Source organism: Haemaphysalis longicornis, unplaced genomic scaffold (genome assembly GCF_048455015.1).
Source record: "Haemaphysalis longicornis isolate Haplotype H1 unplaced genomic scaffold, Haemaphysalis longicornis Haplotype H1 scaffold_6, whole genome shotgun sequence".
NCBI lineage: Eukaryota > Metazoa > Arthropoda > Arachnida > Ixodida > Ixodidae > Haemaphysalis > Haemaphysalis longicornis.
This window is the reverse complement of record NW_027526407.1, coordinates 190,573,982-190,646,070: the sequence shown is the minus strand read 5'-3', so window position 1 is coordinate 190,646,070 and position 72,089 is coordinate 190,573,982. Positions and strand designations below refer to the sequence as shown.

Below are 72,089 nucleotides of genomic sequence, written 5' to 3'. Positions count from 1 at the left end.
AACAGGCGCTGGGAACTTCTATTCCTTCAGAAGCACCCCGTCAGCCCCAAGCGATAACCTACTCCGCAGCTCTTCGTCAACCCCGCCCTGCTCCAACCCGTCGTCAAAAGGCCCAGCGATACCGCCCTCCAAGGCCACCCGCCCGACGCCCTGTAGACCAATACCAGACGCCAAGGAAGACCGACGTGTGGAGAACGCCCGATAATAATCGCCCGGTGTGCTACCACTGTGGAGAGGCCGACCACATCTACGGTCGCTGCCCTTACAAGAGGCTCGGTCTGCGAGGATTCTCCGTCGACGCACCGCGCCCCGACCCGGCCAGTGCTCTACTGAGATCGACGAATACCTGTCCAACACGAACCGAGGACCTGCCCGCTTCAACCGTTCGCCGTCGCCCTACCGGTACCAGTCACCAAGCCGCCATAACACCGCTGACTTCTCACGTGGAAGGTCCCCCAGCTTACGCAAGGGAAACTAAAAGCAGCAACTTCTGGAGGTGAAGTTGCAGAACGGCGAAAAAACGAAAACCCTCCGACGACGCATGGCCGCACCGAACGCCGTACCTGCAGCCCAACAAACTCGATCTAACCCGGACGTGACTCCCGAACCCGACGACGACACGACGCGATGCGTACCCGAAACGACAGAGCCTGCCGCTGAGAAGATGACGAGAATGACGACGGATGGTGCCCGACCATCAACACGCACAAGCAGAGATACAATGCCCCGACGCACCAGAAACTTGAGGAAAGCGGCGTCCGACGTCCAGTTGTCCATCGACGGCTTTGACGTAGTCGCCCTCATCGACACGGGAGCCGACTACTCGGTAATGAGCGGCTCATTCGCGTCGAAGCTGAAGAAAGTTACGACAACATGGGACGGTCCGCATATACGCACAGCAGGAGGCCATCTCGTAACGCCAAGTGGAACGTGCACATCCCGCGTCACCATAGACGGCATCACGTACCCTGCTGCGTTCGTAATTTTACCTAACTGCTCGCACGACGTAATACTCGGAATGGACGTTTTGACGAACAACGGCGCAATAATTGATCTCCAGACCAAGTCGATAACTTTTTCTGTGATCACTCTACGACGCCGCCACTGAACCCCGATCCCCGTGCTGCTGTAAGGATTGCCGACGATCACGTCACCCTGCCACCCCGCGCAAGCTTGATAATCGCCCTCTACTGTGAGGATGCTCCTTCTGACATTGACGCTATCGTAGAGAGTGATCGAAGGTTGCTTCTCGACCGCGGTGTCTCCGTCGCAAGAGGCATTGCGCACATTAGGCAACGCCAATCTCACGTTTTGGTCACTAATTTGACCGAAGAGTACCAGCATTTAAACAAGGGAGCTGCAATTGCGTTCCTCGAAGAAACGCAAGAAGCAAGGGACGTGATCGCGGTCACCGACTTTGAACGCACACCCCATCACACCTTCAAGCTTCCGCAGCCCTTCGACGTGAATCCGGCGCTTCCGCAAGAACAACGGAACAAATTATTGGCTTTGCTGCGTCGCTACAGCGAGTGTTTTTCGTCGAGTTCAAAATTACGTCAGACACCCCTAGCGAAGCACCGTATTATAACTGAAGATGGAGCCCGATCTACCCTACACTCACCATACTGAGTCTCTTCTCATGAACGGGAAGCCATCCGGACTCAAGTCGACGACATGCTCAGCGACGACATTATACAGCCATCGAAAAGCCGCTGGGCTGCGCCGGTCGTACTCCTAAAGAAAAAAGGCGGCACATTAAGGTTCTGCGTTGACTACCGGCGACTAAACAAACTCACCAAAAAGGACTTGTATCCCCTGCAACGAATCGACGACGCCCTTGACCACCTCTGCCATGCGAAGTATTTCTCATCGATGGATCTGAAGACCGGCTACTGGCAAATTGAAGTGGACGAGAGAGACCGAGAGAAGACTGCATTTATAACCCCGGATGGCCTATACGTGTTCAAGGTGATGCCTTTTGGGCTGTGCATGGCGCCAGCAACGTTTCAAAGAGTCATAGACACTGTGCTAGCTGGCCTGAAGTGGCACACTTGCCTCGTATACCTCGACGACGTTGTGGTATTCGCCCGGAACTTGGACGAACACCTTGCAAGGTTGGAGTGTGTACTCGAGGCCATTCGTGCATCGGGGTTAACGCTGAAGCTTGAAAAGTGTCGTTTCGCGTATGAGGAGCTGAAGTTCTTGGGCCACGTCGTCAAAGCCGCGGGAGTCCTACCTCACCCGGCAAAAACTTCGGCCATTGCAAACTTCGAAGGTCGAAAGACAAGAAGGGCGTGCGAAGATTTCTCGTACTATGCGCATACTACCGGCGCTTCGTCGCAAACTTCGCCCGCATTGCAGAACCACTCACACGGTTGACGAATGACAGCACGCCTTTTAGCTGGGAAAACGACCAAGACAAGGCATTCTGCGACCTGCAAAAACGAATGCAAACGAATGCAAACAGAATGCAAACAGAAATGCACACCGACGCCAGCGATATAGGCTTGGGTGCTGTCATCGTCCAAGAGCAAAGCGGTAGCGAAAAAGTAATCGCCTTTGCCAGCCGTGGTCTGTCGAAGGAGGAGAAAAATTACTCAACCTCTGAAAAAGAGTGCCTCGCAATTATAGGGGCTATTTCAAAATTTCGCCCTTACGTATATGGTAGACCATTAAAGGTTGTCACAGACCACCATGCGCTCGCCAATTTGAAGGACCCCTCTGGCCGTCTTGGGCAGTGGAGCTTGCGCCAGCAAGAGTTCGACGTTACAATCGTCTACAAATTCGGCCGGAAACACTCCGACGCCGACTGCCTGTCCCGCGCCCCCGTCGACCCGCCACCACTACACTCCGATGAAGACAGCACGTTCTTCGGAGTCGTTATGGAGAGCGACCTAGCCGCCCAACAACGTGCCGACCCCGAACTGCGCGTCATGATCGACTACCTCGAAGGACGAAATGTCGCCGTGCCTAGGGCATTCAAGCGGATCTTGGCAGCATTAAGCCTCAAAAACTCCGTCATCGTGAAGAAGAATTTCAGCCCCGGAACGAGAACACATTACCTACTTGTCATCCCTTCAGAGCTCCGTGACGAAATTTTGGAAGTGTGCCACGACGACCCATCTTCTGGAAATCTCGGCACAGCTCGCACTATTGCAAAAATCAAGGCGAAGTACTTCTGCCCCGCCTTTTATCCGACGTCACCCAGTACGTTCGGAGTTGCCGTGACTGCCAGCGACGAAAAACGCCGCTGACAAGACCCGTCGGCTTTCTGCACCCGATCGCCGTCCCGTCGAGGCCCTTTCAACAGATTGGAATGGACCTTCTAGGCCCGTTCCCTACGTCACAATCACAGAAAAAAGTGGATTGTCGTGGCGACAGACTACATGACCTGCTACTCAGAGACCGCCGCTCTTCAGAGGGGCACTTCACAGGAAGTCGCAAAGTTCTTCATAAGCCAAGTTGTGCTGCGACATGGAGCCCCGGAAGTCCTAATCACGGACTGCGGAACGGCCTTTTCTGTGGAGCTGATGCAAGGAATATTACGCTACAGCAACACGGATCACAGAAGAATGACGGTATATCACCATCAAACGAACGAACATAACGTCTGAACAAGACATTCGCAGGTATGCTGTCAATGTACGTTGACGTTTAACATAAGACTTGGGAAGAAGTGCCCCCGTATGTCACGTTTGCGTACAACACGGCTATCCAGGAGACGACGCAGCTGACGCCGTTCGAGCATGTCTACGGAAGACGGCCATCTACGATGCTCGACGCCATGCTTCCGCACGTAGAAGACGACGACCTCAACACCGACGTCCAAGGATACCTTCAGCGTGCGGAGGAGGCCCGCCAGCTGGCTCGAGTTCGTACAACGCGCCAGCAGCTCGTGGATGCCGGGTGCTACAACCTCCGACGCCGAGTCGCCGAGTACCACCCAGGGGACCGTGTTTGGGTTTGGACCCCCATCCGACGACGCGGACTCAGTGAGAAGCTTTTGCGACGATATTTTGGACCCCACCAGATTCTACGACGTTTCGGCCAACTTACCTACGAGGTGATCCCCGATGGTGATTCCGGAACATCACGACGACGCACGTGACCCGAAGTCGTCCACGTGGTTCGCTTGAAACCTTACTATGCTAGATGACGGACTTTTTTGTTATTGTTGTTTGTTCGGACTGTCTTTTATTTCAGCATCGGGTCGATGCACTCTTAGAGGGGGGTAATGCCGCGAACCATGTATGGGCTTGCTTATTTATTCTTTGTTTTTGCTGCCGGGCCACGCCCTCTGTGTTATCTGCGTTCCAAGCAAAGCCCGTCTTTCATTCTTTATTTTTATGCCGCACGGGCTAGCACATTCAGATAAGCAAACTGTTTTGCCCTGACGTCCCTAGTCCAGAATAATCGTCTGTGATCTACAATGTTCTGGATGTGAATCGACGGTTCCAGAAACACTCGCGCCGAAAGGTAAAAGCCTGCAGAGCAGACGCCTCGGCATTCGATTCTGCGACGCTCGCCGACGCAAGTCACTTTGTTGAGCGCTGCTTCGCCGCCTCTGTATTCTTTTGAGTTGTTATGGGAGCACAAGTTCGCTCCAATAAACTTGGTTCTCCTTCAAGACAACTGCGTCGTCCTTGGCTTCGTGACAATATAAGTTTCTTTCGAATGTTGGATTTGTCTTTATAATCCCTCAAAGCACAGAGAAAAAAGATGACAAAAGATTTTTTTTTGCAGGTTCTAAATCAAATATTTGTGAATTGCGCACAAGAGTCCCGGATATTCCACAAGCATGTGTTGCACCTTTCAATAACATCTGCGGATCTCCAGCATTTAACGCTTACTCTGACGACTGCAAAAACTGAAATAAATCTCCTGTATTCTGTACAATGCTTAACCTGCTTCTCTCAAGTGTCAGCCTTTGTTTTCACTAGTGACACTACTTAAAAATATCAGAAAAAAAACCTAAACAATGCTTCACAGATACGACCACCAAACATGGCTATATAGGCGCACGCAAGCCTGCTGAGGTGCTTACCATAAAACAGCAACACCGATTAAAAAGGTAAAGACGCATGGCTACATAGCAAGTTTCATGCGGCTTCCATAACGCTAGCGTACTAAGAATTGTAGTTTTTCGTTAACTCTTAATGGCCTTTCGACGGGTATAAATTCCCCGCATTTCCCCGAGGGGAAGAATGTGAAAGTGCAAATGCAGGAGTTGAATTTGCGCGGTTCGGTAATGTTCGCGAAAGAGAGATCACACACACACACAACTACAAAGAAAGAAAGATGCATTTGTTCACAGACACCTATTTGTGTTGTCGTTGTACTTGATTGCTAGAGCGGATCTCAGCTTTGAAATTTCGTGTCAGTACTCCTTTAAGCGGGTGCGTTAGCCCTTCTCACGCCCGATTCCTGGCCAATCCCCCACGTGGGTATGTGCCATGCACAGACACCTATTTGTGTTGTCGTTGTACTTGATTGCTAGAGCGGATCTCAGCTCTGAAATTTCGTGTCAGTACTCCTTTAAGCGGGTGCATTAGCCCTTCTCACGCCCGATTCCTGGCCAATCCCCCACGTGGGTATGTGCCATGTCAGCGGCCAGGCAGCGCGCGCCCATCTCCCCCCGTTGCCAAGGAAGACGAGGAGATTCCTGGCTAATCCCCACGTGGGTATGTGCCATGTCAGCGGCCAGGCAGCGCGCGCCCATCTCCCCCCGTTTCCAAGGAAGACGAGGAGCGCGCGCACCCGCAGCTGTTGCTATGTGGACGGACGGCGGTCACCGGAATTCAGGGTCGCTTATAAAGTGCATTCGCACTTAAAAAATTGTTCAGAAGATCTGGCCACTAAGGAGGACACCCGCTGTTCAAAGGTTGTAGCCAATTCAATACCTAACAACCATTATACCATTCCAACTTATGTTGGCTGGCTAGTGAAGATGAACGTTGCCGTCCTATTTTCCCGGCAGATTCGCCAATTCTCACTGCCCCATTTATTCGAACTCAAAGCACCTAAGAAGATCGAACAGCCAACAGTATAATTTCAATTGGCAGTCCCTAACCACTACACTGTTCTTTTCCAAACATCGCAATTCTAGTAGAAAGGATATTTAAACTCTTAAAACTTTCAGAATGATGCGGGAACTGTTTATATAAGCAACAGAAATATCCAATAAAGGTTTCGATTTATTTATTTACATATGCGAAACTCAAATAATAAGTCTACAGTAATGCGCTAGCCTCAGAGTATTCAATTGTTTTCGGAGTAGTAAAGCAAGTAAAATTGCCAACAAATATGCAGTATTTGGAATTTGTTTTCGAAGCCTTCGTGGGAAAAAATAAATTGTAAGCCCCGTTAGCGCCTACCTAGAATAACTGAGTTCCTTCAATGTAGTAGATACAAACTGTACTGAGGAAATATTGAAAAACAATTTGGGCTGTCTTGACGCGACAACAGATTTATTCGGATGAGTGAAATACACTTCAGGGTGCTAATGCATCTGAAATGCTAGGATGAGTATTTTATTTCAAACTGGTACTGCTGAACGACAGAAAAGAAGGTAAGAAACCTTGATCGTTGCTTGAGAAAAGAAGAGCATGTAGGGTTCTACTCTGCATTGATCTCAGCTGTAAATACTGCAGATATATCTTGTTCACCCTCCTTGTAATATATTAACATCTCTTATAGAAGTAGCATTGTAGCCTTCATTCTGCGCACCTGCTCCGCAGTGCCGCACATTGGACAGAAGCCTGCGATGAGGATACAAAGCTCCCACAGCGTACTGGCAACTATGCAGTGAAAGCTGCTTTTCGTGCCCGAACAATGCAACAATGAAGTGACACCGCTTTTTTTGCAGGAATGGTCAAAGCAAAAGAGAAAATTCGTTACCCCTCCCATAGTCCAGGTGACTTTAACGACAGGGGCAGCACTGCGTGGACGACTGCTCACCGTGTGAAGTGCGTCAGACTTAAAGGAGCCATGAAGAGAAAACAAAAGTTTGTTTTATTCGAAAGATTAGGTGTTTCATAGTATCCTAAGCGCTTTCCTGGAAGCAAAGATGCTTTATTCACTGAGAAATAAGGCAATTTAAGCCAAAATTTTAAATCTCCCGCTAAATTGCACATTTCGTTACGTGAACAATGGCGTCATACGAGCTGGTCCATGAAACAGATACTTAGTATGTCCACTCCATATAGCACCCACACGCGGGAATCAAACAGGAACCAGAACTCGTGCCGAAACCGAGACGGCGGCCATTTTAAAAATACTAGTAAAACCTAGTGCACCCGCAGCCCTAGTCATAGAACCGCCTGATCCGGAGAATAAAACTCTCGCCGAGGAACTCGGGCTTGCATTTAACAACCTCACACCACTTGAACGCTCAATGCTTCTAAGTGCACGAGCGGCAGGAGTTGTGGGATACACGGATGGACCGGACAGCGACCATTCCGCGATAGCCACAACAGACGAACGCCCAGCCGTCGGCACCACTGCCTCGTCAGCCTCGTCGCGACGGACGAATACAGACTGGTACGTATGTGCCGTATTTTTATTACGGTTAATAATAGTTCAATTTTAGGAGCAGTATCGCTCATGCCAGTTGGCCGGTGTCGTGTATAGAAAGCCGTTCGCGCGAGCTCTGTGCTCCGACCAGAAACATACGAGCGTCAATGCGCGGTGTGTACGGCATTTTTTCCCCCCAAGATCAGAGCGCTTTCACGGCGATTTGACGAAGTCGGCGACGAGCGCCAGCATGTCCCAGGAGTGAGCTAACGTAAGGGTCCCTGCCGTAATCACTTCCTCGGAAGTGAAGCGAGCACACTCGTACTTCCTTTAGCTCTCTTTCTCCTCCGTTTCCAAAGTTCACAAAACGTAGCCACTTGCTTCGCCGAGGTTCGTCGTTGGGCAGCACATGAAAGGATATCTCCTCACCGGCGGAGATGTCGCACTCCCTCGACGATTTGCCCGTACTACATGGGCATTTCAAAACGCAGCAACGAAATTTCATTGTAAATTACTCGAACAAACTGAAGAATTTAGTGGTTGTAAACTGGAAACGAGCTCCTAACAACAGCAGCAAGCCAACACCATTCCAAAACTTCTGCGACGACTTTCACTATCTCGTCGCTGCTTGCTGTTCCTTACTCCCCCGGTTCTATTTTTACCTTTGCTGGTTGGCGATATGACGGCCAACCTCTTGTGAAGGGATTACGATACCAAGCAAGGTAGCGGCTGTGCGTGCTGGAACGGTTCGTTGGCCCCGAAGAGCCTCTAACCCGAAAATTTGTCTGCGTTACGGTAGCGACGGCGAGATGTCGAGTTCGGCTGGCGGTAGTTTCGTACGCATTGGCATACACGCTTGCGTGTTTATTCGGAACTTCAACCGTTTATTCCACCGTTCTTAGTGCCATAAAAGGAATGTGCAGTATGTTTAATGGGCATATAGCTCACTATGCAAACTGGTAAGCACTGCCTAACATGCGTTTGCTTTTGCCGGCCTCCGCCAATTGCAGAGCGTTCTCGTGTGACATCATAGGTTCTGTTTCGGGAAATGAGCTGTTGGGTCGCACGGTCATTCCATTTTTTCCTAATTATGTAGCCTATTTGAGCGAAGTTTGTGTTAAAAGTGGTGTCAGTATGGTTCTAACGGGGCAATCTTTCGAATGAACCAAACTTGTGTTTTCTCTTCATGGCTCCTTTATAAGTGGGAACCACGCTCAGTAGACCACGTGATATTGTAATATAAAGAAAACCGCACTCGTGTCTTTCGGGAATTATGCCGAGAACACGAACGCCTGTGGTGCGTTCAAAGATTTGCTCATTGATCGGCGTGAGCTCTGCATATTTAGACACATTACCGCGAATTAACCGTTGTATTTTCGCTACCTGGCTATGAGTTACCAATACGACTCGTGCTTCAAAGACGTGCTGGGTGCGTGCCGCAAAGGTGTTCCCATTAAGGCCGACTAAGAAAAAAATTGACCGTGTATCTGCTTGCTTAGCTGCAAATTTCTTCAAAACACGATTTACTTCTGGCGGCCCTACTACACAACTGTTCGTCTGTCTGCCAATCGCGTCTGTGACGGCTTGCATCGGCGCGTCGACGCTTCTCTACGGCAATGTTTTTATCCGTGCTTGCCTTGCGTTTTCTGACCAAAGGCGCTCTTCCAGAATGCCCGAATTCTGTCTACTTCCGTGTGTACGAGGACGTGGTTTTGATTCCCGGCCGCAGTGGCCGCTTTTCTCATGGAGCCGACAAGCAAAAAATGCCCGTGTGCACAAGATTTCTGCTCAGGTTAATGAACCCCTTGCGGTCAAAGTTAATCTGAAGCCCTCAACTACGGCGTGCCTCATTGCTGCGATGCGTCGGTGGGATAAACCCTGCAATCAAATCAAAACCTACTGCCGACTTTCCAGCTGCTTGGGTTAAGAATGAAATGACAGTGACCTATCCGGTACACCTAGAGTGAAACCGGCGCAATGGCGCGCAGTACGACTGGCATTATCAGCGCGCGGTATTGGGGCCACTAACCTTTGAACAATTACGGCTTGTGTTATCATCCGCATGCACCACCACCTGAAATCGATCTGCAATACTAATTCTGTTGCGTCAACTAGATAACGCCACCACTACTTTGAAAGCCCCCCGCTGGCTGCTCACCTCGCCCGGCGTGGGGCGGTCTGTTTTGAACGCGATAGCGTTATTAAGCTCATTTTTCGATTTCACCGCGGCTGCTAGCCACCCGATATCAGCCCTGCTCATCAAGCGTCCACGGGATTGCGTCACCGCTGCCACCAGGAAGGTACGACCGAGATGCGAGGGCTGGCCTGAATCTAATATAGCGCAGGGACAACTGAAATGTGTACAGGAGGACAAGTTACTACGACGGAGAAGAAAGAAACGACATATATTTTCAGCAGGTGCCGCGCCTCCGCAGTAAATGTAGCCCACCACGCAGTCGGTGATAGCATACTTGACCAGCCGTGCCCGCAACTGACGCAGCAACGTCAAAGCGTCCTTCCACCAGATGATAAAAAACGCATTTTTGGTAATTCACGTGCCGAAGCTACATCTGGGCTACGCGACGCGCTGCAGTGGACGGCTCCATAAACGTTTAGGCTGCCTGGAGATCTTTAACGTGGGACAAAATCTTGACGCAGTGGGGTTCCCGTTTTGTACGGCCGTCATAAAAACGGCTGCCATGGCCGGCAATCAAACCCGCTTAGTTCGGCTCAGTAGCGCAATGCCTAAACCGCTGAGCCACCCCGGCGTGTTTCCCACCGCACTGATGCCGGCACCAACATTGGGTTACCCAATTTAAACAGAGGGAACGGATTAACGCCAGTCTTTGAGAAAACAAAGGAAATAATTACGGAAGAAAGGAAGCAAATTAAAACCCAGTCATCATCATCATTATCAGCCTGTTTGCGCCCAGTGCAGGACGAAGGCCTCTGCCAAAGATCTCTAGCCTTTTTCATCGAGTGCGAGCTAAGTCCTGTCTTTCCTCCCAAATTTCCCCCCTTTCCATTCCTTTTTTCCACCTACTCCCCGGTAATAAACCGTAAAGGCCATAGGGGTCAGCCAAGGACTCAATGGAGTGATAAGCTATAAAACCCAGTATATACAGGCTCCAATCACGTGAATTTTCAAACTACTTTTCAATATTCCCAAGGCTGTGTCTTCTCTGCAAGCTCCGTTTGGCAAACGACGGGGGCTTCCACTCGGCAAAGTTAAAAATCATCCTAAAACAGGTAACAATGTCTTCCCGGAGAACAGCCGCGTATGGAGCGCGGGGTGGCTCTAGAGACACAAGCGCCAAAAACAAGAAAATACTTCACCAATAACCCACATCATACAACGCCTAACCTTGAGAAGAGCAGGAAAGAAACAAGAAGAAACAGTACGACCCATACAGCCACTGAATATGAACCACAGACATACTGCAGAACTATACTGTACCACAAATTTACGCGAACGAAAAAAAATCAAAGAAACACCATCATCAGGACAGCATATAAGGCAGTCCTGAACGTTGCAATTTTGACGGCGAGACGAAGTGACAATGGGTGGACCAGGGGATCAAGATGGACAACCAGAGACGAATCTCGAAGAAGGGAAGCCCATTAGGTCAATGGAGGAATGAAAGAACAGCACTTGGAGACAGAGAATGGACTTGTGCAACGGAGGACAAAAGAGATAAAGATCAATAGAAGAGGTCTTGGTCTTGCAGTCGACTTAATTAGGATGTTGATAATGATGACGATATATAGGCCCTCAAACGTTGCCTTCATAAGCCTTTTTAAAAAAATAGGAGAAACCACTCTCGTAGCACCAAGAAAGGGGCTAGGAACAGAAAATCGGCACATGCTACCCCTCTGAAAAGAAACGACTGTGCGCCATGACAGACAGGTCACCAATCCAGCAACTCTCCATAATATCTCTCCTCTACAAAGAACACCGGTACAAAGCTACACACAACAGCCGATGTGGCAGGATCAAGTTCATTAGAGAAAAGTTCCAAAATAATGAAACCAAAATACACACCGACTCTGGCATCTACAAAAGTACTATGAGGCAGCAATTCACGCATTTGACGACTTAAGCCTTCTACATACACCTTCCTTCTACACACATAAACAAAGAAACAGAATTTGGGGACATGTTCTCGGCAATCCGACAAGCGGAATTAGCCAATGGAATTTTAAACATCATTACATGCACTCAAAGGGCTTTGCAACGTTTTCTGCAAGCAGAATACACCTAAACGCTTTGATACAGAAAGTCAACGTCTCTGACCCCCCGAAAGAAGGGCCTGGAAAAGAACACCACAGCGACCGAGAGGCAGGCAAAACCCACATACTGTTCTCCTTGCAACCACGACAACCACACTGCCCTCCAAGAAAAGTGCCATGAATGTCTCCCCATCCACGCATAAGAACACAATTTTTCCCTGGCTTCAAGGGGGTATCAATGCCAACAAATCGGAAACTGTGTGGATGATAAACCAACACAAGCATCTACAAATCTACGGGGGCGAACATGTTAGGTGGGAGCATGACGCAATAACTAGAAATTCTTTGAAACTCGGGGAAACATCCACACTCTTCCACGCAACCTTGTCATGTGCAAAAGTATGGTCAAGCAAAAACAACTAAACTATATGAAATTCCACTTCCATCGAGACATGGAAGGCAGCTTTTATCATCTCGCTACCTCCAAATAAGCGCAAACTGATCAGCGCAAAATTGTGTCGTCGAGGCGGCTCCTATCGGTTTGGGCAACCCTGAATTGTAGTAATTCGTGCGGAACACCTCCGTGAGAGGTGCAGCATTCATTCCCTCGCGGAGTCCTGGGGCTTAATTTTGTTTGGTTCTCAGTTCTTGTGGCTGCTAGCGGGCGTCAAATAATGAGTTCCTGGCTACTACGCTACGCAATCGACAAAATCGACGCCATGGGTGAGTGTGGCTTCGGTCGCTACACCCCGCCCTCGAATGGGCGGGGTGTGTATGCGTAACATTACAGCTCTTACAAAAGTCGGAAATTGATTTGCATGGCCGAGTTAATCATGTGACGCTCGTGGCGTGGTTGTTGTTTATGGTCGCCGTAGCGGGCATATTTTTTGTCGGACAGATGTTTTCCTTTAGGAAGTAGACATTTTGAGCTTGTTTTTGTCTTTCAAAAGGTGACGTGAATATGCGGAGCAGTCATCTGGCGACCGACCACCCTTTGCGACGACTTTAAGGCGGCTTTCGCTTTATGACTGCGAGTAGCAAGTGTGTGTGCACTGCGGTTTCATGCGACGGACAGCGCCCACGGAAGCGTTTTTAGCGACCCCACGACCAATCGCTAACAGTCGACAGTCAACCGTTGTGTGCGCAATAGAACTACTAAAGACGTGTTTCCCAGATGTCGCCTTTCTTTTAAATGGTTCACCGGACATGGTTTCCGGATGGTCTACCACGCGTCTATTCGTCTTCAGCCGGAGTGTGCTCATCAGTTATCTTCTGCTCACAAAACAACTTTGAATGAGGCTTTAAAAGACCGTGCGTTTCTTCTATCACGAGCACGGCAGACGCGTTGAGGGTGGCACATTTTTGTGAAAACGTAACCGGCGGGATAGCTTATACATATATACATATGCAATTAATTGCGGCTATCTATTATCAGAGGCGATGTCTACGCACTTCACCTGGTTTTCTACAGCGTTACCTTTGCATTGCAAGAAAGATAGCATGAAAAGCGAGTAAATGGGAGAGTTGAGAATTACAGCAAGCACATAATGCCAGAGAAGGCTAAGCGGGAGTAGAGGAGGGCCTGAGAGAGAGGGGAGTGAGAGGATTGTAGTTAATAGAATTATCATTGTTGATATAATCGTTGAACAAGAGCGAGAAAGAGAATAGCAAATACAGCAAAAAATCTGAAACTTTGTTGCTACACACCGAACACAAATAAGCCGGAATGGGAGTAAATGGCTTGTGGCGTAACTCAGTACCAATTCGGAGTTTTCAAAACCCCTTCCATTGGGAGGATCACCTTACTCTTATTATTTCCGTCGCTGTTTCATTGGCATATGGGAGTTTCATTTTACTGCCACTACAGTGGGAGTTTTCAGGGGTGCCATTGGGAGTGTATTATTTCCTCTAACTGGGAATTTTGAGGGCGGGGGGGGGGGGGGGGGGCGGGGGCTAGGAGCATTGTTGACCTGCATGCGAGGTGTTTTTTTTGGTGTTTGATATAAGCGCTGTAGAGAGATTTATTACGCTATTCGGGAGTTCTGAATGAGCGCACAGGGCGTATTTTCCTTTTTCGTTTAGGATTACGTAATTTCTAGGCTTTTTTCGCTTCAAACGTTGAATGGCAAAGCGTGAAGAGTTTGTTTTCTGCACACAGTCAACCTGTTGCATAGCAATTACATAAATACGATATACATGTGACAACGTAATAACACAATAAAAACTCTGAATCAACAAAACACCTACATCGAGGGCAGGAGGTATCTTGGTAAAAACTGTATCTAGTACAACACTCCCCAACGAAAAAAAACGTGTAAGCGATTTGCAAACAATAAGGTAAGTATATCGTCGGTGCGCTGTTTGCTACACTTTCCTCCCAAACATTGATGTTGCAACGCATCCTGGCACGTTCCCCAGGAAGCCACAGTAGCACATAGACTACAGGGATAGAAAAACGCTTTAAATCTACGGCAACAAATACAGAAGCATATTGGGCATCTGACCTCAAAGAAAATAAAGAAATGTCATTGTAATCACGCCACACTTGCCACTCTTGTGTTCAACGTTTCGTAATGCCTGAATTTTTATTTAAAGCGACGCAAAATTGCACTTCCTTCCGGGACACCTGCGCTCACTAGTTGGTGAAAACGCTGTGCAGTTTGGACGTGAGCGCGATTCTTGTGGCTCTCTACTTTTCAAAATGCTTCCTTTCCCTTTCCCCCTTTTCCACGCGTGTAGTTTTCTGGGAGCGAGATCAGGTTTTACCACCCACACTTCCCCCTCTCCCGTCACCCAAAGATCAAGGGGCCCTGAAAGGCTTTCTGAGCCCACTACATGAACTAGCACAATCGTTAAATTGCGTCGTCAACTTCAGCTGTGCCAAGTATTACTCTTTACGTGCAGCTTCAAGCTCACACTGTTGTTGCAAAGTTTGTCGCTCTTTTCTCACCATTCCGTTCGCGTTTTTGGAGACTCCATCTTCACATGTCTAAGTGATCGATTCCCAGATCTGCTTCATGAGATAGACATCCTGCTATTGGGCGGCTTTTTCACGCACTTCCGGCCAAGAGATGTGTCGTCTGCTCATCGTCGGCTCACTGGGTGATCTGCCAGCGGAGTGCCGGAGTGCTTAGACATTTTATGACTATCCAAACAAGTGTAAACAAACGCTTAACCGTTTGAATTGAATGCAACACGGCCATAACACCACATGAATATGCTCTTAACCGCCTACGTTCCATAAAGGAAGCGTTGAAGCCCCGTGGCACATTTTCTTGCAATCGCAGAGAACGCCCTGAGCCGAATGCCCAGGTTTGACGCACACATTTAATTCAACTTCAAAACAATCCATAGATGCGTTTCGAACGAACACAACGTCACAACAATGCGTTGCAAGTGTGAACCGCGATTGACAGCCGATTGGTTGCCTCCTCCTACCCGTCGTAAACTCGGCACTCACATCGCGCGCGGTTTGCGGTGTCCAACAGCCAGTCACTTAGCTGTCACTTAACTCTAGCTGGGAATCCAAGCAATCATTTAGCCATGCACACTGCACATACCCCACGCCAGGTTTAGTCGGACTTTGCTCGAGAAAGATAATCCAGGATATGGAAAGCACAATCCACCCGCAGAAGTACAACGTCGCATTTCATAGCAAAACGAAGCTGCCACAACGCACAGAAGGCGGTACACACACACAGCTTCTTTCGCTGGTTTGGCTTAGTTGGAAGCCTTGTTTGGATAGTCACCGATGTTGCGACGATACAGAGCTGTGGGAGGGCGACGTGCTAACCACTCGACGTATTTAAAAACACAAGGGCAAATAACTTGGTTCATCAGAAGCGAAAGTTTTTCTCCATGTCACACTACCTGCCGCTATGTTGGAAACCTAAGCGGTCTCGCGTGCTTCACATGCGCACGCTATTTTGCTCCTAGTAGAGAGTTTTAGTACAGCGTTTGCTGCATTTGCGTACGCAAAACGCTACATTTTTGCGCCCCGCTGCGTAAACAACGCGAGGGGAGTATTAGTAGAGCGTCTCACCAGTTTTGCGTAGTGACACGCTAAGGCATCCGGCGCCATCTGTCGAATGTTTTGCGAAATGACTCGCTGGCTGAACAGCTAGCGGGGTGCCGGAGTGCTTGGACATTTTACGACGGTCTAAACAAGTGCAAACAAAGGCTTTACCGTCAGTGTTGAATGCAACACATGGGTGCAGCTTGTCAGAACACGGGTGCACGCTGCTCGAGTGCGGCGCTGGTTTGCTCTCCGCTTTCCCGTTCATCACCACTGATAAAGCGAACCGATCCGGCGCGTTTTGTGCACGGATTCTGTGTCGGTTTAAAATGTCTCTTTCACATGGCGCCGGTAGGAATTATCACATCCGCAACATAAGACCCGGCACCAGCTGGGCCACATCTAAGACGACGTTTTTTCTAAAAACAGTGCGCGGTGCATCAAAGGGAACGAGCGCACGATCCTCCCCGTGCGGCTGTGAGTTCACCGCCGATAAGGAGTCACGTGCCAATGAGAGCAACTACAGCAACGTACACCGCGAAAGGGCAAGGCCAGGGCGCACACATGCGGCCAGGTGTTTTGTTCGCTTTTCCAACCTTCAGCGGAGCGCGGGATTCATGGGGTCAACAAAGATTAACAAGCGAAAAGAGTTATCCCGTAGCAGACGGCAGTCTGGTTAGAGCAATAGTGGAAATACGTCACCGCAGAGGAGCGCAGCATCATCGGAGGGAAGGCTTTCGCGCCGTCAACAGCGAAAAAATAGGTGAAAGGGGGAGGAAATACGGAGATAGGATAATGCGCGGTTTTAGATGCAGAGCATCTTATAGCGGGGGCCTGTCTTGCGTCGACGGCCGTGCGGCGTCCGCGCTGCTCCCCCGACAGCTGCTCAATAACGCGCGCTCACACCCTCCTCTCACCTTCTCCGCTCCACGCCATGTGTGCGCTGGCGCACGCTCCTCCTCCCCTACGAAGCTTCGCCCACGCCAGCTGTGATAAGCGCGCATGCGCGCGCCCTCTCTCACCTTCTTCTCCACTCCAGCTGCTAGCGCGGGCTCGCACCTCCTCTTCCCTCCTCCTCTTCGCGTCGTCGTCTTCGGGTTGGCGCGCTTCTCCCTCCGGGTGCGCGCTCTCTCTCATGCTCCTCTCCACGGGAGTTGCCTTATAAGCCCATGCGTGCGCCGGTCGCTCAGATCTTCTTCGTTCTTCGGTTTGATGTACGTAGCGATGCGCTGAAATGGACGCCAACGAATCGTAACAAGACCCAACAACGTAATACCGTCATTAACAACGCAATTAACGCCGGTATAGCAACAAAGATGCTCTGTATCCTCACGATCCCCCTCGGGCAGGTGCGGGTAATTTTTTTGATATACGATTTCTCGGTTAATACTCCTCGCTTTAACAAACTCTTTGCAGGAGGAGATTGCTGATACATTGCTTTATTTGGTTACATTACATTCATGTATCAGCGGAAGGTATTTAAGGACCCCTTTAAGGAAAAATTTCGGTCGGTATGACGCCTCTGCCCGCTCCCCTTTAAAAAATAGGCATTCGTCCGTCGGCTCTACAGAATGCTCCATCGAATGGCGTTTGCTGGCCACTACGCTGTGGTCTACGGCCACGGGATGGCTGAGTTTGTAAGGTATAGCTTAGTAAAAAATAAAACTTGATGCGTTGCTTTATCTTACCTGCCGTAATATTCTTCGCGGCATTCGGACGAACCACATTCAAAAGTGCCTGTTTCACTAAATACTTTCTTAAATCAGGGATGGCGCTGAGTTTATTATGTGACCTCGAGTTCATAACAGCAATCAGCCGTATAAGCACATGCGGAATCCAATGTTTATTGTTACATGCAGAATTTCGTAATATCGTGCTTTCTTAGATCGAGTTTTGACAGCACGCATCGGCGAAGGTTATAGTGGCAAGCATAATGTGGTGACGTCTTCACGGTAGGTATGCTTTCAGTCATTGTCCCTTACCACCACAACATTGCTTCAGCCATATTTCATTCTTTCAGTCCACCCTGCCTTCTACAACCTTGCCTCATTCTCTTCTAATTTTTTGCCGGCCTCGTCCTGTCTCTCTCAATATTCAGTAAGATGTATAGCTGTTTCGCGAGACGGAATGGTGAAATAAGTAAAAGAAAAAAATATTTTCGGAGCTCGCACTTGTGCCGTAACTATGGAGAAACAGCTGAGCTGGGGTTGACCCACCTTTTTGCAACACTGTTGAGTTCGCGCCCCTCACTTAATGAACTAATATTCCCCACCAGCTAGATATTGTTCGTTACGTATAGAGTGTCCACTTTTATCTGGGCTTTTATCTGTTTATTTTCATTCCGACCGAGCTCACTAGGCTGTGAGGGGTGTACAGAGAGTACGGAAGCTTCGTTTTGTTCGCCGCGCAATTGTTTTCACCCGAAGCGAGGGCCCAAAAAGGGTGTATTAAAATTCATAGGTCACACAAAACAGTTAAGAGCGATGCTAGCATTTGATGAAAATTTCCTTTCTTCCGTTTGGAAAGCCGGTGACGGAGAACCATTAACATCTCAACGACAGCTATTACCACTCTTAGAAAGCTTGAAACACACGGGAGCGGAAAGCCACTCGAGGGGTCAAAAGTATGAACTTTTGATTACCGCCATTAAAAAGCTCGAAGCCGACGGGACCTCAAAGTCGGCCAAGGGGTCAAAAGTATTAACTTTTCAGCGGCTTCCGGCAACACGGGCTTATCTACGCCACTTTAAACCTGTCAGCCTACACACCTAACTACCAGTTGTACGAGCGTCTTCCAAGAACTGGGTGCGTGACAATCAATAAATGTACGCACTCTACAAACTTTGTCAGCTGGAACTGGCTCCAGCGTTCATGATGCAATACAACTGTCCCGGACCACGGCGTAAAATTTTTTGTGGTAGGCTTGACACTTATTCCGTCCAATACCTTCTATCTGTCATACTGCTTCAGAAAACCCACAGTGCAAGCAACATTGCAAGGTATGATTCATTCCCTTTCATTGAGGGCATGGCTCATGGCAGGGTATGACTTATTCATTCAGGGTATGAGATAGGAGCTTTCCAATGTCATTCTACCATATTTCGCCCAGAATAACAGTTTAGGTTGTCTTGTTGAGAAGTTTTCCTAAATGTGTAGACGTAATAAACTCCCAATATACAGCCAGTCCATAGGCCATCTGTTTTTACTAGTTTGCCATCTTTGTAGAGATATCCAGAGATAATGGCTGACGCTAGAATAAGTATACATGCCCTTCATAACAAAGGACAAATACATGTGTGCGAAACGGCGGTGATAAAATATGGTTTAATGGAGCCATTTATCCATTCATGCGTCGGGGCTTGACATAGTATCGCCGCAGACTCGGTGGTGCAATGAGAAAAAGGTGCACCTCCCCAACCGTATACCTGAAAGGCTATAGGTAGAGTGAGCGAGAGCTAGGAGTGAGCAAGAGTGCAAAAGTTGAGGGTCCTTGAGGGCGGTCAACGCGCTTTGGATTCCACGGTTTTGAACCTTCAATAGTGCGCCATGGTGCCGTTTATGTCTCTAGAGTGCCGCTTGTTTTTGTTCTATTCGCGAACGTTCTTCGCATAGGCTTCAAGAGAACCGCAAGCGCTATAAGCTAGGGAAGCTTGTCAACTGACCCGCCCTTCGTAATGAGGTGACACAGTGGTGAAATAAAGAAGCTACCTTCATGGACGAAAGGTGGAACGTAACCGGCCTGTAACATGACATCGGCAAATGAAAATAAATACAGCATTGTACGTGAGCCAGTCGGGTCGACCTCCTTCGCTGCTTGTTCTTAATGCTGAGCAGACGCCGCGATTTTTTCTACAGACTGTTTTGAGGACATGGAACTGATTAGGCAGTTTAGAGTGCGGGGCCACGTTGTACGAGTGGAACGACACGCGTCGGCTAAGGCACAAATATTTCTCAACAGAGATATACAGCGGAAAATCTATAACAAGAATGGCGAGTGTCCGCTGAAGTGCTGAAATTATTTTTGGTTGGGTATTAAATATTACCTAGGGCAACAGCGAGTGAAAACTAAACAAAAAACCTTTTTTGCAAATCCAGGGCCGAGAAACATGTGTAGAGCGTCACTTTGTTAGGGCATGAATTGTGGTGTTTTTTAAGCAGGGAGCCTGCATGCATCCGGCCCGAATAGTTCACGAGGTGATCAGAAGGTTCCATTAACAGGTTTTGGCTGGGCGAGTGGAGAGAACAGAAATGCGCTAACTTGATTTTCAGAAAAGCATCTACAATCCCAGCAAACCACGTTACGTCGTGCAGATATCCCGGAGACGTCAGCAATAGACATTGCAGATGTCCAGGAGACGTACTGTTGGGGTCAGAGTTACATATAATCAACGACCCCACAACTGCAAAAAACCCATCCAAATAACACGAAGGATCACGTACTGTAGACGTCTCATGGTACTTTTATACGCTGTTTGCGGGACGTTACCTTAGTGGTACGTCGTATGGATATTGTAGTGGTACGCATGCAAGACGTTTATAGACGTCTGTTCTACATACTTTTTCTGTCTTCGGCACAAGCATTAGTTTGTTATATTCATGACTAGTGTACGTTAGTATGATATTGTAGAGATGAACCTGTATAATGGAAATTTACATTCTTTATACATCATCTGGATGTTTGGCCAGCCCCCTTTTCAAGGCTGCCTACGTGTTGTAGGCAATAATATTTCAAATACATGTCTTACTAGCTATTCAGCACTGTTTGCTGTTACTTGTCACCTGGTTTCTAGAATAATGTTTCCACTTTTGAAGTGCTGCATACTGCATGAAGTGTTATATGTGAAGTAACAAGCTGACCAAACACTCTTGCAGAAGCACACGAAGCACTGCTCTAAACAAGAAATGTCCCATCAAAAACAAGTGGCAGTAAGTAACAGCAAACCAGTCCTGATCAGCACAAGTGACCTTGACACTAAGGCAACAACAGTAGCGTCATCGAATTGTACCACCAGCATGGCTGTACAGGCCTTCTGCAAATAAACTATCAGGGAAACAATTCAAAAATTAAACTATAAAATGACAGTCTTGCCAACCTAGATGTAAGTAAGAGCAGCTGGGTAGTAAGAAAGCTTTCAATGCACACATAAAACACAAGAGTTCAGTAACACAGTTTATGTTGACTTCACAAAATTATGTAATATGCTTTCGCAACACAACCACTTTATTTTGATTCCTATTTGCCCTGGCCCACAGGGTACACATTGTATATTTGCAAGAATAGTAAAAATATTCATGACAAATTAAAATGTCAAACACAGCAAAAAGGTTGACAAAAATAGAAAAAAAGCAAACATGTAAACCCAGCGTACAAGCACAATTACAACTTGAAGTATCTCACATTAAGTGAAATGGGTGAAAAACAGCAGTGTGGAAAAAAAACAGTGTGGAAACAAAAAAAAAATGATTGAATGGTGGTTACAAAAACAAAGCAAATTTACGGAACTAAATAGTTCAAATCTAGTGAACAATTTGTGGAACAATACACCAAAAGCACCTTGGAAACACAAACGTGGTGTTGAGTCGTGGGTGTGAGTGCCATACAAATTTGAGATACTTTAAACAAACCAACATCTAGGGAAATGGTTATAGACACTAGAAAAGGTGAATATACAGAAATGAGTGTACGGCAGTTACAAGAGCAGTAGTAATTTAAGTGATGAAATAATTCACACTTAGCGAAATGGCAGGACAACAATAAAACAACAAAAAACTTTAGCAACAACTTATTCAAGTCTGGATAGGAAAACAATACAATGTTACACTATTTCAATATTTCACACAAAGTGATATGATTTGGCAACAAACGAAAAAACGGGGAACACGGAAATGATTGAATAATATTTACAACAACACAGATATACACAACTACATGATTCACACCAAGTGATACGCTCAAGGAACAATAACACAAACTAAAAATGCATCGAAGCAAGGAAATAATTCAATGGTGGTTCTATGGTGCATGCCTTCATCATCAGTTATGGTAGGGATTCTTGAACAGTTTTCATTCTTCGTTGTGGTGCCAGAAACTGTCAAAATAGTTGCGGACCGGATTGGTTGGAAAGTGAGTAGAAATTTCATGATCCAAAGGCTGAAGGAAATTAAATGCCTCTTCTAGCAATAAAAACAAAGAAGTCGCCGGTTGTCGACAATGTTGTTATTTGCGCAGGATGTGACTGACAATAAAAATCTGGGCCCTATAAATTATTTGATGTCTGTAACAACACGAAGATATCTAGTTACACACAATTCAGGATGTCGTTCGCAGGGGGAAAAAAGGGTGCTTCTCTTTTTCCCAAACCAGGAGAACTCCTGCGCCAAGTTGACCGTCAAACGTAGCTCGAGCAGGCGCCTTGTGCACTGTTGCAGTAGCACCTCCCTTGCAATCCAGTTCTTCAATCTAGGCATGGGTACAGGAAAATCTATGTTGTTAATACAGCTTTTAAGGCTGGTATAATACAGAGTGGCCGCCTACCATTGTCCTTGAAAACTACAGTGTATGACAGCTGCAGCTTACCGGCACTCACCTACGGGGCAGATACTTCCGGGGTCAATAAAAGGGTCTAACTGAAATTAGGGACTACTTAGCAGGCCGTAGAACGTTAGATGATGGGTGTAACATTAAGGGAAAGGAAGAGAGCGGAGTCGATGTAATTTAATGCCAGCATTGGCACTACTGAGGCAACCTTAAAATTATGACTGCTAATGTGAGGTACCACTATTTATACGCACTATATTTCGTGAATCGGGACTCTGAGGACATTTTAGCCCAGCTACGGGTCCGACCTGAACTTGTAAAATATTTTTCTGTGTCTATGTTAACCACTTTTTGAGTGAAGTGACAATATATACACCGATGAAGCCATGTCCACAAAATGTGGCAAAAGGAAACATGCACAAACCCGGACAGCGTCTCTGCCATGGACGTACATCCTGCAGCACAATGGCGAGGTGGGCTAGTTGGTATATATGCATAACTAAACCTTCAAAAACCACATCACTGAAAAACTCGTCCTGTTCGCTTGTCTTGTTAGGCCTACATTTTTATTTGAAATATATGTTGTACAGCAGGAAACATCAAGGTAGTGCAAGAAATATTTACTGCACACTTAAATTTAAACATAGATTTCCCTTAATTTAAACTCTATGTAAAATTTCCAGTGGCCACTGTATTCGAATTTCTGAGGTTAGAATTCTATTGTAGTGAGTTGTTTTGGCAGGCTTTCATTAAATGAAGTGCATTTTGCTTATGTTCTTTCAGTGGGGTTAGCGTTTAAACAACAGACATGTGACAGTGGTGGCTGCGGCATTGCTTAAAAACAGGTAGGAATGAAACCAAAATAATAGATTCCCCCACTCACTTTGGTTATTACTGCACCTACTATGCCCTGAACACAAGCCAGCCGAATATTTTTACAATTCAACTTTGCATCAATATACAGTTAATGAGGCCACACCGCACGATCCTACAATGCAGTGAAGGGTGGGGCATGGATGGCATTGGCTTGCACCAGGAGATAAACAAGTTTAAAAATATTCGTCTCAGCAATGAAGCACATGCAAAATATAAAGACCTAGGTGGCATTTAGGCGACCAACAAACATGACTGGTAGACGGGATAATCAGGACGCAAACAAGACGCACGTGAAGTAAAACATGATACACGCAATCTGCAATTGATACTGGCTCAATTTTACGGCATACAGCAGGCTTTGTTCGTTGCATAGGTGGGATGAATTGACTGTATAGCAATGCTACTGGGGTAGGCCTTCCCCAAGTGAAAGTTGGCAGTCAGTTTGTTAAGAGTTTGGTGTTGCATTTGCAGTTCAGCGCTAGACATAAAAGAGACACCAACTTGCGCGAAAACAAGGTTGCTATATTCAGCAGAACGGCGTGTTAAAAATACAAAAGTTACAATTGCATTCTTTGAGGCTGAGCTGCGTTTTTTTGCGTTCTTTTAGGAATGAGTCATCATCTTCACCCACCAATCTACGCTCACTGCAGGGCAAAGGTCTTTCCCATAAATCGTCAATTATCCCGGTCCTCCGCTAACTGCGATCAATTTACCCCCGCAAGCTTCACCTCATCTGCCCATCTAACTTAATTTCTGCCGCCCCCTGCCACGCTTGCCTTCTCTAGGGATCCACTGTTACGCCTAAAGGAGCCATGAAGAGAAAATACAAGTTGGGTCTATTAGAAAGGTTGCTTAGTCCCGATAACAATGATACCAATATCATCGCAATCTTCGGACAAATAACAGAGATATGAAAGAAAATGTGTGAAGCAGTCGCGACCCCCTAGCCAATTTCCCGCAACTTTTCTATGACGTCACGGAACCTTTTTTGTGCGATTGGCGGCCGCCTAACTCACCTGTCGCGACGACATATGACTGGACGTCTGTAATGGGGCCTCCAGTTCCATTTGACCGCATCACTTGAATGCTAACGTGCAGTTAACGCACTGAAAATTATGTTTTATTGTTGGCCCGTATGACGTCATTCTTGCTCATAACACGTCACTGTGGCGCGAAATTTGAAATTTTAAATACTAAATTGTTTTTTTTTTCGTTAAAAAAACATCTTTTGGGGCTGTAATGGAGCTGAGTGAGATACTGAATCCTAGTTCTTTCAAATTAAACGAAGTTGTATTTTCTCTTCATGGCTCCTTTAATGACCAACGGTTATCTTTCTTTCGCATTACATGCCTTGACCACCTCCATTTCTTCTTAATTTCTACTAAAGTGTCATTAACACGCGTTCGTTCCTGATCCACTCCGTTCTCTTCTTGTTGCTTTAAGTTATACCTATCATCTTCCGTTCGATTGCGCACTCAGTGGTTGGGCGCTTCCGCTCCATTGCGTGCTGAGTATCATCGCACAAATTTTGTCATTCTACAGTTTCTCTGCCCAAATCGCAGAAATATATACGCACAGGATATAACAATGAAAATTCCTGCCACTCGTGTTCATTACATCACTGCTGCACATCAGAGTTTTCCCGTTCAGGTGCACAATCTCTCGTTCTGTTTTTTTACTGACTGTATAAAAGGCGCCTTCTACGCTGCGAACGCAAACAAATCCCGATGACACTTCTGAGGCGTTGTGCCTTCACGCACGAGTGAGAAACGAGGCTGTGCTAAAGAGTATGGACCAAACCTCCACACAGCTAGTCCACTTTGGCAAATCAGCATTGCGGAGCCAGTAGGAGCAACGGGTGTAGCTGGCAGGGCGCAAGATGATGTTTACGTCAGGTGGTGTTGCCATTCCTATCGGATGCGTCCCGGTTTATGTCTTTCGTGTCTGAATAAAACTCAGAGTTCACCGCTTTGTCCTATTTTCTCTTGTTATGTTCTCGTCTACGTGCGCTGTAAATCCATTGAAGATCGCGTCGCCAACAACTGCTTTTGTTGAGGCACGCTTCACAGGAGTTTGAACTTCGACTGGTAGGTTCGAGGGAAGGCGTAGGCCAATGGAGCGGACGGGGCGGAAACTAGAGAGTTTTAGAATAACGTACGCAACCGTATGCAAAAAGTTAGCGAACGCTTATTCTTTGCGTCGTTCTCACTGCGCATGCGCCGTACGTTAAGCCGCTTCTGCATTTGGCGAACGGAAGCGAAATAGCGTGCCTACGTAAGGCCGCTTGCGTTTCCAACAGGCGGCAAGTATCGCGACAAGCATCCACGGTTCCGCCTTTCTGTCGACAGTAATTTGCCTCCGATTGAGAAAGTTCCTTGCTTTACGAGTGCTTAGCACATCTCCCTCGCACAGCTCTGTATCGTCGTGACATCGCTGACTGTCCAAACAAAGCTTTGCAGCCAGGCCAGCGAACGAAGTGGTGTGGGTGTGTGTTTGTTGTGGCCGCGTTCGCGATGAGATGCGATGTCGTGCTTCTGCGGTGAACAAAGCGCAAGTGTTTATCTGCTGATCGCTGCGCCCCGTCTGTAACGCCACCGCTTTATTTTGAAGGCACGTTTCCCACAACGCAGCAACAACGTACAACCCATATGCCTTTTCAGAGATATGCGGGCAAAACTAATAAACCGTGATATTTCATTCGTAATGACGTTGAAATGCACAATACTCACGAGGGGAAGGCGATGAACAAGGTCGCAACTGCAACGGTCTAAATAGCGTTGCATCGGTGACAACTGTCGTCGCGCTTTCGGCTCGCTGAGCTCTTCCAGACGAATTGAGTTCACAACACAATTCACACGGCTGCACACAGTCTTCTTTCATTCACAGTAGTAACAGTAGACATTTGAGTAACATTCAAGGCTATCATCCTGTAACACGTTTAAACTGAACGGCCCAGCACGCGTCTGGCCGTTGCACCCGTTGAACGCCGAAGGTCATGACTAGTGGATTGGATTGGCTCATATGATCTGGCTTTATAGCACCGTCGTTATTTTGCGGTATGGTCCCTAGAATATGTGCTAGTCTGCCGTCCGCCGGCCGCGAAGGGGGCTCCTCCGTGATGCATGCAGCGGCGGCGCTGCAGTCAATCGGAGCGCGGTGGCCGGCCGGCGCGATGGGCAGCGGCGGACGGCGCTCTGCCGTGCCGCTGCTGCCTTCGTTGTTCTGTCCTATTTCTGGGCGGGTTCAGCCCATTTTAACTGCCGCTTTTCGAACCCTATCCGTTTCTGTCGACAAACCAGATTAGCCAAATAAGTTGGTTCTTACTTACCAGTACGAAGAGTTTTAACCGAAGCGTGAAGTGACAGGAGTACGTTTTCGCGTATTATGAAGAATCGAGCCTTGTAAAAACCGCGGAATCGTGTCGCTACGCCCCCGAGTATGTGTCGAACCGATTTCGACACATACACGGGGGCTTCGGGAACACTGCCGGCACGGCATCGTTTTCCAGCTTGGAAACATCATGCGGCACTTCAGCTACATTACCAAGCAAACAACCGTTCTTTGTGAATACCCCCGCCGTTGTTAACTGATGAATTAGTCAGCGCGTGAAAATGTGTGTGTGGTGTGTCGGCGCTCCGCTGATTTGAATGGCTTTTTGGAACCGTCTTTCTTTGCACGTTTCCCAAGATGTTGTCCCCTGTACGTGTATGTAAATAAAGCAGCTTGAGCCGGCGCCTTCTGGCCTTTCGCATCGTTGATCTGGAGGCCCTTAAGCGCACGTCTTCGCGGCCCCCTCAGTTACGTCCAGTCAACTGGGAATCTGTTAAATGTAAATGCCGAATAAAAAAAAAAAGACGTGTGCACATGCATACGAAGTTTTATCACCTTCAGTCATCAGATACAGTGATTTCTCCATAACTAGAACTCGGATATCTCGAAATATCGGTTTTAAGTCGAAACCTTTTTTTTGCCGTGCATTTACCTGCCATATGCGACATTTTCCACCCTTTGACTCAAAACGTCTTTTCGGGGATCACGGATATCTCGAAATGTTGACAAAGAGGACGCAATGCAACATCCGCTGCAGGCAGCTGATAAGCTCTCGGTTAAAGCTTAGCTACCCTTACGCGCGGAACACCGTCGCGAACGGCAAATTTGCACGGGGTACGCACTGTGCGCCGCCGATGTCCCGTTAGCGGAGTGCTGTCCGACGCCTACATCGTTGATATAGCTCGGGAAGACACTTCTGATCATGTGGACGACGACGTGTCTCAAGAAGTGCCAAAAACGGCAGGAACAAGAAAAACATATGCTTTGCCTGCTTCACCGCAAAATAGAATATAGCGTTGGCGACCAACAGTTGATGCAGCATTGAGAAGCTCGAGAACACTTTTTTGGGACCATATGCGAAGGCGAAACGGGCGAGCATGACGCAGTTATTTTTTTTGCAATACCTAAAAAAAATGTTTTCTGCAAATTATTTTTGCCTGCATTCCGGAAGCGTTTCTGTGCATTGGAGCGTTTGTTACCAGCACTAGCTCTTATTCCAGTGATCTGGTCATACATTTTTCGCATTTTGCTTGACCCAGCACTCCGCTTACCTCGAAATTGTCAAAAATTTGGATACTATCAAACCTCTTTTGCGTGCCTGTAATTTTCGTGAATACCACGATTTAAAACATTCGCCAGCACTGGGTACGTGAAACTGATTTTTAATAACACCCGGCTGCAAATCAGTAACTTCGCTTGCAGTCCTCATTGTACAGGTTCTTTTTGATCACCCACACACTCGGAGTGAATAGACCCTATGCAAAATGCGCCCTGCCATCTCACGTCGACTCCGGTAACTAGGTCCGCCATTTTGGTACGGTCGTTTGAAACCGAAACCAATTAGCAAAACATAGAAGGCGGGCATTGACCGCTCTTGGTGATGGACTACAATGCCGGAGCATTGCTTCGTGCCGCAGAGCACGCAATGCGGAAATACCGGCTCAAATGGAGAAAAGGTACGTGAAGTTCCACGCTTTTGAACGAACTTTGTGACGCGAACTGTGCCGGCGCGAGCAACCTTTGTGACACGCTGGGCGCGGTGCGCTTGGAGCGAATATTTGTCGTTAGTTTGCTAAACGCGGGGTTCCGTAGTCCGTATGAAAAATACAGCTGCGTTGGAGTTCTCTTGTCCAGCCTTTGTACTCTAAATGAAGCCTGAGCGTGCGCCGCCTATTCACGCGACTGACAGCGGCACTCGACCGGGAAAACAGTACCACACGTTGCCAAAATTAGGCTGTTTCTTTACTCGCCCCTGTGGCTCTGCGCCCGCTTCATTTCATTGTTAAATGGTACCGCTTAGCCCCTACAGGAGCCTTTGTCTTACCTAGGGCTGTAAACAAACTTTTCTTGCCGCACTACGCCGTCACGGCGCGGTTGAAAATTTCCTCTGTGGCGGGCGCGCACGGTATGGGAGTGTGTTGTTGGTTTCTTTACGTTGCATTTAGCCGCATGTCGTTGCAGAAGTGGCGAACGCTGTTTTATGATGATCTAACGGTGGAAAATTCGAGCTTTTGCACTTGGTTCCCGATTTTCCGGGCTGAAAGGTTTGTTGTTACGTCAAGTTAACTTTGTGCCCATTGTCATTCCAGCAACGATGTATTTACTGTCGAATATTTTGCGACTAAAATACACACTCACTTCTATAGTTTGTCACGTGCTGCATGCATGCCTCCGACCTAATGATAGTGGCCATTGATGTAGGTAGCTGAGACAATTTTCAAGTTTTATTCAAAAAGAAAACGGCCACAGTTGCATCAGGCTGCCGCGCATCAGCTTGAGAGCTTTTGCGTTTTTTGTATCCACAGTGAAAATCCCAGTAAATTAAACTACTTCGCTGATTTATAGCGCGTGCAGTATAGCAAACTGTGGATATAAATGGAACAAAAAGAAGCATTCGCGCACCCCTGCATGTCGCAGTCTAGTAAACACGACGTTGCCCAGCCTCTGCGTGCTCCTGAATGCTTGCTGGTAGCTCATAGGTGACCCTTCAGGTGCCATGCCAGTCCTTGTTTCTGTCACTGGGGGGGGAAGGGGGGGAGAGGAGCGGGAGGCCAGCACAACTGGGGCAAAAAACTCATTCCCAAGGCTACCAAGTTTTCTCCCAAGTGCCTGCACGGCACTTTGTTGCTGCTCGCATTGCTCCTGTACTCGACGTGCATCGAACAGACGCATTGGCAACGGAAGGGAGGGGCCATTTTATCGCGGGCTTCTCCAGTCAATGTTTTGGACACTCGCTAGCTTGATGCCCTGCTGTCTCGGACATCCCCACTGTTGTGGCAGCTCAGTGTACGCAAGCTCCGGTGGCGCCTCTTAAAACGTTCGGCTTGCAAGAGGGCGAGTAGGTGCACAGCAGCCAGGATGTGACTCCATGCTCCACTGCGACCCGCCGGGCACTCGCACGATGCCTCCCCAATCGCCCCACTGTCCGTCTCAAAGGTGAGGCACACAACATCGGGCCGGCTACTTTTCTTCTGGGAGCGAAAGCAGCTGCTGAGCACATGGATGAGGCCCAACCTGCAAGAACAGAGAGAGTATCAGTAAATAACACTCAGGGAAGAACAGGACTAGTCCGCTACAGTTTATGGTAAAGGGACAGAGCAGAAAGAAGTGGCCGCAAGGAACAGACTCAAAATGACCAGATTTTGTGTCTTCCTTAACACTGTTGCAAGGGCAATAATCTACACCTCAAACAGCAATGTCAAAATTGTTTGTCAAGTTCGAGCGTGCAAGTATCTCTGCATGCTTTGTTAATGCATTTTTCAAGAGAAGGAAGTTTAACATTTAAAAACCTCAGCGTGGGTAATGATTCCAGTACCCGCATAATCGTGTTCGTCATAACTTAAGCAAGCAATAATATGATTCTCTGGAACTCACTTCCAGAATCTTTCGAGATAAACAGGTAAACATTCGGGCTATACCGATGACCCATCGAATTAAAAAAAATCTAGTTCAGTGAGTTCGAGCTAACGAGGTTTTACTGTATTATCTATTCGTGCACACCAAAAACATGCGCTTTAGAAACAATCACAACCACCCCACCACCAAAAAAGGAGAAGAAAGACATACAAACACACACAAAAAAATAAAATTCAAGGCGTATGTGCGCTTTTGTAGTTGACTTCGCCGCAAAGCACGATTGCTTTGCGGCAAACGCGCGGGCGGACGACCGTCACGGAAAACGGCCGCAACCTTTCCGTAAACATCTTCGCCAAAAATCATCCCGTAAATTCCATGTACAGCATTTGAAAATACCTAATCCACCCACTAGCGCTACGGTCTGGAGATTGTCGCTCTCCTCTTTCAGGGTTACTGCAACAGGGTCGCCGCTACGCATTAGCGTGGTAAACAACGGTGAACAAAGGGCTCTACAAATGCTCATACCGGTTAACTCGCGTCAAATAAAAACAAAGAAGGATTTACTTACTGCGAGTCGCACGTGTTTATCCGCACCGATGAAGGCGAGCAATGCCTGCCTCGGTGGCTAGGCGGCATGCCCTGCTCCGCTGCCGCTCGGATGGGTCTTTGGCGCGGCACCCCGAGTGGTATGAGTCTTCAGACACAGTCGGCAGCGCAGGCAAGTCCTTCGTGCACAATCCGCGGTCAAGAGCCGGAAAACACCGTCCAGTTTGAGCCATACCGCGTTACCGTCACCTACTCTTCCACAGTAAACAATACGAGACTTCCCGATCGGCGCCCGTACCAATATGGCCGACGGTCTCGTTTACATCAGTGTTGCTAGATCACCAAGCAATTTCGCATAGGGTCTATTGCGAGACGCACGCGGAGAAAGCAAACCGGGAGAATATTTGTGTTATGGCCAATCATTATAATCGCGGCTGTTTGAAACCAAGGAGTAAAAATATTGAGGTTTATTTATACTGTCATGACCAAATATACCTTGCGTTATCCCTCCTCCCCCCGCACTCTGCCCAAAGTATATAGGAACAAGTTTTTGCTGCCAAAACGTTTTACTCAAGCTTTCGCTTTTCTTCTTGTCAGCCTACCAGCCGGCTGCGTGCTTGTCACCGTCAATAACGTTCGGGAATGACCCGGTAGTTTTGATGTGGAACAAATGCAGCTTATGGTGCCGCAGGGAGCTCCTTTTGAACGGGACCTCACTGTCTGAACATTGCGTAAAAAAATCACACACCCCTCTGTCTGACGACGAAGATGGTTGAACGTGAAGCTTTCTTGTGAGCGATTCCTTGTCGTCTGAGTTTTGACTGTGACTCGTTGAGCTTTGACTTTGACTCGCACGCATTTTGGACTTATGATCGCGCCGGATTTGACATCGACCCTTTGGCGCTTGATTTCACGCGAAGAAAGCTTCGTGTTCAACCATCGTTGCTGAGTGGATAATTTTTCTGACTAATTACATGTGCACGTCCATGCACTCCTCTGCAAATCCAAACTGCTTTGACCATGTTGGAATTGCGGAATGAGATAGACGTCGGCTTCATAACGCGATGGACCCAGCTTCGATGCTGACCACGGGAAGCGTTTTTTTCCCTCTCACTTCACTCACAAACATCACCGTCGTCAGAGACAGTTGGCTTTCTTGCAGTGCTTTTTCAAAGCAACATAGGCCATCAGTGAGACATAGAAAGCTTCACTTTAATAATGGTTCTAGCGGTGGTAGTGAAACGGCCGCGCTGGTTGCTGCGGTTTCATCCTTCGGTCTCACTCACGAAATTCAGCGGCCGCAATGAGGCTCCGTAGCCTAATTCGCGAAAAACTCGGGATGTGAAACTAAAAGGCCTTATAGTACTATCATACCTTCAATTGTGAGCTGATGTACCTCGTACCATTCTATTTCACCGCTCTAAGTGGCCGAAAACCCCGATGCGCGCTCGCGCTCCGCGGCAGTAGCGCGCGGCACAGGCCGGCCTGCGGCCGCTCTCGCTCCGGCCGCTCGGGCGCTCCGATTGCTCGCAGCGCCCTCTGCGCAGCGCTGTGCGTGCATCAGCGGCGCGGACACGCCTTCCCATAGAGAAAGCGCGCGGACGGCAGACTAGCACATATTTCTAGGGACCATATTTGCGGTCTCAAAACAGCATATACAACAATAAACTTTTCAATAGTTCGAACTGTAGCGTTAGTACACATTTAGTGTATTTTATGTAGTTTTTATCTTAGCGGGAGGAATTTATACTCAACTTTGGGCACTGCGGGAAATGACGGTGAGATATTTGAGTGGCGCCCCCTGGATGTGACGTCTGAGGGACCCGCTCCTCTGTCGTCTGCTACATTCGCGCCGCGATCGTCCGGTTGTGCCTGGCAGCAGTGCATTTGCTAGAAATTACCCGCTTTGATGCTCTGGGGCCTTAAAAAGCGTGTTTTTATTCAGATTCCGACAGCTCTGAATAATTTCAAGCTTTATCCCGCACAAGTTTACAACACACGAGGAGAGCGATAACGTCTTTTAGAGAGCACTGCTCAGACGATCGTGCGTAACGCGTCCTACCTAGCGTATCTGCGAGTTTCAGTGCTCAGAGCTCCTTGGTAAGTATTGAAAATGCGTAAGCTTCCCCGAAATATTTCTGAGATGCTCTTATGAAGACTCAACAGTGTAATGCTACGTATGAAGCAGCGGGGCGCACGGCAGGAAATAAAACGCGTTTTCCATTTCTTTCGTTTTTGTTGACTTGTGTTAGATGAAAGTTTTTTTTTTTCTGTGCCCAACGTATTCATTTTTCTGCACCGTCCCAAACGTCCCAGGAGGTTTGGAGATGTTTTCAAGGCTCACAAAGTTCGTGTGTATATGCAATGCAATGAGATTTGTGCTACGCCGCAGATAATGTCCACAGTACTCGAAGAAAGCTTTTGCGCACCTAATTTCTATCGAACCATCGTTATCGTAACGAACTCAATCTCAAGCCGAACCGTTATGCCATGATTACGGTGTTGAAAACGTGATATACTCGCCAACGAACGCAATAAATAGTGTACATCCCAATTTTCAGTATAACACAATTCGAAACCAATGAATATGTCCAGGCAGCTTTTTATTGTTTTCCAACCACTTCAGGCGCAAAGAACAAATCCTGGGCAACTCGGGGTGACGTTCGGTGAATTGAAGAATGAATCTTTCTCTCTCCTCTGGGACTGAGGAGCCTGCCCACTAACCAGCTCGATTTTACTGTTAAAGTTTTCTCTTCCGGCTGGTCCTCCTCCTCTTGAGTGCAGTTCTACTATAACGCCTATCTGAATATTGGGATAATATGGCTGTGGCAAATGTACCAAAATATCCCTCCAAATTTGAACAAAAATGCCTTACTGTATCTTTGCAATACCGGTTACTCGCCTTGATCAATAAGCCTGCATACTGCATACTCAATAAGCCTGCATACTCCCTGGTATAAAACCAGCACGCGCCTATACTCACAGAAGGTTGTTTGGAAACCAACCTACATTATTTGTGCCCCATAGTGCATGTCGGCACACTCTCATGCCGTGACAACGTAAAGTGACTTTATACAATAGTTTTGAGCGTTAGGCAAGGTTGCCAAATCTGTTTTACCTTACATATACGATTAGCTGGAATCGTAATGCCTTCTGCCAAAGCCGACAGCCCTGAAGGATTGGAATTTGTTTTGGTCCTCCATTTTCGCTGCTGTCGGTTGTCAGCCTCCGGCTTTTACGTTTGTTCGAAAGACTGCTGCATACAGAGGCTGACGCCTAGCTCAGACTCTTCGCGCTCCTCACGGGGCCAGCTTCACAGCAATGCATGGGCGACGCCGGCAATGTTTTTTTTCGGGAGCGGTATCACAAACTATACTTAAAATCACGCCTTGAGCTAGTTTACGTTATTTTAAGTCTTTTGTTGCGAAAAAAGTTGCGCATACGCGAGATCTGCTGCTGAGAAGCACAAAATCTCAACCGCGAGCAAAGAAACATCGGAGAGAGCGAGCACAAGGACCAAGTAAAATGGTGGTTTCAGTGAATGAAAACTCCTTTAGGCATCAAATTTTGTTCAGGCATATGTTGAGGATAATTTGTTTATTATGTCCTCCGCATTTATATTTCGGTAAAAGCAATATTGGTGGATAACAAAGCTTGCACAAAACCCCTCGGTACAAAACCCATACAAAACACATACAAAACCCTCGGTAACATGAAAAGGTTACGGCTGCGGAGAGTTTGAAAATAAGGTATAGCAGATATAGCTAAAAATATGTAACTGTGATAGACATGTAACAAGCAGACATACCAGCAACATCTGAACAACGTCAGAAAAATATGTCTAAATACCGTCCACAAATGAAGCAGCAGCAACATCTAGAGTACGTCTTCAGCATAGTTGAAATAACGTTCCACATTAAGGTACCAGCAACGTTATCTCAACATCCCAAAATTTTTAGAAAAATATCGCACGTTGTACGGATGTCTAATAGAGATACTGCTGGGACATAGACGTTTGGATCTTTCTGGGACGTCGCAGAGATGTTAGTGGTTTGCTGGGATAGACTGGACAGTGAACAACTCGGTATGTGCTAGGGATGTCAAGGGTAAACACGTCGTCGTTCGTCTTCAAGGCAGTTTTCTTGCGAGGCTCCTTGGTAGGTGAACATCGCTGGACAGCCATCACGGCTAACGTCATTTGTGACCAACTGTGGGTGCCAATGATAGCCTCGATACTATGCAAAATTAAACTGGCGGTCAGTGTTCGGAGAAATCTTCTCAGCACACCGGGTAGTAAATAATAACAAATAACTTACATTGATGTGCTTTTTTTTAAGTATTCTCACTTTCAACTGGAGTTACCAAAACTTCAAAACAACGTTTTGGCCCCGTAGCCTGCCTGCTTAATTTCAGGACACACGGTAATACATACTGCATAACTCGGAAAACGATAGCAAGAGCCAAACGATATAATCGGTATTTTATTACACCACAATCCTCTGACATAAAACGGTACATGGCCGTAGAAACGTTCTCTGTTTATTCAACATCAGCCGCTATAGCATTCCAAATGAGAGCACTGTAATGTTCTATCACCGGCCAACCGTATACATATTAGCAACCGGTAAATTAAAGCAATCGTTCGCGTTCTTGTACTGAGCGCCGGTAACTTAAAAATGCCTAGTGCTTGAGGGTCGCCATCTTTTACTCTTCTGTGCAATACATTTCCGCAATGCTTATTACGTGAACCGAGTCCCGTAACTACGCCCTACAATGCTATAGATTAGCTATGGATATACACAAATGAGAAATATAAGGTATGCAAGGTGGCTGCCCTGAAACGCTAACCGGTATTCAGTAACGTGTGGCAGCCGTACTCAAACTGCGAGCATGTCTTTTCTATATGAAGTGTCCATCTCGTATCTGAATCAAACATGATACCTAAACATTTAGAGGTCTATGTTTATGCGTTCTTCCACAGCACATAGTTCCTAGCTGCTGCCTAAGAACTGTTACAGCGGTGAACGAGCTATCTGCCGTGACCTTACAACTATTGAATATAAAGGGTTGCACGGCTCATATCGTAAAGCAGTCTCGTCTACTAATGGCTCGGTGAAACAGGCCTTATACAAAAAAACTGCTATTACGCGTTGACGAGGCTACGTTTGTTTTCGCGAAGGGCCCAGCAGACACCTTACAGCGAATGGCATTTTGTAATTAAACAGCACCATTGCCACAACCAGGTGCAGCTGGATTTGCGCACTATGCACAAAGCTAGGCCGCATCACTCAGTGAACTCAGCGGCCCCACGTCAGTCGTATTCGTATGACACCCTTCTCTGCCCTTGACCAACCGACGAATGATTCTATGGGCCCCGCCGGCCAAAGTGAAACTACAAACCTCGGAGGCTATGTACTCTGGGTACTGGCACACGAAACTCCATCTACATGACCCCGTACCGAACAAAGTAAAACAAAATTGTCGTAATCAAAATTACATTCCTCCATGGCTAGGGCGTACGGGAATAAACCACCAATTCACACAGTGTGGAGTAGAATTTTTGAGGGTGTGGGTGGTTGCACCACCGAGATTGAAATACGCGGATGGCACTTTCTGTGTCTGCGTAGGTACACTGCCCCCGTCTCGAAGAAGTTTTTCTGGTTGTGGACGCCCCCCAAAACAAAATGACGTATTTAGGTTCCAAAAGCTTTTGGTTACAGTTAAGCACAGCGGGCAGAGGAGAAGCACAGTGGCAGACCATGCCAATGCTATTTGCGACGACAGAATAACATTGCCGCCTACCGCCATTTTGTTCATCACTTCAAATACCACACATGGTGCAGCACTTTCTCTCAAAATACAAGGCTGTGATAATTCCTTAGAGCTTTTCTTCACACTTAAGCACCGCTGGCAGTGCAAAGGACAGCGTGAAAGACTGAGCGTTGCCTTTTTGGAATAACAGTATACCATTGGCACTTATCACCTCTACGTTAATCAAGTTCAAATGTGATAGATTTCGCAACACTAGTTGGATTGATGAAGACAATGTGCCCCTTCTGCTCACTAGGCACATGTTCGTTGTTGTTGCCTCGTCTGCGTCATTTACGGGCGAACAGAAATACTTGTTCCACATTTCAGTCAACATCTCGAGCATATACCGTGCAAGACCACGTTCGCCTACTTCACAGAGCCTCATAATGGCCGAAAGCTATGTACTGTAGTAACGATGTCGAAAATTGCGTTATCCAGTAGTGTAAATCGCACAAAAGTGGATGTGAAACATCAGCCCACTGCACCACCACATCAGAAGCTTTAACACGTGGTTATCAAATGTTTAGAGGACTGCTAGTCCGTTTTGTCAAAGGTGTGTTAAAAACTACGACTAAGTTGTGAAACATCACCGACAATATTAAGTTATCAACGCTTAAACTCCCTTAAAAAGTTTTGTGTCCAGGATTAGACGTTATTCGCAATGCGATGTAACTGTTTCAAGAAAACCTTGCGCAGCCTTCGAAAAGTGAGTGGCGGTTGCCTGTGCTTCTTTTTGAGAAGACAACACAGTTCCAACCTTTTTTTGCTGCCGAAAGCCTCACGGTGTCTCAAATATGCGTGCACTTTTTCGCGCATTAAACATTGCATTGAATCATTTGTGCTTGCTTGGGTATATACTTCAAAGGGATTAGGGGAAATTCAGGTACACAATACGAGCTTGAAATATTACCCTGGGTTCTTGAAAAGGGTATAAAATTTCGGGCAATAAAGTTTTGATTATGCTCCGCTGCAGCCACTTTCCAGGATATGAAGGAAATGTTACTGTATATCTGTGAACTGCAGTCTTCTCTTTGGAACCTGGACACCGTAGAAGTCTTTTGTTAAGCGTTAAAATATTACTCACTTTTTTTCCCGCCGTTTTCGAAGCCCTGCGCTGTCCCAACGTCCACTAAATCCGGAGTAGTGGTGCTTACCAAAAGCTCAAGTTTTTATGCAACATGGTTACCTCGTAACGCGTCCGCAATAAAGTACAGCAGACAGCTGCCACCAGCTTTTTTAAAAAGTGTAGGAACAAACGAGCTATACATCCATTCATAGTTCTCTGCAATAATTGCAGATGTGTTATGAACAATTTTCAAAATACTCGAGTCGTTAGCTAGCTTTACTGGAGACGGCGTGCCATTTAGATTGGGCCCTGAGGAGTCTGCAGGACTTAAGGAGCTCAAAATACCTTGCAACGCAGTCCTATTCCCCCTGTTTGACAAGCACGCTAGCACTAACCATCCCACCAATGAAAAATAATAACAATTGGAGGCAGTGCTTTCGCAGTATTATAGTTGTGTAGAGTGCACAATACCTTATAGTAGCCACCCCGTTTCACAAACTGAGGTGGATAATTCTACCACAGAGAACCAATGCTTAGCATTTATGTGGCCGTCGCAAAAGCTCGGTCATACAAACAAAGTCGACTTACTAGAGTGATGCCTGACCGTTATTTCCTCATTTAGCAAGGTAAACAAAAGGCCTCGTGGCCGGCGCATAAAAGCCTTAAATTTCGATTACCTCAAGGTCACCATATACTTCCTCTCTGGTTGAAAGCACCGATATCCACCGCGGGTGTCACGCTCACCGATCAATCAATACCCTATCCACGCTGATGCTAGTGCTGTCACCCTGGTTGTTTAGACATCTTCTTTTGCCCGAGAACAGCAGAAATCACTTTGAAAAATATAATTGACCTCAAGCTTCGCTATTTTATTGATTACAAAGTAAAATTTATTCATGGAGCACCAAAACGTCCTGCACAAGAGAGTACATAAGGTATTTTAGAAAATGGCCTCGACTCAGATTTTGCTTCACAGATCCTTCGTATCTACTTGTTGCACTTACCGTACTGCTTCACTAATTCACGCAAACCTGCCTCCAATAGTTTAAGGGGTACCTAACGTGTTCTCATATTTTGGCCGGGTTGATCAGAAGATACTACTGGCCTAAATTTGGTTGCAGCTGAAGCGATACTTTCAGCCTCCACGGGACATTCAAAGATGTAGGAGAACGCCAGCATAGCCAAAATCACGACACTGGTATTTCAGCAGGTGCGTATGGCTCTCTAAGAGACTTTTGTTTGGTCAGCATTCGGAAACATGTGTACACTTGGCCTACGGACTATTCGCTCACTCTTGTGAAACAAGAAACCTACGCCGAAGCACTTCGCACCGCCCCTCGTTGCGAATATTCAATTGAGAACTTTCTGCTTCCGTATCTTATTACTCACAGTAGTATTGAATAACCGAGGAACAGTTTTGATGGCACAAATATCACGTCTTGTAAGTCAGTTTCCAACGTCACCATTACGCTACCATGTGCCGCCCAGAATACAGATGTATTGGCCGAACAGCATCACAAAACCTCAGCATATTTTCTCTCGATGCGCGCCAGCTTGGACAGACAAAAATGGTAGACAGTAATTATATTCATTTTTCTGCTTATAAAATAGCGGTAACAAAGCCACGCGCTTCAAGCCATTGCCCTTAGTTGATGGCAAAGAGGTGATAAAAAGTTATACTCAAATATTTCCAGTTATGTAACGCTATCACCAGAGAGTTTGAGCAGGAGGGCATGTTTAAGTTCATTCGTCTACCAATCGATTAATGCCAAGGAAGAAGTCTTTTCCCGCTGTCCACCATAGTCATTGGGCGCAATTTCTTGGGAAAAACAGGGCTTGACCGATGAATTCACTCTGGCTGTTGCGGCCCGGGGTGCGTTGAGTGTCCAGTATTGAATGGTATTTATGCTTTTGGGCAATGCCGAACATGTCAACCCGATGTGGAGCATAATCGCTACCTCATCGCGAAATTTGCCCTTTATTATAAATATTTCTTTTTGTAGCATTATACAGAACACATGCTTCAGAAGAATCGCTGTTTGTGATTCGTTAAGTTCAAACAACCGCCCGCTGAGCCGAGGGTGCGTGCAATCTTGCAGGGTAGGAATACCCCGAAGGCACGATCATGAAGTTTTAGAGTATGCTAAACCGAATCTGCCGTGGACAGAAATTGGACTGATGTAAAAGACAGAAAGTAGAGGATCCGTGAGAGCGTCGCACTAATTTAAATTCTGCCTTCCCGGACCCAAACGTGCGGCCTTTTTTTAATTACTCGCACCCAATGCAACGTTACATTTTATCGTCGACCTTTTCCAGCACGATGTCGCTGCTAACTGCACTGGGTTTCCGGATGGGGAGCGGCATAGAGCACTAGGTCATTGAAGTGACGGAAAGGCGGTTGGAGTTTTGGTTGCAAAACTGTGCACTAGGGCGATAGTTGTGATTAAGACAACAGGGGTGCTGCTCTGTGAAGCTACGTAAGGAGGGAACTTTTTTTGTTTTCTACGTTTGTATGGCTTTGTTGCGCGTTAGGCAGCAACAGCCTGTTTCAGACATGACAGCCAGCATAACGTGGACGACGCGGCTGCGTGGACGAAGCGGCTGCGTGACCGTGGACGACGCGGCTGCGTTCGAGACTTGAATCTTTCGTGAATCTTTCTGCGTGAATCTTTCGACCCTAGTTGCTTGTGCGGCTTCGCTTCAATCTGGATTTTCAGATTATTTAATGTACTTTGCTGCGCATGTACATTACCGGCAACTAGTGCACAAGCAAAAAGGTTACTGAGAGGTGGTTGTAGAAGAAGGGCAAGGTGAAAAATTTGATGGGAGACTGAATAAGAAAATTTGTAGGAAATAATTGCGCTCGTGCAAGGAAGTACACTTGAAGGGGAATCCAGCATCAGCACTGCAAAATTGGGGACGATTTATTTGTTAAATAAAGGACAAGGCTGCAACCTGGCGCGCAACCGAACGCTGTGTCTGAACCAAGGACAGCTGGCTGGAAAAGAGGCTCAGCTCTCGCCCGAAGCCTCGACGGTTATGCCAGGGAAAGTACGATTGAACAGGTTCCCGGCCATGATATGACGGACACGCTGGCCCGTTGGTTCCAATATATTAAAATGAGGTGCCCGCAGACCTCGATGGTACACATATTGGGTGGAAGCGACCGTGGAACAAGGCCTCTATACCACACGTTGAAATCCAGCGGGTTTTTGCCCACGACGTGGAGCCTGGTCCTGGAGGGACCCAAGCCAGCTGCTGAACGTCCTTACACCCTACCCATTGCTAAAACTACCCTAACCGTTCACTTTTGCTGACCCTCGGCTGATTCAGTCTGCCACTTCCATCCCTTTTCTGTCCTCTCCCCTAGGCTGCCCGTACAATGTTCCCAGTTTTCTCACAAAGGAAGCATTGTGCTTCGGAGAACTGGCCCTGGGGAGGAGTGGTCCCTACCGCAGCAACTGCACGTACCGCACCTAGTTGCCATTCGTTTGATCGCGTGTACCGTTGACTCGCGGCCGGAAGAACGTTCACTCTGTCCAGTGCTATAGGCCGCAGAATCCAGTGCAGTGCTGCCTTCCCGTTGTAGTCAGGGGATAGGAAGGGAATCTCCAAGAGTTGGGTCAGCATGAAGGTGTTATTTATCCCGCAAAACAGCGCTCCCAGAGCAGCAAGTCGACCTGGTTCCTGTAGGCGCAGCACGTGCTAGCCCTCTTAGCGTAGCGACGAAATGCATGATGGTCTCTCCTCCGGCTGAGGTTTTTTATTCATGAATAATACGAACGGTAACGGGCTGAAGGGCACGCGCACGGTCGTGAGCACTTACTTAGCCACTTGTCATGTCGTGTGGCTGGCTTGAGAAGGTTAATCAGAAGACAAAGGCACGGGTCCTGCAGCCCGCTGTTTAGCTCCGGTCCTTTCGTTACCCGGAAGAACACGCGGATAGGTGCGTCATAGATTGGCCAAGCAGACTCTCCACACTCGAACGGCTCCAGCCCCCGTATGGCTGCACGAGGGCAGGCACGGGGGCACTGTTTATCTGCTGTGGGTGGTTTCCGACGATTCATGGGCATCTTCCTTCGTTGCCAGCGTAACTTTCTGGCCCGCGGCGTTAACGTGGGAGGAATAAGACAACTTTCAGGCGCGAGTTCACCCTCAGATTGGTAATGGTGATGATTACTGATCTTTAGCAGGTGCGCTCGACGGTGTTTATATGTAGAGCACATGCCGTGGAAGCGTTGAAAGAGAGACGACCAGACCACGTAGCAACGCCGGTTTATTCGGAACACCATGGGGTCTCTATCTACTGATGCCATTGGCACGGGAGCCCTCCGGCGGGTGAGCGCGCTCGTTGTCCTACGTCACGCTGCTGCCGCTGGCACTGTGGCTTGCTGCTACAGGGCTCCCCCCAAGAGAGGAGCTGGTGCGACGCAATGATGAACCAAGCGTACATGATGGTCGTGGTGGTGTGCAGCCGCAGTAGAACTCTTAGAGCTGATATCGACGGTATTGACGTGTGCCGGCTTCAGACACTCTAGGGCTATGGTGTCGTGAGCCCCGTTGATGCCGATTACGTACGTCGAAGGGTGTCGTTTTACCGCAGAGAAAAGACCAACGTAGTGTGCTGGGAAAAGGCGGCGCACGTGTCCGTACCGCACAATCACATCTGTTGCCTGTTCAAATTGCGGAAGCACATAAGGTCCTCTGGATTTTTGTTCCCGTGTAGGCTGCGGTCGAAGGTCATCCATGATCAATCGCAGGGATTTCACGTAGTCCGTGGCGGAAGGTGCTTCAGATGGTACCTCGAACAGGTCGGGTGATAGTCGAAGCTGGATTCCATAAATGAGGTCTGCCGAAGAACACGCCAGGTCAGTCTTGAAGGCGGTTCGTATGCCCAGAAGAGTGAGTGGCAAGCACTGGACCCACTGTGTGGGGTAGTATTGTGCTGTGAGCGCGGCCTTAATTAATTTGGCGGTTAAAGTGCTCGACGAGTTTATTTGTTTTTGGCCGGTACGCTGCCGTGCCGAGGAGGTGAAGGAGCTTTCCGAAAAGAGTAGACTCGAACTGTCGTCCGCGGTCGGTGACGATGGATGATGGGCATCCGAAGAGCGCTACCCACGTCGACACGTATGATGGCACTGCTGTGGGCACGGAGATGTCGTGTAGCAGTGTGGCTTCAGGCCAGCGTGTGAATCGGTCCACACATGTCAGTAGGTAGTGATACCCTTGGCATGGGGGCAAGGGACCGACGAGGGTGATGTGTACGACGGCGAAGAGTCATCAGGTTGTAGGAACGTCTTTGCCTGCGGAAGTGGGTACCATTGAATATTTTCGCGTTCGCATAGTGCACAGGCGCGGACCCAGTCGCGACCATCCACGTTCATTCGAGGCCAGACAAAACAAGCCGCGATGCGTTTCGGCGTGGCACGAATCCCAGGATGAGCCATGTTGTGCAGGCCGTCACAGAGTTCGCGACGACAGACTTTGGGTATGAGCGGTCGTGGCTTTCTTGTCAACAAGTCGCGAACGATCTGCTGCCCATCGAGTGTCACGTCTTCGAGCTGGAGCGCAGTGGGGGATGTGCGAAGACGCAGCAGCTCCGTGTCGTCGGCTTGGTCAGCAGACAGCCGGCGGGGGTCGGGTGCAAATAAAAGCGAAGAAGTGGAGGCAATTGCGTCCAGGCGACTTAGAACATCCGAAGCTGTGTTGTCAACACCACTGACATGCTTGATATCAGTCGTGTATAAGACAGGTAGGCAAGCTGCCACACTTCTCGTGGCATGTAGTGGGTGTCTGGTCGGCTGATGACGTACGTCAGGGGTTTGTGGTCAGTGAAGATGGTGAACTGACGACCCTCTAGAAGATGTCGGAAATGACGCACAGCCAGGTACTTTGCCTAAAGGTAACAACCGGAGACACTGTACCGTTTTTTTTAACAAAACAGCGTGAAGCACGTGACAAAGGGAAGACGAAGACTACACAAGCGTTGACTTATAACTGTTTATTTGAAAGCAAAGAACGAAATGTATAGGCGAAATGTTATCAAAGAGTAGCCGCGCGCATGATGAGTGAATGATTTAGGTTATTTGCTAAAAGAGGGAAAGTCACAATCAATTGAAGACGCTATCTTGACAAGTGTGAGTTTTCTTTTTCCAGGAGAGCTACTGAAGGGGTGCTTACACACGATGTTGCTCTTTTGTGTATCGCAAACGCTTCACAGATTTCGCGCGTGCGCTGGCCCTTGTATCTTATTAAGATACTAAATTTGTCGAACTGTGGTGTACATCGGCAGTCCTTGATGTGTTGGTCAAGCATGCTGCCCGTGCCGGTCTTCAGTGTGTTGGCATGCTCCCTTAACTTGTCATTGATGCACAGCCAGGTTTTTCCCACGTACGACTTGCCTGGCATTCGACAAAGGGCATGGTGTGATTTACCTGGCATCCTTTATCCGCTGCTTGATCTACATTCACTCTCCTGCAGAGCCCGCCCAGTTTGTTGGGAGCAGAAAAGAGCAGCTGTACACCCGACCGTCCTACTATCTTTTTGAGTTTGTGGCTGACACCATGAATGTATGAAATTACTGCGTTTTCCTTGCGGCTTTCTTGCGGCGTTTCCGTTATGGCACGTCCGTTATGAAGAATGCAGTGGTCCGGTCTTGCGGACACACCGTTCAGACGAGTTTCACCGTGCAAGTCCAGCGTCTTTCTACCGCCGGATTCCCAGATCACCTTCTTAGCAGCATAGCCAGCAAACGTTTGAGCAACACGAGGAAGATTACCACAACGCAAACGCCGGAAGAAAGCCGCAAGAAAAAAGCAGTAATTCCATACATTCATGGTGTCAGCCACAAACGCAAAAAGATAGTAGGACCGTAGGGTGTACAGCTGCTCTTTTCTGCCCCGAACAAACTGGGCGGGCTCTGCAGGAGAGTGAATATAGATCAAGCAGCGGAGAAAGGATGCCAGGTAAATTACACCATGCCCTTTGTCGAATGCCAGGGCGCGGTGGTCTACGAGATCCCCTTGGTGCCTTGTGGCAAGTCGTACGTGGGACAAACCGGGTGGTGCATCAACGACATGTTAAGGGAGCATGCCAACACACTGAAAACCGGCACGGGCAGCATGCTTGCCCAACACGTCAAGGACTGCCGATGTACACCACAGTTCGACAAATGTAGTATCTTACGAAGATACAAGGGCCCACGCACGCGCGAAATATGTGAAGCGTTTGCGATACACAAAAGAGGAACCTCGTGTGTAAGCACCCCTGAAGTAGCTCTCCTGGAAAAAGAAAAATCATACTTGTCAAGATAGCGTCTTCCATTGATTGTGACTTTCCCTGTGTTAGCAAATAACCTAATTCATTCACTGATCTTGCGTGCGGCTACTCTTTGATGACATTTCGTCTATATATTTCGTTCTTTGCTTTCAAATAAACAGTTCTTAGTCAGCGCTTGTGTAGTCTTCGTCTTCCCTTTGTCCCATGCTTCGCGCTGTTTTGTTAAAGTTATGTACCAACTTACCCAACTACAAACCCTGCTACACTGTACCGGGTTTGCGGTGGGCTTCGACGTTTTGAGAAGACCAAGGGCCGCCACGCGCCGTTTACGTGAAGTTGGAGGACACCTCCCACAGCAGAACTTGAGGCGTCGGTCATCAGGGCAAAAGGACGTCCTGGATTTGGGTGAACGAGGAGAGCGGCGTTTGCCATCACAAATTTGATGACGTAAAATGCTGCCTCAGCACTTGCATTCCAGTCCAATTTGGTGATAGACCGCTTCCCGGAAAGCAGGTTGTCGAGATGCTCAAGAAGAGTGGCACGGTTCTAGATAAAACGACAGTCGAAGTTTACCAGACTTAGCAACTGGCGCAGCTTGATGACCGACGAATGAACTATTACCATTGAAAAGCCGAACTAAAACCATTAGAGCCCACAATACACCACTAAAATGTCCGGTGTCTCGAGAAATAGTTTGCCATAAAGTGCCAGTTTCCCAATGCAGTCAGTAAAGGCTTTGTTTGCACGTAGTATATGCGGTATCTTTCATTATCTTGTTTCTAGGGATATAGGCCATCGTCCCGAACCTAAAAATATATTTTACATTTACCTGGTTGAATTCTTTGTTGAGATTCCCGTCTAACAACCATTAGCAGGTTGATAACGAGCAGAAAATTCTCTCAAATGAATTGGTCCCCGACAAATGAGAATAAATTCTGCCAACGTGTCACACATAAGGGGCGTTCTAACGGAAATAAAAAACAAATCTTACGATTCCCCAAAATAGAGATTATATATGCACATTATTAGAGATCCACAACTTAGACTCTATTTTCGTATACCTTCTAGAGGACTTTTCGGTGAATATGTGCAAAAAAAAAGTCTCGCATACATATGAAAACCGTGGTAGTATTACAATTACTGTATACTGAGCCTTTAGCCACAGTCTATATTTACAAAGCCACTTAGCGAATGGAATAGGTTTTCGTGATGCCAGAATGTATAAAAACTGAGTCATAAATATTTTATTATTCTAAAAGCATTTACAGCTAAACCGTTCTCGCACTTTCATAATTTTGAAGGTTCTTTCATGACCATTACTACAGGAGATATTTTTATCAGAATTATACGTCGATTACAAAAATAAAAACTGAAATTTCTCCACAAGAAGTGCTATAAGAGGCCGCTACTCACAATCCACAACAGGCATCTTTTTCTTTATAATAACAAGTGAACATGGCAAGATGGGCGGGCGGTGACGTGGCAGTAATATTATTCGTTCTGAAATGTGTAAGTACTGTTTTGTATTAGTCTAACAGTTTACCTTTCTATTACCTAGTTCTGTATTAGGTACCTAATAACTAATGAGGCCTATTTTTTTGATATAGATGTCATTTGTATGACAATCTACTTCAAAGAAAACGTACTTTTGAGTCTTGTCGGTTTAGATGCGATTTGTTCTACCGCCTTTGTTCTTTCATTGGGAAACATAATCGTATTTGATATAAACAAATAAGGAAATAATTATATTGTGTTCATCTGTTATCGGTACCTCGAGTGAAACATGAGGGGTTTACTATGAAAAACTCTGAAAATGCTATTGCTTCCTAAGCTTTATAAAATAATGAAGAATAAATAATACAAAAAATACGTTCTGAAATTATTGTCACTATTATAATGAAGAACCACATAGCCGACGTTGTTAAACGCGAGAGCCGATTGAGGTGGCTTGTTGTGTAGAAGCTTGATATTCGTAAATCAAGAGAACGTGACGCCAACCGTAATGTTATGTCACGTTGCAGGCGCACTTTCCCCTTGGCGAAGCGACCGAATGTATTAATACGCGCGGTGAGTTATATATTTCTCTACACCAACATGTGTTAAACCGCCGAATATTTTCTTGTACATTGCTTTAAACTAATATGGTCCAACAAAAGTCTTCCCAAAACTGTTCGTAAAATGTTTCAAGAGCACATGATTTTGTACTTGTACTGGCCTAAAAATCAATTATCAAAGCCATTTCAAAGGGTTGTTCTAGCTTTATGTTACTTTGGTGACATAATAAAAATTTAGTAAAAGACGCTTTTCTGCTACCTAAGTGTAAGATAATAAAAGAGAAGCGAAAAAAATTCTATAGTTACATTGGTCAAAGGAATGCTGAGAAGCTCGACTGTAGAACGAGCACTTGTAAAGTAGTCTTCAAAACTAAACCGGCTTTTATAACGTTCGGGACATTTTTAAGCGCGCGGTGTGCAGTGTCCGAAAACATGAAAGGAATGCCGGATCGATTGAGTGCTGTGAGCAGTCCGATAACATGAAAGGATTGCCGGTTCGAATATTTCAGACACCTCTATATACACCTTGTTTCTTTAAACGCCCATAACTAAGCACCTCTAATTCGGTATCACCATAATCAACAAATGTTCTACTGCAGAAATGTTTTTAAACAATACAGTTAGATATATGGGGGTATGAGAGATGTGTAGCAATTACCTACAGAAACCACACACACTCCAATAGGGCGCTAAGAAGAAACAGATAGCAAAGTTAATGCTACAGCCACACAAATATTTATACCTAAGACGACACTTATTCAACGTAGTACAAAGAATCTTTTTTTTTTTAAATGAAGCCCCCACACCATTTTACATCAATTTCCTGGCTTCAAAACTCAGATACATAGATGGTGATGATCGCCGGATGTGACCCCGGCGACCTAAGATAACAATTCCGACACTTAAGAAAGTACAATGACTTTCTACTTACTCAGGTTGCGGACGCTCTGAACCCCTCGACAGTATTGTGAGTGGGTCTTCCATTAACAAGAACCAGATACCCTGGATTGTGAGCATCACTTTAACTATCTTGTTTGTGTTGGTATTTTGTTTTTTGTGTACAATAATCTCTTTATAACAGAGTATACCTATTGCACGTTCTTAACGAACTCATGGCGCAAATGTTGTTACGTGAGATTATCTGAACAACACTATTATAACTCTGAGCTAATATAAGTATGCAAGATAAGTATACGAAGAACGCAAGTCGATAAAATATATACTGAAATGCTCTTAGGAATGTACCAATTCTGCTCCCAAGTTCACCTGTAGGAATGGAACCCATGTGGTTTGGCTACAAAGGTGATTTGACACACATAAAGGAACACACACAGACACAACCACACACAGACACACACACACATATACATATATATATATATATATATACATAAAGACGTACAACAAATTTATGAACCATTTTGGCACGCAGTATTTTCTGTTTCCACACACCGACATATTAACCAAAGTTGCAGACACGAATAATTTCAAATACAATACATAGTTTACACACAGGTGAAAGAATACCTCTGAAGTCAATTTTTGCCTAAATAACTAAATAACTAGAGCTGTGGATAATGAACAGACTTGTCATTTATTGCTCTGGGTAACAACAGTTAAGGTTAGATAAATAGATGAATTAAGATAGATAAATTAATTAGGGAGATTAAAATACGCACAACTGCATTAGTTGTGTCTATATTTAAAACGCAATAATATTATACTACTTAACGTAGGTAATGTACTTAACATTTATGTACGGTAATGTGTTTTATGGTACCTTTTCGTTACATTCGTTTGTTGTCTCATGCTCTACTTATTTCTCGTCTTTTTTATTACCCAAACAAGACACTTTTCAGCTTAAAACGTTTGCGGTATGCATGTTGAAGTACCGAAGGGGGCTGGAACCCCTGTGAGGATTTTGTAGCCTTTAGTCCAAGCGTGCATCCTTAGCCGTCTGAAGAAATATAATCCCTATATATATATATATATATATATATATATTGTAAAGGAGATACTCGACGTTCCTCTAGAAGGATGGGCCCGTTTATTCGTGAACGAGGCGTCAGCGCAGCAGGGACGAGCCGAGACGACCAGCTTATCGCGAGGCTGAGCTTCAACGAGAGCGTCCTCTTCTTCGTCGTCATCCGACGCATACCCACATACGGGGAATTGCCCGTTATGACTTATGCTGGTCACAATTGCTCGTACATTTGCGCTACATACATACTTGCTACAATACCCCCGGCGAAAAGGGGAAGCCATCCTGGCGACCTAAGGGGTACACGACATGAGCGGGTCATAGTACGGCTTGAGCCGCGCGACATGAACTGTCTCACGCCCCCGACGGCGGCGATCTGAAGTGGGCGTTACAGGCTCAACAACATAATTCACCGGCGATGTTCGCTCCACAACCCGGTAGCGGCCGTGGTATTGCGACACAAATTTCGGTGACAGTCCGGGCGTCGGGCACGGTATGTAGAGCAAGACGAGGGATCCGTTCCGAAAAGTTGGAGCTGAAACCGAAACGTCGTGACGTGCCTTCTGGCGCTGCTGGTCTTCCGTTGTAAAGCGACAAGCAAGCTGGCGACATTCCTCGGCGCGTCGAGCAAACTGGCATGAATTCGGAGGCGTCAGGTCGGTATGGAAGTATACTGTCCAGCATGCATGAAGGCTCACGACCGTAGAGCAAAAAGAACGGCGAAAATCCTGTGGTTGTGTGCTTAGCGGTGTTGTAAGCATACGTCACGAAAGGAAGAACGAGGTCCCAATTGGAATGGTCCGAGGAAATGTACATTGCGATCATATCCCCCAGTGTGCGGTTAAACCGCTCTGTCAGTCCATTGGTCTGTGGGTGGTATGATGTGGTTTTGCGGTGAACAACGTTGCATTCAGCTAGAAGGGTCTCCACGACGTCGGATAAAAACACGCGACCTCGATCACTGAGTAGCTCGCGAGGAGCGCCGTGGCGGAGAATGAACCGCTGAAGGAGAAATGACGCTACTTCTCCAGCCGTGGCCGCCGGTAGCGCAGCTGCTTCGGCGTAACGCGTTAGATGATCAACGGCGACGATGATCCAGCGGTTACCGGCAGCTGTGCTGGGAAGTGGGCCGTAGAGATCAATGCCCACTCGGTCGAAGGGTCTCGCTGGACAGGGCAACGGCTGAAGTGGAGCGCTGGTGTGCTGCGGAGGAGTCTTGCGCCGTTGACAGTCTGGGCAGGATTGAACAAACTTTTTCACAAAGGTATACCTCCCACGCCAGTAGTAGCGAAGTCGAAGGCGCTCGTATGTTTTCAGGACTCCAGCGTGAGCACACTGCGCGTCATCGTGAAAGGAAGAGCAAATTTCCTTGCGTAGGTGGCGAGGAATCACTAGCAGCCATCTTCGACCGTCGTCGTGGTAGTTGCGGCGGTACAGGAGTTCGTCACGAACGGTGCAGTGAGCAGCTTGTCGGCGCAGTGATCTTGGAGCAGCGTTTGCCGGCGGGCATGAGAGATATTCGAGAATCGAGGTGATCCACGGGTCCTTACGCTGCTCACCAGCCATGTCCGCTATGGCGAGAGGCGCCAGGGTGTTATCCGCCGTCGACAAGCTCGCGACGTCCGATGGAAGCGGCGAGCGAGAAAGGGCGTCAGCGTCGTTATGTTTGCGTCCTGACCTGTACACAACACGGATATCATACTCTTGTAGGCGGAGGGCCCAGCGAGCGAGGCGACCGGAGGGATCCTTTAGTGAAGACAACCAACAAAGAGCATGATGATCCGTCACGACGGCGAAAGGGCGTCCGTACAGGTAGGGGCGAAACTTGCTCATGGCCCAAACGATAGCCAAAGATTCCTTCTCTGTCACACAGTAGTTCGCTTCCGCCTTCGTCAATGTACGACTCGCATAACTGACTACGTATTCCTCATAGCCGTCCTTTCGTTGGGCGAGGACTGCACTCAATCCCACACCACTGGCATCGGTGTGGAGTTCAGTTGGTGCGCGCGGATCACAATGTCGGAGTATGGGTGGCGACGTAAGGACACGGCGTAGCCTCAGAAAAGCGTCTTCACAGTCAGCGGACCAATCAGAAATTTCCCCACTTCCACCGAGAAATTGCGTGAGGGGCGCAATGATGGAGGCAAAGTTCCGTACAAAGCGCCGGAAATAAGAACAGAGGCCGATAAAGCTTCGCAGGGCCTTCATCGTAGTCGGCTTTGGGAACTCTGCCACGGCACGGAGTTTCGCTGGATCCGGGAGGACGCCATCTTTCGAAACTACATGGCCCAAAATGGTGAGTTTGCGAGAAGCGAAGCGGCACTTTTTAAGGTTCAGCTGCAAACCGGCGGACGTCAGGCATTTCAGTACTTGTTCCAGGCGCGTTACATGGGTCGTAAAATCTGGTGAAAACACGACGATGTCATCTAAGTAGCAAAGGCATGTTTTCCATTTGAGACCGCGCAATACGTTGTCCATCATTCGTTCGAATGTCGCAGGCGCATTACACAGTCCGGATGGCATGACATTGAACTCGTAGAGCCCATCTGGCGTTACAAATGCCGTTTTAGAGCGATCGGCGTTGGCCATGGGGACTTGCCAGTAGCCGGACCTCAAATCCAATGATGAGAAGTACTCGGCCCCTTGCAAGCTTCCCAGGGCGTCATCAATTCGGGGCAGCGGGTAAACGTCCTTACGAGTTATTTTGTTGAGACGTCTATAATCCACGCAGAACCGAATGGATCCATCTTTTTTCTTGACAAGGACCACAGGAGAAGCCCAAGGACTCATCGATGGTCGAATGACGTCGCGTTTTAGCATGTCCTCCACGTGTTCCTCAATAACACGCCGCTCGGTGGAGGACACACGATACGGCCGCTGTCGCAATGGTGCGTGGGTGCCAGTGTCGATCTGATGCGAAACAGTTGACGTGCGGCCCAAAGGAGTGCCATGACAGTCGAATGATGAATTGAAGCGTCGTAGAACGGTCAATAGTTGGTCGCGTTGGGTCGAAGTAAGGGCGTCGTCAATGGCGTTGAGAAACATAGTCGCATCACGTTGGATATCACGTAAGCAACCGGAGCTAAGCGCGGTGATATGAACGGGAGAAACGTCTTCAGCTACGTCGATAATAACGGGAGGCTCAACTTTCTCTACAAGGCCAACGCATTCACTGCGAAAGAGTTTGATGGGGTACGGATTTGGGTTTGAGAAAGGCACAGAACAGGAACCGGATTTGAGGTCGAGGACAGCGAACTGCAGTGGAAAGGATTTGCGAAGCGACAAGAGACCAGAAGGAGCGAATATGACTGTGTCCTCCGAAACACTGCTGCATGACAATGGGACAAGCACAGTTGAATCCGGTGGGATGTCGGTGTCGTCAGCAACAAGCAACTTTGCCGTGGCTTTCTCACAATCGTCTTCAAGTACCGGAAACAGCTCTACTTCAGCGCGCGCGCAGTCAATGATGGCGTGATGTCGTGACAAGAAGTCCCATCCGATAATGAGATTGTGAGAGCAGGACGGCAGGACGATGAGTTCGATGATGCAGACGACCCCTTGAATTGTAATCCGAGCAGTGCATGCGGCCAGCGGTTCCACAGGTTGCGCATTAGCGGTGCGCAGAGTAACACCGTGTATAGGCGTCGTCACCTTACGCAACGATCGGCAAAATGTATCGTCAATAACAGAAACCGCAGCTCCAGTATCAATAAGCGCCAGGGTAAAAACACCATCAACAAACAAATTGATTAAATTAGGCGGCGAAGAAGGAGGACTTTGGCATTTCGACGGTGACGAAGTTTTTGCCTCCGGAACTGCGGCGTCTAGTTTTCCGTCTGACTAGTCGTAGGGCGACGGCGCATCGGAGAGAGTGAGCGGCGTCGTGGAGACTGCGAGCGACGGCTGGCGACGTCACGGTCATCGGACGAGATGGGTGTCGTCGAAAACTGGGCTGGGGCGTGCGTCATGGGTGGTGAGGGTGTATAAGGAAAGGACCACGACGAGTTGCGCGTACCCTTCATGCCACGGCGACAGTAGCGTGCCACATGTCCCGCAATCCCACACGAATAACAGATAGGGCGATTATCGGACGTGCGCCAAGGGTTTGCGAATGGGGACGCCGGACGCGGCACGACAGGCATGGGGCGAATGCGTTGAACTCCGGCAGTGGCATGACTCCCAGTGCTTGCAGCAGTCGCAAGGTAGGGTCCCGGTACGGTTCCAGTAAAAGGTCGCGCCGCGGTCTCGGCATAGGTTAGAGGCATATGTTGTACTGCATCGGCGAAAGCCAAAGGTGCGGTCATCGGCGTTTGCGGCGTGATGTCGGCGTAAGCCACTGGGGCTACCGCGAGATTGGGCTGCCGGGTGCATGGAAGTGCGTCAGCGACTTGTTGTTGTATCACGCTCTTGAGGGTTGGGGCTAAATTGGGCTGAGGCATCTTCACTACGTCGCCAACGAGAGAAAGCTGACGAGCCACTTCTTCGCGAACAAACTGCTGAATCTGGGCGAAGAGGACACCCTTATCGTCAGAGGCTAAGCTGCAAAGCGAGTGGTCTTGCTCCGCGGGTTTGCGAGTGAGAGCCCTCTCTCTGCGGAGTTCATTGAAGTCTTGGCAAGCACTGATAATTTCAGCGACAGTGCGAGGGTTTTTCGCGATCAGCATCTGGAAGGCGTCGTCTTCGATGCCTTTAAGGATATGCTTGATCTTTCCCTGTTCGGTCATAGCGTCGTTGGCCCTGTTACATAAGTCAAGGATGTCCTCGATATAAGAGGTAAAGCTTTCATTCGTGCGCTGAGCGCGTTCGCGCAAACGCTGTTCAGCGCGCAGTTTTCGAAGTGCTGGGCGCCCGAACACCTTGGTGAATTCGGTCTTGAAGTCTGACCATGTGCGAAGATCAGACCCGTGGTTCTTATACCACGTCTCTGCAACACCGGTAAAAGAGAGACTGACGCTGTTTTGCTTATGCTTATCGTCCCAGTTGTTATGGGTGCTCACACGTTCAAAGGTGGCGAGCCAGTCCTCAGCGTCCTGGTCATCAGCGCCGTTGAAGAAGGGGGGATCCCGTTGACGGACCGTTCCAGGGCAGATGATCGGTGCCACAGGAGGTGTGGACTCCTGGTAGTTACCGTGAGACATCGTCGAGGGAAGTGTCCGACTGCGCAGCTCCAGGGTAGACAAATGGGGACCCGAGCAGGACCGCAACCTCCACCAAAAATTGTAAAGGAGATACTCGACGTTCCTGTAGAAGGATGGGCCCGTTTATTCGTGAACGAGGCGTCAGCGCAGCAGGGGCGAGCCGAGACGACCAGCTTATCGTGAGGCTGAGCTTCAACGAGAGCGTCCTCTTCTTCGTCGTCATCCGACGCATACCCACATACGGGGAATTGCCCGTTATGACTTATGCTGGTCACAATTGCTCGTACATTTGCGCTACATACATACTTGCTACAATATATATATATATATATATATATATATATATATATATATATATATAGTCGTGAAGTGGAGTCCTTAGTTGCTGCAGGAATACGCACAAAGTAGAAGTACGCTCTTCGGAGACTTTATTTCCAACGTTTCGACCTGAGACAGGTCTTCCTCAGGAATGAAGGGAAAATCGTACGGACTCAGAGTGGGGGCGGCGCCCCCAAAACACAAGCCACATGGGAAACAAACACACAAACGACCACACACAGCATACAGAGCTTATTCTGCCAAAGGCAGGCGAAAAAGAGCCTTCAGAGAAAAAAAAAAAAAAAAAAAAAGGCGAAAGGAAGAGGGAGGAACAAGGTGGCAAGGAGGAGGCAAGAAAGAGGCAAGGAGGAATACACTGCATGAACGCGGGTTGTGGGGATAACAGAAAATGCGACGAGTTCACGGGTGGCGAAAGGCCCAAAAACATCCGGTGTCTCCGGGAGGGAAAAACTACAAAGCACACGCCGCCACGAGCAGTGAGTTTACATGCGCGTCACCGGTAACAAGGATTAACTACTGACCGTCTTCAGCGGCATGGTCAAGAATGCAAGCGGGGCCAATTACTGCATCTGAAGCGCAGGCAGCCTCCACGACTTTGGGGGGTCCCACAAAAGCCAATGGGGGAGCCCATTTGAGGCGTCCCCTTCTCCGCCTAAGCCTCCATTTGTACACGGCGTCGCGTCGTGTCGCGCCAGGTCAATGTACGGCCTGTTAACTGTTAGTACTCGGCTGTCGCCGGCACGCGTGGAGCCCTGGGCCCAATTCACGAAAATATGTCGGAGCGCGGCAATTTAAAAAAAAAAATGAAAACAAGAAGAGAGAGGCGACCGTCGGTATGTGCCGTGCCTCTGGGGCAACCAAAAAAAAAAAAAAAAAAGAGGGAAACAATGAAAAAGAGAAACAAAGCAAAACATGAGTGGAAAGACAGGAAGGACGCGTGCACTCCGTGAACACCGGCATTGGGGATCACAATGTGATTACAAAACACCCGAGGCATAAGCCACAACAGGCACCAAAATAAAATACTTCTTACACGCTCGGTTGGAACTAAAAGCTTCAACATTCCGTTTCACATTTCTCAAGGATAAAATGGGTATGAAATATGGGGACATAAACAGGCAATGGGTACCATCTGGTTATTAATGAGGCATGTTATGCTTGCTGAGCGTTGAGACAAGGAAATGAGAGAAAAAAATATAAAAATATAAAAATAAAAATAAAAATAGCGGGGACGGGAAGGGAAGTGTTGGTAGGGGGTCGGGAGCGGACGAGATAATTGTAGTGACTGCGGAACATAATGGTAGGTTGTTGGTGTTACAATGTACAACCTCACACCTGGAGCAACAGGCTGCCCGTAAACATCAGACCGTGCAATGCCCTGCGCGGGAAGGGCCGATAGCAAAAGGACAACAAAACTACAAGGTCTCGTATGTCCCGGGGTCACTATGCTTCAATGGTCATGCAGCGTACGAATTACAGTCATAGTCCCAGGACTCTCATTAAGACCCCCCTTCAGGGTATTAAATTTGTAGATTAAGTAAGACTCACATTGTTCTCGCTCCCTACAGCTAGAAAAACTGCTCTGCAGAAGCGTGACTTTAATGTCATCGAAAGAGTGATTTTGCATCGCTAGGTGTCTGGACAAGGGAAGGTTTGGGAGTGCCTTGGTGTGATAGCGGTGATTGTTAAACCGCATTCGAAAAGGTCCATCCGTCTGTCCTATGTACTGCATATTACATCCGCCACACTCCAATAGGTAAACCAAATTTGACGAGTCACAATCGAATGACCCACGTATAGAATATCGGAAGTCCGAATGTGTGCTAATTGCCACCCTCGCGGTCTGCACGTGTTTACACACCAAACATCTGTTTTTGCCACATGGTCGGCAGCCTAATTGCTGGGCGTCCCTGTCTTTGGCGTGGACAAGATAGTCCCCTATGCTTTTTGCGCGCCTGTATATTACACGCGGAGGATCACTGAAAATTTGGGAAAGTCGTTCGCTCTGCTGAAGAATGTTGAAGTGCTTTTTTAAAATTTTATTCACGTTCGGTGGGCTACTAGTAAAAGTTAAGACCAAATTAGCGCGGGAATTATTCTCATCATTCACGTGCGACCCCTGTAGCAGTGTGTTACGATTTAAACTTGCCGCCCTAGAAATGGCATCGTCAACAAGGGCCGGCGGGTAACGCTGTTTGACGAGGACGCCCCGCATTCGGCTGGCGTTCGAACGAAAGTCTTCATCCCTGGAGCAAATTCTTCTAAATCTATGTGCCTGGGTATAAGGGATAGCCGTTCTGCAATGGCGTGGGTGGCAGCTGTTGAAGTGCAGGTACTGTTGGCGGTCTGTAGGTTTCCTGTACACACTCGTCTCCAGTGACCCCGCCCGCACATGAACCTGAACGTCCAAGAAACTAATTTCGGTGCGAGAGTACTCGTATGTGAATGAGATATTAGGATGAACTGTGTTGAATTCTTCTATAAAGGCAATAAGTCGTTGCTCAGTGTCTGTCCAGATCATGAAAATGTCGTCAAGGAATCGCTTGTACAGTGCAGGTGAACTGTCTGAAGTAGAGAGGAATTTGGTTTCAATATTGTGCATGAATATGGTGGCATAATTAGGGGCCATTTTTGTTCCCATCGCAGTACCACTTGTTTGGAGAAAGTATTTGTTTTCAAATTCAAAACTGTTGAGTTCCAATACGAGACGCGTTAATACCTCAACAACCCTCGGGCTGGGAGAGTCTTCTTCGCGGTGTTCGTTGTACGACTGAATGAGGGCACTGATGCCATCGCTGTGCGGAATGTTGGTATAAAGGGAGGTCACGTCCAACGTTACGAGAAATGCACCGTCCGGCAGAACCATTCCCTCGATTTCTTGGAGAAAATGGTTAGTGTCCCGTAAGTATGATGGAAATTGAGGGGGTATATCGCGAATGAGGTAATCTATATAACCTGAAATTGGCTCTGTGATGGTGCCTATTCCCGATATAATTGGGCGGCCGGGATTTCCAATTTTGTGTAATTTTGGAAGCATGTAAAAGCGGCCAACCACTGGGTGGGCCGATGTTAGTGCCCTGGCAAGTTTTCTATCAATTTCTCGGGCCCCCACAAGTTGCTCCAGCACGTTATTTACAATTTTTTGGTGTTCTTTAGTAGGGTCTGCCAGGGCACTAACATCGGCCCACCCAGTGGTTGGCCGCTTTTACATGCTTCCAAAATTACACAAAATTGGAAATCCCGGCCGCCCAATTATATCGGGAATAGGCACCATCACAGAGCCAATTTCAGGTTATATAGATTACCTCATTCGCGATATACCCCCTCAATTTCCATCATACTTACGGGACACTAACCATTTTCTCCAAGAAATCGAGGGAATGGTTCTGCCGGACGGTGCATTTCTCGTAACGTTGGACGTGACCTCCCTTTATACCAACATTCCGCACAGCGATGGCATCAGTGCCCTCATTCAGTCGTACAACGAACACCGCGAAGAAGACTCTCCCAGCCCGAGGGTTGTTGAGGTATTAACGCGTCTCGTATTGGAACTCAACAGTTTTGAATTTGAAAACAAATACTTTCTCCAAACAAGTGGTACTGCGATGGGAACAAAAATGGCCCCTAATTATGCCACCATATTCATGCACAATATTGAAACCAAATTCCTCTCTACTTCAGACAGTTCACCTGCACTGTACAAGCGATTCCTTGACGACATTTTCATGATCTGGACAGACACTGAGCAACGACTTATTGCCTTTATAGAAGAATTCAACACAGTTCATCCTAATATCTCATTCACATACGAGTACTCTCGCACCGAAATTAGTTTCTTGGACGTTCAGGTTCATGTGCGGGCGGGGTCACTGGAGACGAGTGTGTACAGGAAACCTACAGACCGCCAACAGTACCTGCACTTCAACAGCTGCCACCCACGCCATTGCAGAACGGCTATCCCTTATTCCCAGGCACATAGATTTAGAAGAATTTGCTCCAGGGATGAAGACTTTCGTTCGAACGCCAGCCGAATGCGGGGCGTCCTCGTCAAACAGCGTTACCCGCCGGCCCTTGTTGACGATGCCATTTCTAGGGCGGCAAGTTTAAATCGTAACACACTGCTACAGGGGTCGCACGTGAATGATGAGAATAATTCCCGCGCTAATTTGGTCTTAACTTTTACTAGTAGCCCACCGAACGTGAATAAAATTTTAAAAAAGCACTTCAACATTCTTCAGCAGAGCGAACGACTTTCCCAAATTTTCAGTGATCCTCCGCGTGTAATATACAGGCGCGCAAAAAGCATAGGGGACTATCTTGTCCACGCCAAAGACAGGGACGCCCAGCAATTAGGCTGCCGACCATGTGGCAAAAACAGATGTTTGGTGTGTAAACACGTGCAGACCGCGAGGGTGGCAATTAGCACACATTCGGACTTCCGATATTCTATACGTGGGTCATTCGATTGTGACTCTTCAAATTTGGTTTACCTATTGCAGTGTGGCGGATGTAATATGCAGTACATAGGACAGACGGATGGACCTTTTCGAATGCGGTTTAACAATCACCGCTATCACACCAAGGCACTCCCAAACCTTCCCTTGTCCAGACACCTAGCGATGCAAAATCACTCTTTCGATGACATTAAAGTCACGCTTCTGCAGAGCAGTTTTTCTAGCTGTAGGGAGCGAGAACAATGTGAGTCTTACTTAATCTACAAATTTAATACCCTGAAGGGGGGTCTTAATGAGAGTCCTGGGACTATGACTGTAATTCGTACGCTGCATGACCATTGAAGCATAGTGACCGCGGGACATACGAGACCTTGTAGTTTTGTTGTCCATTTGCTATCGGCCCTTCCCGCGCAGGGCATTGCACGGTCTGATGTTTACGGGCAGCCTGTTGCTCCAGGTGTGAGGTTGTACATTGTAACACCAACAACCTACCATTATGTTCCGCAGTCACTACAATTATCTCGTCCGCTCCCGACCCCCTACCAACACTTCCCTTCCCGTCCCCGCTATTTTTATTTTTATTTTTATATTTTTATATTTTTTTCTCTCATTTCCTTGTCTCAACGCTCAGCAAGCATAACATGCCTCATTAATAACCAGATGGTACCCATTGCCTGTTTATGTCACCATATTTCACACCCATTTTATCCTTGAGAAATGTGAAACGGAATGTTGAAGCTTTTAGTTCCAACCGAGCGTGTAAGAAGTATTTTATTTTGGTGCCTGTTGTGGCTTATGCCTCGGGTGTTTTGTAATCACATTGTGATCCCCAATGCCGGTGTTCACGGAGTGCACGCGTCCTTCCTGTCTTTCCACTCATGTTTTGCTTTGTTTCTCTTTTTCATTGTTTCCCTCTTTTTTTTTTTTTTTTTTTTGGTTGCCCCAGAGGCACGGCACATACCGACGGTCGCCTCTCTCTTCTTGTTTTCATTTTTTTTTTTAAATTGCCGCGCTCCGACATATTTTCGTGAATTGGGCCCAGGGCTCCACGCGTGCCGGCGACAGCCGAGTACTAACAGTTAACAGGCCGTACATTGACCTGGCGCGACACGACGCGACGCCGTGTACAAATGGAGGCTTAGGCGGAGAAGGGGACGCCTCAAATGGGGTCCCCCATTGGCTTTTGTGGGACCCCCCAAAGTCGTGGAGGCTGCCTGCGCTGCAGATGCAGTAATTGGCCCCGCTTGCATTCTTGACCATGCCGCTGAAGACGGTCAGTAGTTAATCCTTGTTACCGGTGACGCGCATGTAAACTCACTGCTCGTGGCGGCGTGTGCTTTGTAGTTTTTCCCTCCCGGAGACACCGGATGTTTTTGGGCCTTTCGCCACCCGTGAACTCGTCGCATTTTCTGTTATCCCCACAACCCGCGTTCATGCAGTGTATTCCTCCTTGCCTCTTTCTTGCCTCCTCCTTGCCACCTTGTTCCTCCCTCTTCCTTTCGCCTTTTTTTTTTTTTTTTTTTTCTCTCTGAAGGCTCTTTTTCGCCTGCCTTTGGCAGAATAAGCTCTGTATGCTGTGTGTGGTCGTTTGTGTGTTTGTTTCCCATGTGGCTTGTGTTTTGGGGGCGCCGCCCCCCCTCTGAGTCCGTACGATTTTCCCTTCATTCCTGAGGAAGACCTGTCTCAGGTCGAAACGTTGGAAATAAAGTCTCCGAAGAGCGTACTTCTACTTTGTGTATATATATATATATATATATATATATATATATATATATATATATATATATATATATATATATATATATATATATATATATATATATATATATATACATATACATCTGTAGTGATTGAGAATAGGAAATAAAGGTCTCGTTGAAAATAACACAGAAAAAAGAGTTCGCTGTCCAGAAACCCACGGGAAGCAAAGGGGAGGATGTGGTAGGTCATTGAAACACATAAAGAATTTGGAAAAAAAGTGAAAAAAAAATGCCCGTCAGGTGGGATCCGAACCCACGACCTCCAGATAACCGGTCTGGTGCGATAACCACTATGCTACCGGCGGGGCGATTTTCCCGTGCACTTTCTGGGGTATTTATGTTTAGGTATTTTTATTTCTTTTGCTTGGGCGTGGTAGCCAGTGCTACTCGGACTACTCGGGGTGAAGGGGACCTTCTTTTTACCCCCGGGCTGTCACTCGAGTGTCTACGACCTGTCGAGAGTGGTCGACCAGCGTTGAACCCTCTTAAGCTTCTATGGCACCAATACTGCCAGAACAGAGGCCCTCGCTATGCATGTAGAGAATCAGAATAACAAATGAGGGGCTCGTTGAAAATAACACAGCAAGAGGAGTTGGCAGTCAAGAAACCCTCGGAAAGCAAAGGAGAGGATACGATAGGTCATCGAAACAGGTCAAGAATTTGGAAAGAATGAAAGATAGTGGAGAAAAAATGTCCGCCAGGTTTGATACGAACCCACGACCTCCAGAATACCGGTCTGTAGCGATAAACACTACGCTACCGACGGCGCGATTTTCCCGTCCAATTTCTGGGGTATTTATATTTCGATATTTTGTTTCTTGTGTTCTGGTATTCTGGAGGTCGTGGGTTTGCATCCCAGCTGGCGGGCATTTTTTCTCTCCATTGTTTCTTTCCCTATTCTTTATCTGTGTCAATGAGCTACGACATCCTCCCCTTTGCTTTCTGAGGGTTTCTTGACTGCCAACATTTATTTCGGTGTTATATCTATATATGCATATATATATATATATACATATATATATATATATATATAACACAGAAATAAGGGTTGGCAGTCAAGAACACCTCGGAAAGCAAAGGGGAGGTTGTGTTAGCTCATTGAAACAGATAAAGAATTTGTAAAGAAAGAAAGAAAGCGAAGAAAAAATGCCCGCCAGGTGGGATCCGAACCCACGATCGCACCAGACCGGTATTCTGGAGGTCGTGGGTTCGGATCCCACCTGGCGGGCATTTTTTCTTCGCTTTCTTTCTTTCTTTACAAATTCTTTATCTGTTTCAATGAGCTAACACAACCTCCCCTTTGCTTTCCGAGGTGTTCTTGACTGCCAACCCTTATTTCTGTGTTATTTCTACGAGTCCCTCATTTCCTATTCTGATTCGCTATATATATATATATATATATATATATATATATATATATATATATATATATATATATATAAATATATATATATATATATATATATATATATACATATATATATATATATATAGTATAAGTAAAGAGTCGGATACACAGCAAGAACAATAACAAACAATGTTTACTTACGTAGCGGCAATGGGACTTGCCTTCATCAGAGTAAAGTTACATGATTATGGTGTCGCAAACATTGAACACATTTCTTATATAGGTTTGCATAAAACTGTAAGAAGGAATGGAAAATGTTTCGCAAATGGAGAGTGTGCATACAGTCAGGCTACGCCTACGTTACAACATCAACAAACAAACAACAACAAAAAAAAAAAAAAAGGGGGGGGGGGGGGAGCAAGAGAGAGAAAAAGGGGTCGTGTTAACAATGCAGCGTTCAAGGTTGCACCATGACGGGTCAACGCATGCCACGCGGGCTGCAAGTTCAGACAATGGGGGAAAATGGTCAACCGCGGTTTGTAAAGAAAGGGAAGAGTATACAGCAAGGTATTCAGTGGCTGGGGAGACTGTCCAACGCGATGTGCGAAAAGCATACCAAACACAAAATTCTTTCCGCCACAACATGACTACCAACGAAAAGAAAGCCCTAGAGGAACTCGCAAGCTGTCCCGACATAATTATTAAACCTGCCGACAAGGGAGGCGCAATCGTAATCCTTGACAAAACCGACTATGTTAACGAGGCCAATAAGCAACTATCAGTATCGACGTTCTATAAAGCACTACCCAATGATCCCACTCAAGATTATAAGCAAATTGTCAAAGATAAACTTGGTGAGCTTGTTAAAAATAAAACAATAAATGAAACCACGGCTCGTTCCCTGATCCCCTTAAGCCCAGTAGCCGGTAAATTCTATCTTCTCCCAAAGATTCACAAGGTGAACAACCCAGGGCGCCCCATTGTTTCTGGCATTGGCACTGTTACCGAAAACCTCTCGCGCTATGTGGATAATCTCATTTGCGACATTCCGCCCAGCTTTCCCTCCTTCATTAAGGATACCAATGACTTTCTCTCAGACATCTCAAAAATTGAAGTTCCTGATAACTGCCTTCTAGTCACCCTTGATGTTGCGTCACTGTATACTAACATCCCCCATGAAGATGGCATCGCCGCTGTATCCCTTGCGTATGAGCAGTCATCGTGCGACAAACCTATCGATTCTTCTGCTCTCCAAACATTCCTTAGGCTTATTCTTGAACTTAACAATTTTGAGTTCGACGGAGTTCATTACGTGCAAGTCAGCGGAACGTCGATGGGAACTCGAATCGGACCTAACTACGCTAATATCTTTATGGCTCACCTCGAATCAAACTTTCTTGACACCCAAAATTTAAAGCCAATGTACTATAAAAGGTATATTGATGACATATTCATGATCTGGCAACACGGTGAGGCGGAACTCCTCACCTTCATTGAGGCATTTAATCTAGCCCATCCTAGTATTTCCCTTGCTCATTCCTATTCGGAACACAGTGTAAACTTTCTGGACGTCACCGTTACTACCTTCCAAGGTCGGCTTCAAACTAAACTGTATAGAAAACCGACAGACACGCGGCAGTATTTGCACTTCCGAAGTAGCCATGTCAGACACTGCAAGACAGCAATACCTTACAGCCAAGCCCACCGATTTAGGAGAATTTGCTCAAACCAAGCCGACTTTGACTCAAACTGTCGAGAACTCAAGACCTCCCTCCTGAATAAAAAATACCCGGAAAAAGTTATCGACGACGCTATTGTGCGAGCCAACCAATTAGACCGTAACGAAATCTGTAAGAAAAAAGCCCCGAACGAGAACCCGCAAACTAACTTAGTTTTAACCCACTCATCCTCCGCTCCAAGAGTGTCAACCGTGCTAAAAAAACATCACAATATCCTAATGCAAAGTGACCGCTTAAAAAGCATATTCCCCGAACCACCACGCGTTGTCTACCGGCGTAATAAGAATTTAGGTGACTTTCTTACTAACTCTCGTATCAACCAACCGGCAACTACTGGCTGCATGCCCTGCAATAAACCCCGATGTAAAGTATGCCCACACATGACCACTACAGAGCGCGCCACCAGCACGGCTTCAGACTACTACGTAAATATAAAAGGTAACTTTAACTGTGACTCCGCTAATGTCGTATATCTTCTAGAGTGCACTGTTTGTAGGCAACAATATATCGGCCAAACTGAAACGCCCTTCCGAATACGGTTCAATAATCACCGCTCTCATGCAAAAAGCTGCCCTTATTTGCCCCTGTCAAGACATGTGAACAGTCCCGGGCATGCATTTGATCATCTTAAAGCAACGATTTTAGAATCCGCCTTCAAAACGCACCACGACCGCGAGGTTCGGGAATCTTATCTCATTTATAAGTTTGGGTCAGCCGCACTTGGAATTAATGAAAGTTACGGAAAACTAACGTGCTTATCCCTCGAATAAACTTAGCGGCTTCATAATTTTTATAACTATGTTCATTATTCCTACCCTCGAGTTTGCCATCAGAATTCGCAGAAACTCTCCTAATACAGCAGCTTTGTTAGCTTAATGCGGCTCAACAATGCCATTTGTCCGGGAGAAGGAGGCCTCGTTCCCACCACCACTTAAGAATGTTTAACTCTTTGTGATCTATTCATGTTTAACCTTTTGTGACCCTACCTATTTCCTGTTCAATTGCTAGCTTCTGTGAAATGCTCTTTTGTGCCCCCTATCTATTCTCTTCATCCGCGGGGGCCACACCCATCTTCGCTTCCCCTAGAACCAGTCTCCCCAGCCACTGAATACCTTGCTGTATACTCTTCCCTTTCTTTACAAACCGCGGTTGACCATTTTCCCCCATTGTCTGAACTTGCAGCCCGCGTGGCATGCGTTGACCCGTCATGGTGCAACCTTGAACGCTGCATTGTTAACACGACCCCTTTTTCTCTCTCTTGCTCCCCCCCCCCCTTTTTTTTTTGTTGTTTGTTTGTTGATGTTGTAACGTAGGCGTAGCCTGACTGTATGCACACTCTCCATTTGCGAAACATTTTCCATTCCTTCTTACAGTTTTATGCAAACCTATATAAGAAATGTGTTCAATGTTTGCGACACCATAATCATGTAACTTTACTCTGATGAAGGCAAGTCCCATTGCCGCTACGTAAGTAAACATTGTTTGTTATTGTTCTTGCTGTGTATCCGACTCTTTACTTATACTATTTCTGCGCGCTTTGTGAGTTTATCTTTCTCTAGATTTATATATATATATATATATATATATATATATATATATATATATATATATATATATATATATATATATATATATATATATATATATATATATATATACATATATATATATATATATATATATGTATATATATATATATATATATATGCTGAGAGTCTATAAGCGTAGTCAACATTACTGGGCAGTTGTTTTGCTGTAGAACATTTATATGCTGTGGCCAATCACCGTCACTCGGTAGGACCCATCTCTCATCTGTCGATACCCATTGTAATCATCATCTGCCCATAATCATCGCACCGAGTGGCTAATTTTGTATAGTCACCGACAGTTTGATTAAACCTAGACCCCTAGAACAGGTCACGGCATGCGCCGGGTCTTATGTATCCTTATAAGTGGTGTAGGTTGCTTCTTTCGACGCCGACCTCTCCCTGACCTAGCTGCACCCCTGGAGCTCCGTTCTGGTGGCATTGTGCAACCGCCATCCCATCCAATCGATTAAGAAGGCGCGCCGAATGCGGCTGCTCTTACCTCGTCGGCATGGTGACTTGCAGACAGCGCAAAACTCTGGACTTCGCCGGTCTTCGTGGCGAAGACTTCGAGGGGAGGCTTGACCAGTTCAACCGAGTCATCCATCTTACCTGGTTGGTCGCGAAGTTCAAGCTACAGAACATAGGTCTCTCCCTGAATGAAGTTGCGGAGACGTGGTACAATAACAACGAGTATACCATAACTGATTGGGGCTCCTTCACTGAAAAGATCCCCCAGAGTTTTGGCTCGTCGTCTCCGCGTTCAAATGAGGTAAAGAGAAAACTTGATGCCCGCTAGCAGCGTCCACAAGAGACTTTTCCATCCTATATTGAGGATTTTTTAGCTCCCTGCCGTCTGGGGAACCCAGACATGTCAGAGGCTGACAACGTTTATCTTCCACTGAAGGATACCAGAGAGTTCGCATTAAACTTGGTTGCCCTGCAAAATTCGACTTCTGTGGATTAAGTTCGGACCATGTTCCAGCTACAATCGATTCATCTGCAGCCACGTCAGGAATCAGTTAGTCTTCCTCCTGAATCGAAGCTTCGTGCTCTTATACGGGATATCATTCTCAATGAACTCCAGAAGCAAAGCACATCGTGCTATCGTGGTGACCAGTGCGCCCAGCTAGCGACTGATTTGCGTGCAATCGTTATAGAGAAGGTGGTGTTGATGACGTGTAGTGCGCACAGCAACTACCCTCCCCCAGTGGCTTTCGGCGCACCCTGGTACGTGGACGCAGCTCCACGACCCTTGGTCTCGCCGATCGGACTTCCTGCACCTCCGCCAATGCGGAGACCGCTCAATGCAATCTCCTCACTGGCCCATGCATAGCCAACATACTAAAACTGGTGACCGCGTCTGGATGTCCGCCCTAACAAACGCCCGATCTGTTTCTATTGCAGAATTCTCGGCCACATCTCGCGCTTTTCCCGACGGCGCCAGCAAGATGATCAGCGAGGTAACGCGCACAGTAAACGCTACCGCCGTTATAACTACACTCCTCGACGACCTGTTTCTTAACCTCGCAGCAGCCACCCGTCGCCTCAGTATTCACCCGATCTTTCCTGCAATCACGCGCCCATAGACGCCGTTTTCCTTCTCCTGAACGACGCTTTGTCTCTCCTCTTCACCCTGTATCGAACGACGCCAACTACCAGCCGGAAAACTAGATGCTGCAGTTTATTGGGGGCAAACTGCATCATGCGAACGGTCTGCATCTCCTCTGGCGCGTCCCTCGAAGAGAGAGAGAGAGAGAGAACAAACTTTATTGAGCATTCTAGAGCCGTTTAGGCGCTTGATGGGGTGGTGCCCTCTTCTCGGGCCCCATATGTTTCCAGGTACTCCTGTCCTCTGGTGATCAGCGCGATCTGTTCTTCCAGGGCAGGGCTAGACAACAAGGTCTCCCATCGCTCAGGGTTGATGTGAGGGGAGGGGGGGAGGGGGGGAGGGGTAAACTTGGGAAAATTGCACTCTCCTATTATGTGCTGGAGTGTGCCCAGTTATCTGCAGTTGGGACATTCTTTCTCATATCTTTCCGGGTAGAACTTGTTTCGGAGGTAAGGGTGGGGGAACGACCCGGCTTGGATCTGTCTGTATATGACTTGCTGTGCTCTGCTTAGAGAATGGTGTGGTTCAGGATATCGCTTCCTCCCGTCTTTATAGTGATTGACTATGTCCCTGTAGCTCGTTATGGGTAGCTGTTCCTGCCCCTCTGCCCGGCTTATTAGTTCTCGGGCCTGTTGGTGGGCAAATTCATTGCCCTCCACCGAAGAGTGGGCTGGCACCCATATTAGCTCTATTTTGTGGCTTGGTGGTACTTTCCTTTGGAGGATTCTCACTGCCTTATAAGAAACCCATCCTTTTCTGAAGTTGCTATATGCTTTTTGGGAGTCCGTGACTACTTTTGTCGCTTTTGGTTGGGTCAAGGCTACGGAACATTTTGCCTGTAATTGTGAAAGTTATTGTACAAGCTATAGTCGGCACTGGAGCTAGTTTTTCTGTCATGCATATTTCCGTGATCCGTCAGGCTACAAAAAGTGAAGGCGCCCTACTCTGGAACTTCGTTATTTAGTGCAAATCGAAATGTCATCCAGTCTGCCGCAGCTTGCACAGCCCATGTTGTCATTGGAGAAGGTTGTCACCATATTGACTTTGCCGTTTTGCTCGAGTGCACCCATGAATTCATTTTTGAACGGCTTTCATCAACTTGTGTGGTTATTTCTTGTCGCCAACCAGACATTCGCATTTGCTGCACAGAGCCTTCCCCTGCACCAAACTCACGACAGCAGCACTTAGCCTTACGCACGGACAATTTTTACCACTGGGTAGTGAACAAGTTCTTCTGGTTTACTCGAGCAGCATTTTCGCAGACGATGTCCTAGCGTCTCTATAAAGCCGTATGCTTCCCAAAGGAACGGCTAGTTTCACATGCCTCGTCTGTTTTTCACAACGATCTGCAGTGCTGGCCGATCGGAAAACCACCAGACAGCCAAGTTTGCTCTGTAAAGACATGACCGTCGCTGCTATGGTTGACAAAGAGCCTGATTCTGTCCTCTCCAACGCAGTACCACCTTCGCGTGCATTTGAATTTGCTTCTTGGGGTGGTATATCCAGTATCCCTGCAACTATCAGCCTCTACCATACATCTGAGCAACGAAACATCTTCTCACGGTACAGGCTAAGCCCTTGCAACCTTTGACGTGGGGGCTGCCAACCAAAAAAAGAGACGACTCTGGCTGCCCACTGATTCGACACAGATGGCTAAGCGATTGTACGCCGGCGACTGTACCGGGTCGCTTCACACGAAAAAAGGTCGCTGACACACTCATACCCAAGCGCGACGCTGTCCCAGCATCGTCGAGCTCTTGGTCATGGCCGGTTGTGTTAGTCTTAAAGAAGGATGTGTCAGTTTGCTTTTGTGTCGACTACCGTGCACTAAATAAGATCACTCGGAAAGACGTTTATCCGCTTCCCCGCATCGACGATGCTTTAGACAGTCTCCAAGGAGCAGAGAACTTCTCGAGTCTCGACTTACGCTCTGCTTATTGGCAGATGATAATGCACTAGGATGACAAATAGAAGATGGCTTTGCCACACCAGACGGGCTGTACGAGTTCAACGTGATACCATTTGTGCTGTCCAACGCGCCTGCTACGTTTGAACGAATGATTGACCCCGTGCGTCGTGGTCTTAAGTGGAAAACATGTCTCTGCTACCTGGACGACATTGTTGTCGTCTCAAGTGCATCTGACCAACACTTACGCCGTCTGGACGAAGTAGTCTGTTGTCTTTCAAGTGCGGGACTGAAGATAAACACAAAGAAATGCACTTTTACAAGCAAATGTATTGACGTATTAGGACACATCGTCAGCAAAAAAAAGAATTCAACCTGACCCAGAAAGATTTCGGCAGTTTTGAATTTCACCGGTACAAAACAGCAGAAACACCTCCGCATCTCCATCGGACTCCTATCTTTTTTCCCCAGATTTATACACAATTTCGGTACAGTTTCTTTCCACCCCACATCACTTTCTACCCCCTGCCATCCCTTTCATTTAGACAGAAGTCTGCGAACGGGCTTTTTATTCCTGAAAGGCTCCCTCACATCGAACCTCGCCCTTTGCCATTTGAACGACAATTCTCCAACGATCCAGCTCACGGAAACCACTAGGCAAGGCATTGTGCCGTCTTGCTGCAACCAACGTTACTATAATAAGCTCAGATTTGGAGCTCCGCATCCCCGCCAGCGGAAGAGGGTGGCCCAAACGGCGGTCGCGAGAACTAATGGCGCTGCACTGAAGTCTTCTGTTTCCCTCGGCGCGTCGTCTGTTTCGGCGGAGGGCCGCCGCGCAGACGTACCGCGCCAGCTTTCTAGTAGTGCTATTGCTTAACTTAAACATCTATCATCTTTCCGGTCGACTAGCGTAAACGTCTTCATCCTTCTAGTCGACGTTACCGCAGCACATTTCGGCACTGTGTAATTGGAAAAGCGCGATAGGTCACCTGTATGCGCTGACCTGCACGTGTTTCTCATTGGCTGGCTAAGAATCGACGGTCGGGTATATTTCAACGGTCTACATTGCGTTTAACTTCAATATACGGTAGTTTCGAAGCAAATTACCATTTTAAGTGTAGTTTTTATAACTACTGCGCCGTCTTACCTCGACCGAAAACTACCCAACATGTTTGGGAAAGCAGTGCCTTTATTAAGTGCCTTTATCTCCGCGCGGCAACACGACAGTTCTGAATCTCGTGGGTGTGACGTCCCGTTACTATCTTCCGATGTAGAGTTCGTATGCTCAACTTTTATATGCGCTGGTCTGGTCTCACCTCATGTCGCCTTTGTGCACTCTGTGGTGCATACGAACATGGATCACCAAAGATGAAAGTTTCCATTTCAGTTCTGACGCTCAGTCCATCTCTAACAAAGGCACCCGACTTTTGCGAGCTCATCTTAAAGCTGGAATCAGGAATTTGAAAGGGCTCATGGTACGCCTGAATTCATAAGAATCTTTGACCGCCATTTTGATGTCTCGAACTCAACAAACCTGTTCTGCTGGTCATACAAGACACCTCTCCGAAAGGCGAATGAGGCTTCAAGGAGGACTTTTATTAAATGGCGGAATTGTACATGACATAACGCAAGGATCCACAAGGAAAGTCAGTGTTTAAGGGCCTCATAAACACCGTATTTGCAGGACTCCTTATATGTACTCATAGTGTCCTAGCACCATTTGATAGATTTGGGGCAACAGGCAAGCTGCCAAATTTCCTCACGCACAAGATGTCTTCATTCTTCCAGGCCGCAGCGCCGCAACCAGCCGTGTCGTTCCAGCATGCGGTGCGCATTTCCCCGACTCACGTACCATTACGACCACTTGCAACCCCAATGGTCAGTCCTTACTTTGCGAATACGGGGCACACACCGGACAATCGGCCCATTCGTTTCCCGTGTCGGGAACTCGCCGGCTACTGTCATCGTTGTGTGCTGCCGCCCGCCAAAGTTTTTCAAGCACCTTTTTACGCTAGCCGCCGCGGCCCGTTGTATTTTCTGCCGCAACTTTCATATAAATTGCCCTCCGAGTTTTCTGCACAGCCACCCTTCAGCAGCGCCGTTCGGCCTCCCCACGTCGCCGCTCGCTTCCTCCCGCTCGTCACCAACCGACCAGTAACGGACAGGAAAACTAACCGCCACAATCCCTGAGGCAAGAGCTGCGTCACCGTCGAACTGCACAAGCCCTGACGTTTTGCGAAAAAAATGTTATTGATGTGATTGTGTAATGTGCCCCTACCGTTGAGCTAATTGATACAGGAGCGGCTGTTTGGTATCTATGCCCGCCGTGGCTGTTCTCTACGAAAAGTGATGATGCCCCATTCTGGACGTTATTACGAGGCTCCAATTTGCAACCCATCGAGCCACTTGCTGCCAGCACTACATTGGTAGTCATCAAAAACATCTCGTACATCATTTATTTTTTTACTCCTGCCATCCTACTCCCACGACGTGATCGTGGGGAAAGACAGTTTTTCCTACCATAACGCTGTTATTGCCTGTGCTATTGCGAAGTCGAATTTCCACTGATGTCTTCGAGGATTTAGATGATGCCCCTACTACCAGGCTGCTAATTGCTGGAGGCACTGGCGTTCCGACTGGCTCCTCGGTCCATGTTTCATTGTGTTGCACCTCTGCCCCAGCACAACTGTTCTTTCAACGCCCTCTGTCATTATTCCTCAGTCGGAAATGTCTTCCTTTGCTTTTGTGCCATTTTAACTACTCGTGACGGGCAACGCCTATTTTAGTCACGAATCCGTCAGGCGACACCGTGTTCTCTTTTTAGCAGAGAAACACTTTGTTTTGTCGAGATTGCGCGTGCCGGGCTCGTCGTCGACGTACCTCACCATTTGCACTCTCTTCAAATTGAGGGACTAAGCCTGAGTTCCGGCGTACAAGAACAACAACCATCTCCTGCGTTCCTCCAGTGCTTGGACGAACGGCTGGGCACAACCGAAGGAGCGTGACTTGCTGCATTGCTTCGGAAGTTCTGTTGGTGGTTTGACCACGTGCAAAGTTCGCTGGGTCGGACGTTTGCTTTAACTCACACTATTGATTCTGGTTTGCATGCCTCGCTTCGGCCGCGCCAATATCGTGTGTCACCAACTAGCGCCAAACTACTGAAGATAACGTGGCGGAGATTCTTCATCGAGGTCTTATTCGTCCTTCGAAGAGTCCCTGGGCTTCGCCTGTGGTGTTTGGTCAGACAAAAAACGGCTTCATTAGGTTGTCCGTAGATTACCGGCGCTTAAACAGGATTACAAGCAAATACGTCTACCCGCTTTCTCGCGTCGATAATGCGCTTGACTGTTTGCAGGGAGCGAATTGTTCTGATCCCTGGACTTGCGATCCGGGTA

The 72,089-nt window shown here is 47.4% G+C and overlaps 1 protein-coding gene across 1 annotated transcript; it reads right to left on the bottom strand.

Annotated features, from left to right (window-relative positions):
• Positions 1 to 41,421: 41,421 nt before the first annotated feature.
• LOC144143412 (uncharacterized) lies at positions 41,422 to 65,783 on the bottom strand. The gene is made up of 3 exons (XM_077675170.1): positions 65,679 to 65,783; positions 53,216 to 53,977; positions 41,422 to 41,505 (listed from the first exon to the last, which is right to left on the bottom strand). The coding sequence occupies exons 1-3, from the start codon at positions 65,781 to 65,783 to the stop codon at positions 41,422 to 41,424; spliced, it is 951 nt and encodes a 316-aa protein (XP_077531296.1).
• Positions 65,784 to 72,089: the final 6,306 nt, after the last annotated feature.

Bases quoted from the DNA above. Each gene is read 5' to 3' on its own strand.
- LOC144143412 (XM_077675170.1), bottom strand. From the start codon at position 65,783: ATGGATGACTCGGTTGAACTGGTCAAGCCTCCCCTCGAAGTCTTCGCC. The intron at 53,978-65,678 runs GTAAGAGCAGCC...TCTACCCTGGAG, and splicing joins CAAGTCACCATGCCGACGAG to CTGCGCAGTCGGACACTTCC. The intron at 41,506-53,215 runs GTGATACAACAA...GCCCTCGTGCAG, and splicing joins TAGCCCCAACCCTCAAGAGC to CCATACGGGGGCTGGAGCCG.